Here is a 72,089-nt window from a genome sequence, read left to right as displayed (position 1 = left end):
GTCCATTTGGGCTACTGTTTGATGGTGCAACATGGCGATGTCCATGTGAGGGGACCCGCGGTGTATGTTAATATAAATGGCTCATTCTAAGGTAATAAAACATAACGGTTCATTATGTAAGGTCTTTAAACACCACTGAAAACATAGTTATGGATATTTTATTGCATTTCTGTCAATAGATCCTCCTAAATATTACACACCGAACCTTTAAGTAACCTAAAGTCTAAACTAATTCAGCCCAGTTGTCTTGATGTCTTTTGACCGGGAAATCACCAAATCTCAGTCAGAGTGATTTACAGTTACAGCAGCTCCCCTCCTTACAGAGGGGAGTGCAAATGAGGGAATAATAAGAATTCAGAGTATACACACATTTGTTTGCAACAAGGAGTTGGACTGTCTTCTTCTTCAGGTCAGTTTGACCTTTCTTGGTTCTGTCACGGTGCAGGAACAAACAAACATATTCACATTTCTTCTTCACCTGGCCTGAATGTAACTTGACTCTCTGGGTGCTCTAGTATTTGGGGCAGAGCTCCACACAGTAAAGGCTGCAGGTTTGAACCCAGCCAGGACCTTTTTGTTATAAGGTTACAATGTTCAAGCAGTACGCCACTGAAATTCATTCTTTTGAATGAAATACTCACCACACGTGGGCCAGAAAAGTGGCTCTGAAAAGTTTGTAGCTTGCTCTTCCATAATGGACTAACAGCTGTAGTCAGTTTTCAATTGAAGCAGTTACAATGGATTCCAATGGTGATCCAGAGTCACAGAAAAAAAAGTCAATAGAAATTTCTAAAAAGCAAAATCCACTTTGTACTGTTAATTTGTATGTTCATTATCAGCACTGTAAATCATCATACATATAAATAGTTTATAATTATGTGCCAGTGACATGATAAGACACGTATTCACCAAGTGGACAGGAATAGGCTCCAACTACAGGCCAGGGTTTATTATACAATCTGTAATGCACATTATCACATCCCAGCGTGTAAGCAAATATGTTACAGAAAAACCCACAGAAAGATTCATATACCCAACAAAACTGTCTCACAAGATCTCAGCAGAGATTTCGTCATTTAAGGTAGATCCAAGTTCAGGCTCCCTATCATTTTTATTATAATGGTAGAAAAACTAAAACTATGACGTCGAGATTGTCTCAGGTTGGGGGGTTTGTAGAAATCTTGATTGATTACATTGTACAAAGAGCTAAATTATGGTACAATCATCAGTATGTTCCAAACATTGGTAGTTCCCCAAAGTTTCTCCCTGAGAGAGCAGGCTGCAAACACTTTAGAGCTTAGACTTCAATCCATCAGGGGGTGAGAGTTTGATACTTGAAAGACAACCACTGAACCACGGCGGCGACTTTAGTTTCAAACATCTTGTGGTCAACTCTACCAGTCACATGCTTTTGACACATTTTCCTCAGCCATCTTTGTCACTCTTTCACCGCAGCTTGAATATCACCTGTCTCAGATTTTCCATCACAGCTATTTCCGGCATCCCTCGGTTTACCTTATTCCTCACCACACGCCCCCATGCAGCGTGGAATGTAAATAAACCAACATGGAGAAGCCCCAGCTAGTACACACACACACACACACAAACAGATTTGTATGCGGTGACGAGTTCGACTGTGTTTCTATTTCTGGCCCGTTCGACTTCTTTGTAAGTCTGCTGCGCCGCCTTTAGAGCGTTTCTTGGTTGTAAAATAAAGGCTGCAGATACATGTACTTCTCCACAAAGATTTGTTAGCTCTCTCTGTTACAAGGTTTGCGTCTGAGTGTTTGTGTGTGTGTGTGTGTGTGTCGAGAGGGAGACAGAGATAACATTGTTCTCCCAGAAATCTATCAGCGCCAACAGGATTGCTTTTCCCCCCGCCTCGCTTTTTCCTGTGTTTCATTCCTGTTTCCATCTCCCCCGCCTCGTCTCTCTCTATCCACTGTTTCCACGTGCTTCCTCCCCCCTTTCTCCCCACCCTTTCCCATTTCTCTACCTCCTACTTCTCTCTTTCCATTACTCTCTTCTCTCAAGCTCTCCCCAAACAGAGCACCAGTTGCACTTTATAACATCTAGTTTAGCAGCTGCCCACCAAACACAAAGGCGCACTGGGAGACAACAGATAGCTGGGCTAACGTGTGTGTGTTTGTATGTGTGTGTGTGTGTGTGTGTGTGTGTGTGTATCGGCATGTCTGCGAAAGCTATCTTCTCTAAATGATACGCTGCCTCCTCTACCCCTGACAGAGAGAGAGATAGATATGAAGATGGCAGAGAAATGGGAGTTGAGACGGAGGTGGAGAGGCGGGAGACGAATGAGAAGAAGGGAGAGAGAAGGAGGAAAGAGAGAGACGAGGGGGGAAAGTGAGATGACGGAGGAAGATGTAGAGTAGGGGAAATGAGTGATAGAAAGTGAGAGAATAAAAAGGCATGTATAGGGATTAGGGGAGAGGGAGGACATTAGTTATGGCTGGTGCAGACAGGTGGGATCGAGGTAGGGCGCAGCAAGGTTGTACTTTGCATTTGTCAGTTCAACTGTTATACTGTATAATATATAATTTCCTCATTACAGGGGCAAATACATGCAGAGTACAACATATGGAAGGACAAGTAACCAGCCTGGGAGATTTGATGTATAGGCAAGTCAGTTCTTTTTATAAATAAATGAACCAACCTGCAGCACAAAATAGGTATAGCTTCTATGTTAAAGGATAACTCTGGTGTTATTCTACATGTTAGATCCCATGAAAAGACCAGAACCAACAATGTGTTAGTTTGTCTACCAATACTTCCTACCTTGTCTCTGGTACTCCACTGGTTTATACTGAAGATGTAAATCTTTAAAGCCTCCCTCCATGTGTTTTTCTTATTTGGATGGATCTCACTTGGATGCTAGGACATTCGCCATGCAGAATGATGTATGTGCAGAGTTTCACAATAGAAGGCTCAGGTGTCTTAAATCTGATTTTGAGAGGTGTAATAATAATAAAATAACATAATAATTAGTAGGGCTGACCCCGAATAGTCGAAGACTCGATGCTTCAATGGGCCGAGCCTGATTCGACTGTCAGTCTCACAGTCCCCATTCATAAACCTACCAACCTAGACGCTTATTTTTATTTCCATGAGGAAATTCAGGGGAATCCAATCACAGGTTTACTGACGGCTTTGGCAAGCCAGAGACTCTTTTGAATGTCGTTCAGAACTCTTCAAAGTAAAAGCTCTCAATAAACTTTCATAAAGCATAAAACATTGCTGCACTCATGCTTTTATTTTGGAGGCACAATCACTTAAGAGGAAGAGATTGTGTGAGTAACTGTATCTGTCATGACTGAGATCTATTTCAGCACCAGCCACTATGAATTTATTTATTTTTTATTTTTCTGCTTTCAAAGCAATCTGGCCGCGGGTCAGATATTATTGCCGCCCACTGCTGTAAATATATGCTGTAAATAAATATATAAAGCTTTATTCTTCTTACATATATATATATATATAAAAAGAATAAAGCTTTTAATAAATGTTTTTAAAGTGCATGAATAAATCCAAAATTGCAATCCTAAACCTGGGGCGTCAGTATGTGTGTGTGTCTGTTTGTAGTGGCAGGAGAGGAACACATGCTGAAGACACCAGCTTCTCCAGTTTTGTGTTGAGTCGTCTGCACCTAGCGGGACGTTTGGATCATTTATCACCATTGATGAACCACACAAAGAATATTATTTCGTTTTTAAATAGTAGGCTACTTGAAACCGCGGGTGGTTAACAACAAGCCTTTCAGCTGGAGATGTACAGTGTAAGTTAGACTGTCTAATGAATAAAGACTGTAGCTCTGCAGCTTCTCAAGATTAAAGCTGAGCTACCGTGTGTAACCCCCTCGCAATCACTGCGCACAAACACACACATGATTTGATTTATGATCAGTCGACTATAAGCAAGACTTGGCAATTCGGATTCGACTAAGTAAATCCTTAGTCGGGGACAGCCCCGGGATGTGTAACAGTGGGAATCGAATCCAGGTCTCCCACACCAGCCACTGCCCCATCGCCACTCCATTGCCATTGTGTAGTAGGGTACTAGTTTGGAAGCTAATCATGGTCCAAAACTAGAAAAAAGACTAGAAAAACAACACAGGGATTGTTTTCACCAATTTGCACAGATGTTTTGCTATTTGACAGTCATGAAGGAGCATAAACCTTATGACTAAGTAAATACCCAACAACACACTGAACGACTGGTCAGTAATGTCTGGATTTCTGGCGGTAGACAACCCCGCAAATCCCACATTTTCTTGTGCCAAAACAGACATCGGTGGACACCAGCAGCTCGCACTATTTATATGCAGTGACATTTGCGATGAAAAGGCCAGTTTGGGTGAGATCATGGATGGAGAGGCGTGCGCACTGCAGATTGTAGTAGTCTACGGAAGGAATTGGACGAATCACCACACTTCTGTCTCCCTCAAGTCAGTCAGCAGTGACTGGATCTGAAGACTTAAGATTAGACCTTTTACATATCAAACACTATGATTTTATCTGCCGACTGTCAAAACCAGCTGACCCAGACTGGAACAAACCCGGTTCAACCTGGTCCCAGAAGTCGTCACGCGCGAAATCAGGTTCATAACCGGCTCGTAATGTGTAATGTTACGGAAACGGACACAATGGACAGTTCACAAACACTGAAAATGGACTTTTGACATGAAAATGTTCTGTACTTGTATAGCACCTTTCTGGTCTTTTTGACCACTCAAAGCACTTTTACACTACATTCACTGAGCCTAAGTGCTCAAACAGAAACTAACATTCACACACATTCATTCACTGGTGGCAATTCAGGGTTCAATATTTTGCCCAACACATGCCCAACACATGCAGCCTGGAGGAGGATTGAACCGCTGACCTTCCGATTAGCGGGCAACCCATCCTACCTCCTGAGCCACAGCTGCCCCAAAAGTATTTTCATATTCATAGATTCTGGATTTTTTTATGAGGCTGAAGGAACAGATGTAATTTAAGAATTTCAGAGGAATAAGCTATATTACGCTTGTTGGTTTTGGTCTGTAAAGGGATTTGTTGCCAATAAGAAAATTACAGAATATCCTTTAAAACTGCATTAACATGGTTTAACAGTCTAAGTTTTTCAGGGTGGTCTAGGTCTAGGTAATATTTCAATTATAATATTTTAATGTAGGAGTTGCTAATCAATCTATCCAGGTTTGACCCGGTAGTCTAAACATCTTTCGACCTGAAAGTCATTCAAACATCTTAAATATCCTGCTGATCTTGTTACATAGACATGGCTGTATATGAAAAGGCCAAAACAAATATCACAATTATAAAAATACGACATACTGTCAGAAGAAAACACATTCTTCACAAAAACATTGTTGCTCTCAGATAGACCACAACTGAGTTTTTCATAAGCCCAAGGGTATGTTTACCTTTTTCTTTTTTCAACTATACAGAAACCGAAGTTCAGACATTGCATAATCAAATTGATGATCACCACACTGAGCTACATTCATAGATAAATTCATGATTTCTTCTTTGGATAGTTTGTGTATAAGTGAAGTTCGATAAAAATCAAATTTTTTTCAGTTGTTTCAGATCTCATATTGAGAAATTTAAAGCTGCATTCATTCATTCAACGTTTGGCCACTATATCACCACTACATCAAATAATATAATGTTGTTATGGCTAACATTTTAACAACCAACTGACACATCCAGCAGATACGGAGCAATGTTGTTGTGTAACATGTGACAAATATATGTTCTGACCTTTTAGCTCTGCTTTGGTCTCCACCAGCTCCTGAGTCAAATGTCTGGCTCTTTGGTTGCTAAATATTCTGCTTTCTTCACCAGCTAGCTTTTTAATGTTGGCCATCTGTCTTGGTGATGGGCAGGCAGCGTAACAGCCTGCTGCTGCTGAAAACAGTGTTGATGAGAGTGGTGAGACTAAACGTGCTCAGATGTGTTGGTTGCTAATTTTTTTGGGGTTCAGCTTCACAATAGGTAGAGTCAACTGATTCAATGAGTCAAAATTAGTTGCTGTTTTTCCTTCATTCAGACAACAGAACTGTGCAAAAGCTTGATTGTATTAAAGGAAACAGTACTCATTTACTGTCTGGGAAAATGTGTAAATGCAAAACTGCAGCATATTGTCTGCACTTGATTTATTATTCACTATTCAAATCCTTGAATATGTGCCTTAAATTTTACAAGCCGAGCCAGCTCAGCGACAGTGATTTATTGGATTAACTGCATTTATTCTGCTCTGAAATTCATTACTTAAATCTATGATGGGTTTAGGCTTTAAGTAATTATGTTGCAGGTACCTCCTGCAAGAAGTTAGTAAACCTTTCTAATTGCAGTATTGGATTGCTCATGCCTTGCTGCAAACCATTAACTAAATGTCTGAGGAGCCAGATATACGCTGTGAGGTAGTTAATTAGAATGGAGCAATGCCAGCGGTGAAGACATCCCATAATATAGCTATAATGCCTGAGAGATCTCGGCTCAACAACCTCTCTGACTGGAGGACAGCGGCTCAGTCTTCCAGCCGCATTTTCTGACGTCCGAGAAGCTGGACGACAGATTTTGAAAGCGCTGTAGCGAGGCGAGGAGACGATGCGCTTTTTGCTTCTTCATTCATCAATCCTTTCCAGCGGATTTTTGTCACAGCTTCACGATTTGCAAAATAATTTCCAATCTCAGCTGAAATTCGCCTCCCCTCAGTTTCTCGGCCTTTCTGTTCATTATTTACCCACCTGCATTTGCTCTCTTTCATCCCCTTGTCCTCCTCCATGCCTCCTATCTGTTTTCCTCTCTGTGCTCCTCCCTCCTCTATCTTTTCATCTCGATCCCCTTCTATCTCTTTATTTCTCTCTTTTCCTCCCATTCTCTCCAGTTGCCTCTTAAAAATTCCTTAACAGCGCTTTTTTTCCTTTCTTTTTCGGGAGGAAAGACGGAGATTGATGGAGTGAACAGCAATAAAGAGACAGGAGGAGACGGAGTAAGAGTGAGGGGGGATAATAGAGAGAAAGAGTGAAAGAGAAAAAAAGAGGAGAAGTGAAAAATCTCTGAGCCATAATCTTCACTCAGCCTGGAGAAGCTCTGCCAAGCTGACCACACACACACACACACACACACACACACACACACACACACACTCATTCTGTGTGGGCTAAGTTTAAGACAGAGTGGAAATCAATGCAACCACTACCACTATGCATGATAATGAGAAATACTGTGCCTATGTGTGTATATATGAGTGTATATGTGTGTGTGTGTGTGTGTGTGTGTGTGTGTGTGTGTGTGTGTGTGTGTGAGGCAGTATGACAGAAGATGTGTGTATAAAACCAGCATCTGTTTGCGTATGTGTGGATGCAAGTGGATATCTGCAGTGTGTGTATATGTGTGTGTGGTCTAATCCTAACTAAGCCTGTGGATGTGTGTCCGACTCTGATACAGAGTCATAGGCTGATTGGTGTATCTGCCTGGAGAATATGTGTGTGTGTGCGTGTGTGTGTGTGTGTGTGTGTGTGTGCGTACTGTGTGTGTACACCTCTATATTTGTGTTACAGCCTTGCTGGAGGTAAACTCAACTCCCTTAATGCAATGATGGAGAGTTCAGGTTCAACAAAAAGTCACTTTATTAAATGTGCCGGGAAAGGGCAGGGGCAGAAAGTGAAACTAAGCCTCTTCCTGGTCACGCTATCTTTGCTCGGGCGATTCAGGCAGATGTCGGCTCTGCCCGTCTGGGGAGGGGGAAACAGGAGCAGAGGAGGCAGAGGCGAGTTGGGGTGGAGTGGTTGGAGGTTAAAGACAGGGCCGTGTAACTACAAGCAGCACTAACCTGTCCAGATCCCGCGCTGGAAGCCGCAATACAAAATCGTTATTCCTAGTCACGCTGCAGGTTCCAAGAAATCCATACCACCATGGCTGAATCCTGACAGTTCATCAGCATTTATCCCTCACATTAGAGCTGTTGAATCACACAGATATAAGATGGTACAGTTAGGATGTCTGGCTGCCATATGGTGGAACTTGTCCTTATTTTTAACTCCTTTCATTCACGTATACTGTAGGCAACTATTTTGCATTACTAAAATATGTTTTAGGGGAAATCTTGATTGAATTATAATCCCCTTTAGACAGATCAGACAGAACATCAAAATTGTACGTATTTGCCAAATGTTCACTGCCAGAGTTTTCTGGCTGGTATTTTTTTTAAACAATACCTACATGTGGTGACAAAACTATGGTTAAATAGTGATGAAGCTTGAGGCACCAAAAAACAAAAAAGGAAACATTATGATCATGGTTAATTAATTACTAAAAATGTGAATGCTGCCTGCAGCTATTAAATGGGATGTCAAGAATACGACAGAATGAAGAGAATATTGTCTTTAACTAAACCTCATCAGTATAAAACATATGGCTTTGGAACATTAAAGATGATAACATCAATACGTGAAAAAATAATATCACCACCTAAGATGTGAATTACCTTAAACATACATGTTCAGCCAGACAAACTGTAATATATGGATACACTAAACTACGCTGTCCAGAAATGTAGTATTATTATTACATAGTAAAAGAATAGAACAAAAAAATTGGAATAATATAGGATAAGTGCCATACTGTGACAGAAATAAAGTGTTATGACATCAAGTTACACAAACGTCTTTCTAAAGCAAAGCGGTCCATGACTCAGATGAGAGGCGGTCAAGGGGACGTGGCAATCTTGGTTATATTAGATGAGCAAATATTATGGCCTATGTTAAGTAATGTTACACTGTTTTAAACTGTTGCAACGAGGAAAATCTAAAAAGCCTTTCAGCAAATTGGCAAGCCATTATCTAGTGAACAGATTATTAATTTTACAATAGTCTTAGTTATATATTTGATAACTAATGTCTTTATCAGAAAATGAGACAAAACGGCATACAAATATACTGTTGCGTGTCTAAGTGTGTGTATAATGTGTGAGAGGGTGTGTGTGTCTGTTTGCTTTGCATGAGTGTGTGGATTTGGGGTGTGTGAGTGTGATTTGTAAGAGTGTCTGTGTGTTAATTGGAGGGCTGTTGTCTAGAAAGATCATCCATTTGTCTCCATCTGGCCCTCTGGCTGAAGATACTTCGCTGCATTACACACACACAGACACACACACACACACACACACACGCTTACTAACATGCACGCGAATAGTACATACACTCGGCACCGGTGTTCACACGGAGTGCCAAGATCCTCACCCGCCACACTTGAAACATTTTTTGAAGACTACAATACTGACAACATTTTATCAAAGTCGCCACTCAAATCCATTTTAATCTACATCTTCAATCAGTGTGGTTCTCTATTGTTTCCAGGTTTTGTTGTCTGCAGGATGAAAGTCTTTAATGTCGACTGTAAAGTGGAGGTGGAGGGCTCACAGCAGAGCCCACAGGCTCATTTTGGAGCTTATTCGCCTCTCATTTATTTAGAGATGGAAAGGTGATGCTCAGCCTCTCTCTCCATTAAAAACAACCTCTTTCTTTCATCCAGTGTGAGCAATGAAGTCTCAGTCTAACATGAAATAACCGCAGTAATTGTGAGAGATGAGTCTTAGGTTGAAGCTTTAGATATGAGGGCTTTCCTGTGTGTGTGTCTTGGTGTCTTGTCTAATTTGAACAATGTTTATTCATAGGATTAGACTGTTTGGCTAGAATGTGGGTCGTGTTCACGAAACATCATGGCAAACACTCTTGAAAGTGATGCAATATTAATGTCAATATGCCGTCTCATTTTCATCACATCATGGCAGACATGGTGGGACTTCTTAAAGGGCCAGATTCAAGAAAAGTCGACCACTCATTTGAGATGGACTTGCAAGCAAGAGTGTAACAACGTCTTTTGAAAATGAATGTCAAAGCACAACTTGTATAGGGGAACTCCCATCAAGTGGCACACTCAAACTGCTTGCAACTCAGACTCAGTGGCAAGGGGTCATGAGTAGAAATTTCTTTAAAGAATCACAAGCCAAAAAGGTTTTAAACAAGTGGTTTGTTGGCAGTGTTCATGTGGGAAGTCAGCAAGGCATCGTGTCCTTTTAGCTGCTCTAATTCACACAGGGGTCCCTGCATAGAGTGACATGTACCATAGTACAGCGGACGATAGAAAAAGTGAATAGTAAAGCAAAGAGCACAGCACGGACACTGTGTAATACACAAACAGAATAATGTAGATTAGCACAAAAGAGCAGACAAAAGCATCACCAAATCCATCTTTGCGATCATTGTTGAAACACAATTGCCAATGAATTTGTATAATGTTTAATTCTTCAGGCAAGATTTAGTGACTGCAGGATAGAAAAAGGAGCTATCAAAGCAATACACATATCAGATGCAAGAAGCTGAGCATCAAAGTGACCAAGAATTACTTTTGTTTTCACTGTTTAAGCTTCATCTGACTGGATGGATGATCGATTATATCTTCCATATAATAAGAGTTCACACGGAGAACGAAAATCGCCATTAAAAAGTAGCTGGCATTAAACACAACTTTGCAATCTGGTTGGTATCCGGCCCTGTGTGGGAGCAAGCTGAGGCACAACAACACACAATGGAGTTCAACCCATATGGTGTCAGAAGGCTGATATAAATGTTTTCAAACCAAAGCCACCAACAGCAGATATACACTGTTTTTAACTATTTTTTATCTGAGCTGCCACAATTAGTTTCTCCATTAATCAAATAGTTGTGTGGTAAATAAAACAAAGAAATGCCCAACAGAGAAGTCCAGAGTACAAAGTGACTTATTTAGATTTCTTGTTTTGTCTGACCAACAGTCAAACCCCCTGTTGAAATTAACCCCTGCTGGATGATGGATGTTATTAGCTGTTACAGGGCTCCTGTTAGAGAGCACAGAGTCACTAGTAGTGGTTCAAACTTCTTTACTGATCATTGTAGGGAGTTAACATGTCACAGGCAGTCACGCTGTACATGAGTAGTAATGGCAACAGTTTCTGCAATAAAACACAGAGTGGTGTGATGCATAACCATCACACCACTTAAATCAATTATCATCATATTGATTAAATTAAATAAAGATCTTCCCAATTCAGATACATAAACTGTGGCTTACATCAGCTAGGAGCATGAACTCACATGAGAACACTAGCTAGCAAGCCATGCAAACACATGGAGCAGAAACAAGAGGTAAACACACAACACTGAGCACACTTCTACCAACTACAGACGAGTTAAGAAGAGGTCAAGCTGGAGACGTGAATCCAACGAGGAAGTCCCTTAAACCTGCATTCTATTGAACGGCCAGCAGGGGGCGACTCTTCTAGTTGCAAAAAGAAGTCCGGCTCCATTAGAAATAATAGTAAAATGATCCTACTTCTCACCTGAATAATTACCTCATTAAACACTTTCCTAAAGAGTTTATGGTCTCAATCGCTAGTTTCACGTCTTCTTCAATGCAGCATGACGTTCATTTAGTAAATTATGGTCCCATTTAGAGGAAAATAGACCATAAAGCAGAGTATGCTTCAGGGCGTATGCTTCGTTTATGATTGACAAGTCATTTCCATGGCAACCTGTCAAACAGGCAAGAGTGACTCGTGTCCACGGCACTGTGTAAATTTAACCAGCGCCGTTAAAAAAGCTTATTAGGAGTTGGCTGTTCACTTTCTCTGGTGAGTACATTTAGTTTTAAGCCTGTTGTTTGCTAGACAAAATTGTCAGCCCTGTTAAAATGACAGTTAACGTGAATTACAGATGCACTTAGCTAAGCAAGCTAACTAGCTCCACATGGAGCCGTTCGCTCTACCGTCTCGTCCGAATATGGTCACGTTCGGTGCCAGTGGTTGCAAAAACTCAACATGGCGGCGCCCTAACGGCCAAACTCGAGGCTTCAAATTGGCAGTCCACGAACCAACGGGTGACTTGACTATGGCAGAGGTTAATCCACCATAACAACAGCTGTGTAAATATAAAGCCTGACTTACATCGTCTCTGACTGTTTCAGGCAACCGCCGTAATGGAATGAAATATGTAATGGACAGCTCCAGCTAGCGTACGTCATTGGCGTAATCGCTGAGTAAATACATAACATAATCCGTCCTGTTTCTTTACGTGAGGAATTCACAACACCCCCCCAAATATTTAGTTTCATCATAGAAAACTAACAACAAAGTAGCATGTTCAGATAATGTTTAGCATTTTTGACTGAAAAATTACTAAGTTTCTTATCAAATTTGTAAATTTCAGTTGATCAACTAATAATAAATCATTTTATTGGTTGACCTCTTAACTTTAATGCAAAAATTACAATTTCCCAGTGTTTTCTAAAGATTTATATTCTTATTAGTAAGGAAAATGCTCTGAAGCGACATCAGATACTTCTGAAAAAAAGTGCACATGAAATTATGGTTGTTGGAACAGACATGTCATATGACGAATTTATCTACTTGTCTTAGTTAATAAATGCAAGAACATTTCAGACCGACACCCCTCCATACATACTTTTTTTAAACAAATTTAAAAACTGAAGGAGACAGAGAAGTGGGAGCAAAAGCCTGTGTAATTAACCCACAAAGTACACTATCAGCTTCAAAAATCCTCTTTACTTCCTCCTCCATCCTTCCCTCTATCTTTCTATCTTCCTTTCTTGCTGTCTCTCTGAAGTCCAGTTGCTAATTAAAGCAGCACATAATGAGAGAGCAGAGGAGGAGGAGGAGGAGGAGGAAAGGGGAGGGTCAGAGGGAGAGACGGAGAAGAAAGGAGTCATGATTCGGGGATGTCACATTCCTATCAAAGGAACTTGTTCTTCAGACATGCAACTCATTTCCTCTTCCACTGAACTGTCGCTGGATTTTCTTTTGTATTCGCTTACTTGTGATAAAATAACTCAAACTTTAAAATGCACAGATTTGGTCGCTGTTTCATTAAGTGGGCTCTGATAAGGAGAAGCAGCTGATGCCTATGGGGTGTTAATTAAGGCAAGTTTCAAAAGTTAAAGACATGTAACATGCAGCCTAAGGACCTCCCCGGAGATGGCAAGTCAACGTTTCAAAATCCGGCCATTTTAAATGAGCTGTGTGAGAAAAGGTGCCTGGCGGGGGGACACCTATGTGCATACTGCTGCGGTATATTTGAAATTCATTATTAAACTGTAGGTGTAACAGAAATATGGTGGTAGTTCCTGCCTACCAGATATGAGCTGAATGAAAATTGAAAGTGTAAAAGGATTAAGAATCAGTCTCTGGTTCCATGGATGCTTTGCTTCACTGTGTCCATTTTGCATCTCTTTGTAATAGTTTTGCGTCTCTTTGTAGTCGTTTGCATTTCTTTGTAGTGGTTTTGCTTCTCTTAGTAGTCGTTTTGCATCTTTTTGTAGTTGTTTTGAATCCTTGTAGTTTGTTTGCATCTCTTTGTAGTTGATTTGCACCTTTGTGTAGTTGTTTTGCATCCCTTTGTAATCATTTTGCGTCTCTTTGTAGTCGGTTTACATCTCATTGTTTCCATTTTGCATCTCTTTATGTTGTTTAGCATCTGTTTGTAGTCATTTTGCATCTTTTTGTGGCCGTTTAGCTTCTCTTTGTAGTCATTTTGCATGTCTTTGTGGTCTTTCTGCGTCTCTTCGTGGCCATTTTTCATCTCTTTCAGAGACGTCTTTGGTAGGCCCATTCAGTAAACCATCCATAGATGTGAACCACAAAGAGGTCCTTTGCGGTCTCGGTTCAAGTGAAAAAAATATTGTCTTGGGGTGATTTTTGACTCGGCCTTGTCTCTGCTGTATGGCTGATGATGAAATGACTTGAAAGATGAGAGACAGACAAAGAAAGACAGAGATATGGAGAGGCAACCAGAAGAGACAGAAGCAGAACAAGACAAAGATAGGAGACAGAGGGAGATGCATAGGCAATAAGGAGAATGTTATCCTGCATCATTACTTTAACACCCATTCTCCCTCTAAAGTCTCATCTTCTCTTTTTATTATTCGCGCTCCCTCTCATCTTTTCTTTCTATTATTCATCTTCTCTCTTCCTGTCTCTATCATTAGTTTTTATCTCTCTGTCTTTCTCGCTTTCTGTTGTTCAGACACTCAGACAAATGAGCCATGAAATACTTGCCATCAAGACACAGAGAGAGTATGTGAGTGTGTATATGTGTGTGTGGGTGGCAGGCTGTGCACATGCATGTGTGTGCTCATTTTGACTTTGGCTTTGAAGTCTGTCAGGTCTACTCGCTGCTCTGGAAGGTAGCCCACCTGTGTTCGATCTGACTTTTGTGATCCAAAAAATAATTTGGCAGGCACAAGATCTAATTGGCTGCTAAAAATTGGAAATTCAATGGCTGCTGCACAGCTGACCAGCCAAGGAGAAAGGATGTTTCATGGAGAACTCAGCCAGAAATTTCACGAGCAAATTCACCAAATTGAAGCACAACGGCAAAGAATGGGCACTACCGTTTGTTACAGTCCAATGGTAAAGATGTAATAAGTAAGATCTCTGAACAGCTCAAACATTATCTAAACCAGGTGCTAAGACCTCTAATTTATAGTACTGTCTCTACTCTCTATTTATTTGGCTTACTTATTTCATGCAGGGGTTAAATTCCCGTCACAGACCTGCAAATAATGTTCATCTTTTCATTACCCAAAACCAACATCTTTCCTTAAACCTAGCCAAATGTTATAGTTGACCAACTGTAACCGTTTTTGCCATCTTTCCTTAAACTTAACTATACCGTAGTTGCCTTGTGCAGATATTGTAGAAGGCGAATATTTACCAAACATTATCAGTGACATAAACTGGGTAAGTTTTCTTGGGAAGAGCTTTGTGATGTGTAACTAATTAAAGTGAAATAAGTAACTTCATGATCTGCTGGTCAAAAGTTGTGATCTAGTCGTCTTAAAACTACCCAGCTTTAGGCTAAATGCCCATTGACCTGCAAATGACCGAATGAATGGTTACTGGGATATTGCTGTTTATTAATGGCTGCTACAGATTGTGCCATGGACCTGTTGATGTTGTAGCAATTACCTGGTTCTTGACAGAGGTCAGTCGAAGCTCTAAATGACGTAATGTCCCATCAAGATAATTAGGTTAGCTTGTTCCAATTAACCAGGCACAGAAGGGACGAAACGCTGATCTGACCAGAGGACAGCAGCCCAATAAACACTGTAGGAAAACAGCAGTGATGGAAACTAAGTACATTTACTCAAGTACAATTTTGAGGTACCTAATGTATCATTATGGATAAAGATACAACTTTATTGATCTCTTGGTGAAATTCACAAGCTACCCGGCAGTATATAAAGTAAAAAAATAACTCCACCTATACCAGCCACAACAATAAAGTAAAGCTGTACTTTTAGCTAATGAGTGTATTTCTTCACTACATACGTAAAAGATGTGAGTACTTATTCCACAACTGGAAAACAGCCTAAAAAGCAAAGTTTAAGGAGAAAAAAAACTGTGAAACCAAGTCTAGCAACATATTTGACTGTTTATGCACAATTTGTCACTCAAATTTCCGTCATCTGCGTTTTATAAATTGCTCTTCGGATGTGCTATTGTCAAACATAGTCAGAACCATCAGTTTAAATTTGTTTGCAGCACAGCCCCGTACCAAATGTTACCCATTCTCACCCTCTTTACACAACCCAACTTTGTAAAATATGCATAAAATTCTGCATTAACCCAGAGGCACTGCCATATGTTTGATCTCTCACTTCTTTAGGCTCCAGCCCACATTCACACACAACATCTTCCCTTGAGTTTGAGCAAGCGTGGGTCTGAAGAAGTTCTCGTCCTTTTAACATGCTGTCATGAGCCACCGCTCCTTACAGAGAGAGAAACACACATCACTTCTTGACCTTTAACAAGCCTTTTTTCATGTATCACTGTGTTCATGTTGTGCACCTTTAATGTTGCACTTCAGCTCACTGTGGGATGAATGATGTCTTTCCAGTTGAAAGGGAAATTGTAAGAATGGTTTCAGAATCATTTTCAGCTACCAGCTGGGCAAGTTTTACACAAATGCAAAAGTCTTTGTTGTCACGTCATCATGCTTTTTATGTTATCTGTGTGCAAGTGTAATAACCGACTGCATCAGCATCCCTGATAAACAATCAATTAATGGCTCTTTTAGTGCGAATGGAAAGAGGCTAATAAATTAATTTCCCCACATGTAGCTACGTGGATGTGATTATGGTAGGCAATGCTAGCCACATACAGCAGCTAGAACGACAGCATCTAATATATTCTTACGCTCCTGGCTATGTACAAACAAGCTGCATCCTTGAGCATGGTTGTGTTGATTTGCAAGACAAAAGGCATTGAGGCATCAATAAAAGTTTTAAAATGTCAATATTACATCTTGTTTTTGCAGCATTTTGACCACTACAGTTTGATGTGTTGATAGAACCTGCTTCACAGTGAAATACAGTTATTGAAATGCTGCAGATTTACGTAACCTAGACATAAAAAAAACTTACTTTTCAACCAAATTTGACCCAGTTTTCACCTTGATGCCTAGTTATGCTCACTGGGTAGTGTCAGCTTACAGAAACAGACAATAAGTTTGTTAGTTCATGCTAATAAAAGCTTCTCCTTCTTCTATCTGCTTCAGTTTGCCTTTAAGAAAATACTAGCCCCCAGCTGTCACGCACAGTCAGTCAGTGCTGGTGCAAGCAACAAAATTCAGCAACAAAAAAAGAAGGTCTAGAGGAGAAAACCTCACTGCAGCCTGAGCCTCTGCCTGTCTTTGTTGCAGTCCCCCAGCACACAACTCTGGCTCCACCAACATGCTTTGACTCTGACAACATTTTATAAATGTGAAGTGATCCAGGAGGTCCCCTGCGCGTACAAACTGGAGAGTTGTTTCGGCTAACTGAAATGCAGCAACTCCAACGGCTGAGTGAGCAGGACTGCTCTCCCCAGAGACAAAGACTTGAAAAGCAGCCAAACTCACCGTGTAGCTCTTGCACCATCAGCTCATGTGAGAATATGTCAGCAACTAACCTAACTTACCTATAGTGATAAACAGAACATTATTAAGATAGACCGATGACTAATACATAAGGTTGAAAAGCTGGAAAGTGTACCTTGCCCTGCCCTTTAAGCTTTGATTGTTTTTGCTGGTTGTTCACATGCAGATCTAAATTTGACTTTAATTATTCACCATGTTTGTAATAAAGCCCTTCTAGGACACAGTAATTAAAATTTCAACTATCATAAGAATCTTTTCAGCTATTATTAGCAGGGAAATAATGCACGTTGTACCTCTAATGAAGCACATACTTGAAATAATGAATCGGTCATTAAGGTAACTGTGGATGCAAACATGAGACCAGGTAGCCGGGCACTCTGTATATGTTTGTCCCTTAAATTCAGTATTTCAAATCTTTGAATTACTTAATTAATTCATCATAAATAGCAAATTGTGTTTCTAGTTGCTTCATTTGCCTCGTCTTTCTCAAAGAGGGTAGCAACAGAGTCCAACCGACTTTTTAAACCAGCATCTGCTCCACGATGCATTTTTTCTCTCTCGTTATGTTAGATTTCATTGATTGATTAAGCAGATAGTTTCATCCAAAGCAGCTTCTAATGAGCCAATTCAAACTGGACAGGAATAAGATAAGATCTAGATTTCATGAAAAATTGCATCAATTGCAAAAGTGCATAATTTTCAAACAAACAGTGTGTTCAGTGCTGCAGAACAAGTGCTGAGTCTCGTCTTTCTGAGATGAATACAGGGATTTTCTGTTAATATTTATGAACATACTACCACACGTTTACCTGTACATTAGTGGCACAGTGTTCCCCATTAGTTACTGCCTTTGTTATCTGCTTGCCTCATTTTAACAAACACAACATGCCTCAGTTTCTATAACCGGTTCCTTCAGTTTCCAGTCATGTCTATGTAAGTCTGTCTGTTCAGCTGAGAGGAGGAAGGGTCGTTCTGTTCTTGACCTAAATCCAATTTCCAGTAAATGAACAAGAGACGACGCATTTGCCCAACTAACGGACCTTGCAAAGTACCAATCAATTTAACCCACTCAGAGAAAATTAAAGAAATTAATATTTTTACATCTACTTTGGGCAAATCGAGCTGCTGTAGGTTTCAGAGTCTGTAACAGTTTATAAACCAAAGTACAAGATAACAGTTGTTTCCTCCATTTGCTATAATGTGGAAGTCTGGATGTCTTCACAATAAATTAATAAACTCTTATTTCCCCCTGGAAGACCAGAACAGCCCACTAATATAATATAATATAATAGTTCCTTTTATCAGAGTTGAATGGTGCATTTGGTAAAATGTAAGAAGGCGGTGGTGGGAAGGTCAACTACATGTTTTCTTGTCCTTTCAATTAGAAGAATGCACTTTTTCTGATTGGATGTTGGCTACTAAACACACATAAACATACACACACACACACACACACACACACACACACACACACACATTTCATTTCACTTCATTTCCCTTTTAATTTAAACCTCTATTGTCCCAGAAGGGATTTTGTTTGTTTGGTTTTAAACGGGATTTACAATGAAAAACATGTAATAATAAAAACAATTAAACAAAATAATAAAACACACGGAAAATTACAGCAGCATGTAATATACAGGCAAAAATAACAAACAATAGCTCCAGTGTCAAAAGCTCCATATAGTCCTATAAAAAGTTAATTATCAGTAGAAAATATGATGTTCTGGCGCAGATAAATGGCTACATTGTTTTGTATGCAGATTAAGCAATGCCATTGCAGTGGGGATAAAGTAATCCCATATTCGTTTACTCTTGAATTTTGGCACGCTGAGATGTTACTCAGAGGGCTCACACAGCCTTAGAGGGGGCAGACCTGGGCAGCCAGGAGCAGCATCAGCTTTCCTCGCCATATGCTTCTCAAAGGTTGAGTCAGTTTTTCCTGCTGCTCACTAATCTGGTTTTATAAGACTGATGCAATTCAAAATGTTTAACGATATGCAATGAAACATGTGCAACAAATGCTGCAGTCTGCATGACTGAGTGTGTTTTCCTTAACACACAGTTTGCAATCAACAGATATTTGCTGTTGTCCACCATTTCAATTTTCTTGCCTTTCATCACAGTAGGTTTCAGAAAAGGCTGTGACCTTGTCGTCAGTTTTTATAGCAACACAGTGATGAATCTGCCATGTGGGCACAACGTGATATAAAGGACGTGTCTATTTTCTCTCTTTTGCAAAAGATTAAAAATGACCTAACTTGACCCCCAAACTTGATAAAAACGTCTATCTACATACTGACTGCGGTTAGTCATTAGTGTTAAGAAAGTACAAGCTTGGAGAAAGAACATAACCCTGAGGGAGACGGAGGAAAAGAGATCTGTCAGTAAGAAAGTCATTTACAGGAGCTGCTCTGCGAGCGTGTTAGGCTGGAAAAAAGCTGCAGAGGAGCTTCACTTCACAAGTCTTCACACTTCAGACTTATCAAGACAGTTATAAGACATTGGAAATCAAATTAGCTACAGCCGACAGCTTTGTTTCAGCAAAAGTAATACATTTCAAGATTCTGAGCTGAGCGAGACATCCTTAAATGGAGATTATTTTATGCTTTTCCTCTCTTTTATCATGTTATTCCTTCAGTCTCAAGTAAAAATGCAAAGTCAAAATGAAACACCCACTTCTGCTAATTGGGTGTTAACACCAAACTCTGCAGCACTAAGCACGTTTTAGCGTCTTTACGATCACTGTCTCGGGTTTCCAGCTGAACATGGGCTGCGGCAGCAAGCAAAATACGCACGCCAACTGCCTGCATTAAACAGCGGAGACCTGAAGTAAACAAGTGTATGGTGAGGAAAGAAAGACTCAACCAGAGCTAAAAGGAGATTTAATTTTGAACTTAGATGAGATCAGGTGGACAGAAACATGACTTCAATGTGATTCTCGTGTTGCTCCGTGCTGATGAAATGTCAGGTTTGTTTTTCTGTGTTTCAGTTTTCGAGTTTTTTTGCCCCCCTAGAAGTCAACAGTTGCTTAAAGAGGTGGTATTATGCTTTTTGGCTTTTCCCCTCTCCTTTATTGAGTTATATATCTTTTTTGTGCATGTAACTGGTTTGCAAAGTGAAAAAGCCCAAAGTCCAGCCCAAAGGGAGTTCCCATCTCCCACAGAAAGCTCTGCTCTGAACCGCCTGAAAACAGCTCGTTTGTAGTCCAGCCCTTCACTTCCTTTACTTGTGACGTCACAATGAAAACACGTCATTAAGCTTGCCAAGCGGCTAGCGGGGTCAGGCACGCCCTCAAACCAAGCTAGTCTGAGCGGAGGCTTGACTGTTACAGCTGTACCTGCTTCCGGGTACTATTTTTCGTAGCCGCCCCGTCACAGAGCCCTCTGCTCCCGCCGTCACACAGACCAGCTGGAAGGTTTTCATACCGCTTATCTGTCTTTACATTCTGAGCAATGTTGAAACGTTTTAACCGTAGATATATTTTAAGAGCTGGTGTGTGTGTCGGATTGAACATCTCGGCAGATGTGTGTGGCGTTGCCATGATGACAAGCTACGTACTATCTTTGGGTACTATCTGCAATGGAAAACAGAGCAGGGCCGAGTAGAGTCGAGTCTATCGATTTGCGCTATGGTAGCATTTTTCGGCAAGGCAGCATAGATCGTCAGAACTAATGGTAAGATGTGGAACAATGATGTTGTGTGGTGGCTTTGATTTGGATCACAATACCTTGTTTCTTACGACCCGCCCTTCTCTGCTTCTGATTGGCTAGTAGGAAAATGTGCAACTAACCAACAATGATTTTGTACAACTAAGATGCATCACTCTGTAGCTCAAGAGCGGAGCGTACAACACATAGGGTGAAAAGAGAAGCTGCAGCAATGTGCAGTATGGGAAAAATAAGGTGTTTTTTGAAATTAAACCATGTAAACCTGTTCTGGTACAACCCCTAAATAAGATTTTGAACCTGAAAATTAGCATAATACCACCTCTTTAATTAAAATAGTGAGTAATGTTACCACTTAAGAAGTTTTAGATTACTGGTAGCAGGTGTGTTTTTGTTACCAGTAAATGTCCCACAAGTGTGTCAACATGTTGTTTACCAGTTTTTTGTTTTCTTTTACCAGTTAACATCATTTTTGACTTTTTTTTCATTGTATTCTAGATAAGTTAAAAGGGATTTGCTTGCAACAAATGTCATGTCAAGTCAGCTTTACAACAGATGAGTGACAGTCATTTTCTTATTCAAACAAACAACAAATTAAATTAATGCTCTCTAAACCTGCAAGAACGCGCCACTGGCAGGCCTGTTATTTGTCTTTGTGTTTGACTTTCAAACTGAAACTTAATATGGCAGCTCGACCACTATGAACGAGACCCGAATCTGTACTACGTATACCACGTACTAAACATCTTAGCCTACTGGTTCAATCAAACTCAGACTGAGATGACACTGCCAATGAAGATATTGCTTAACATTAAATACTTATTATATTGTTTTCCAATTTATTTCTGGAGCTGTCTCAACCACCACCCACAATTTCTTCTATTTTTTTCCAGCTTTGAGCAGCTCATCCATTTCCTTTGTGCAGTGCAATGTGGGAGAATATTGTTCATCAACAGCAACAACACTCAAAAATCAACCGTATTTGTTCTGCACACTCTCCGGTTTATATTTCAATTTGTCATCAGTGTAAAATGTGCTCAAATCCTGCTTAAAATTCATTTTTGACACCTCGTGTCAAATTTGTCCTTATTTCTAAGTAAATTAGGGCTGGAACTAACAATTTTATATTTAATTCATCTTATGATTGTTTTTACTTTTTTGATTAAGCATTTCATCGTCAAGTCTATAAAAAGGGCCAAATTCAATTTGCTTGTTTTGTCCAACCAGAAAGAAAAAACCCAAATGTATTCAATTTACAATAATATAAAAGTGATAAAAGCAACAAATCCTCAGATCTGAGCAACTGGAAACAATAAATGATGACAGTTTTCCCTGATACCTTCATACCTTTAAAGACTAATCAATTATGGAAATTGCTGTGGATTCATTTTCTGTTAATTGACCAGTCAGTTAATTAAATAGTTGACTCAGCAGTAAAATACACTTTAAACATAAAGTGGCAGTGGAGTTGCGAGACTTATGCTTCATATCACATATTCAGTCTCACACCTGTAGTTTAAACACTTGTTCAAAACGTTTTGGAGACTGGAAGCAGAGGCTAGACATCAGAGTCATGTAAAATCCAAGGAATGTTAAAATAAAGGGCAACTGTTATTAACTGAAGATACTTGAAGACGTTTCGCCTCTCATCCATGATGCTTCTTCTAGCAGGGAATCCATTTAACCTCTTTGTGGTCGTTATCAAGGTGATGGATGCCGCTTGGTTTGTTAGTGCTCCTGGCAGTTGTAAAGACAGTCCCTCTGGTCATTAGTCACGTGAAGTCTGAACGACCGTCGTTACCATTGTCGAATGAGGCCAAACGTGAGAGTTTGTTCGCTCTCCTGGGAAGAGATGAAAGGACAGCATTGTAAAGTGGGGGGATAAGTTATGTCTTCGCGATGGTCTATTCTGGTGTAAATTGCCTCTTTCACTCCTCCTTCGAACTGGTCCAAAATATGTACATGGTTGTCATTGAAAGAGTGTTGCTTGTCCGGTAAACTGTTGAGTCTTGACCTGAGGCCCTTCTGTGTTGAGCCACGCATTTGTGAAGTGTTTGTGTGCATTCGTCACTGCATTGAGATTAATCAAGTAACATGTATCCTTATGTCGTTTAACACATCTCAGCTCCTTGTAAGCTGTTGTGTTTCAGAATAAAATCTTGTGAGAAAAAAAAATGAGCTTGCAAGATGTAGTTTGGCTTTGGGAGGTTATTTTTTTTGCCTCACAGCCAAGCATCTGAGAGAGATTGTCCTGTGGGGTTTTGAAAAATTCATTCTCACTATGGGTCAGGCAATTTCCTAAACTCCAACAAAGCTTTCACTCAGCTAAAGTAAAAAAAAAAAGAATGAGATTTTCACATGGCAACAAGAAAATACATCCTCTTATTATTATTTTGTTTTTTGTGTGTTGCAGTATACCAAAAGCTTCTAAACTGTAATGTGTTTTAATTTGAGTTTACTGAGCAACAATTTCCAAGCAATCCAGTGAGCCATGTTTAATGGACATCAAAAGCCATCTTTAGTGGGCTAATGCAACCCAACGACATCTTTAATGACATAATGCAAGCCAATGCCGTCTTTGATTAAATAATGCAAATGTAATGTTTCGTTCTGTAATAGAATAATGTAACATAAATTCGTTACTTAATGGGATTATGGTAGCTGCAGTAATCACTTGTCTGATGAGCTAATGCTGACTGAAGGAGGAGATCCCTGCGGTAATGGCCGGGGATGGCGGCTGTTCTGGGACCGTGAGGGATTAAACAAGGTTGTCTGTGTTTCCCCTCTCCTTTTGTCACTGTCTTTCTGTTTGTCTCCATCTGTCCTCTGTCACATTTTCAGTCTGCCTCGCTCGCTGTTTGTCTTTCTGTCTCTGGACAACCCCCCCCCTCGTCCTCTCCCTCGGTCTGTCTCCTAATGGCTGCAGAGTTCAGGAAGCTTCTCAACTGCGACTTTTTTTAGAAGCAAAAAGTAGGAAATTTCCAACATATTCAAACTGTCACACACACACACACATTCAGTGCCCGGGCCTCCACTGAAGGTCATGTCACAGATTGAATGTTCCCTACTTTTAAAGATAAATCAATCCTCCATTAATGGAGATGGTGTGTGTGTGTGTGTGTAAGCCTAAAAGTTAAATCCTGCATTACTACATCTGTGAATGTCTGTGTGGGCTTAAGATACACTGCTGTATGTGGCTTAGCAGAAATGTGTGTGTTTGTTTTTTGTGTGCGTATCAGGGTATATGCGCGTGTTCACTCAGACACTCAGATTGCTGATCAATAGCTGTGATTGAAGGGCCCATTAGCCATCGGAAGCAAAAGAGACAGCATCACTCCACATGACAAGCTCTATGGGAACGAACAAACGAACACACACACACACACTATACAACAGGCAACAAATTAAAAGCTTGATTATTATGAATATACATTCACCATAAATACATTTTATGACCCTACTGGATATGACTCTTCCACCTACACACCAGGATTTTCTTACACACACGTTTTGTTTTGTTTTGTTTTTACAACCATCTCTAAGAGTCATGATTTATATTCACACAACAGCAACATTGTATTGATCTGCTCTGACGTAAGCTGCAAACATTAGCATGTGTAACTTCCTACCTACAGTAAAGAAGTGAGCGTTAATCACAAAGCCAAGGGGCACATTGTTAGTTAACTACATTGCTACATTGACAGTGTGGAAGCTGGACGCTATCGGAGTTTAGGGTAACGTTAGCAGCTCTGTTCAGATCTTTATTGTATTTGGGGTTAACACTCCAGCATACCCCATCTGTTACTGTGTTTAGGAACCTTTTGACAAAATTATCGTCAGCTGGAAACATCCTTTCACACTCAGGCGTCTTCCATTTATCAGCCACCCAAAGTCTCTCATTAGCTTCAAATACGGATGAATTGCATCTTTTCCCCCCCAAGAATAACCAGGACTGTTTGAAAATGAAGATTTATTCGATAATAGCTTGACAGGAGTAGCAACAGTTTCGAAAGGCAGTAGTTAGACGAATGAAGATAAACATGAAGACATGATGTGAAAGGTTTCTACCCGATTTCTGTGATAGGTCATAAGTTGTACTTGCTTTACTCTAAATAATGTCATAAACATACTAATTGTTGTCCTGTGAACAGGAATGAAACTTGCTTCAACCATACAGTGTACAAAACAGAAACCTTTTGGTTTCTAAACAGATGATTTGGTCATTAGCCAGTTCCAGAGCCAGGAAATCCAGATTAAGCGGTCTACTTATTAAATTGTGAGTTAGCTTAATGTCCTCGGTTTTATTAAAAACCATATCAGAAATGGGAGAAAACTGGATTAAAAAAGTAAAATAGGTCAAGCAACATCTCTGTAGTAACATCTCTGTGTTTGTTTTACCTTTTTCCTTGATCAGGGAGACTGTTTCAGCTTGTGTTTTCTTACCTTATACCTTTTTGCAGCATAAAACTAATAAAAACTTTTGGATATCTGAGGACATAAGCTCTGGGTTAAAACAAATTCAGGGAAGAGATTAAGAACCATGCATCTCGTTGATGGTACAATGATTCTCAAGATCACCACAAAAAGACTCAATACAAGATGTGAGATTTCCTATTGACACCCTCTTTTCTTTCCCTTTCCCCTTTTCTTCCTTTGATCCATCTCTTTTTCTTCCTCTATGTAGGAGGAAGGGGACTCCAGTCTCTACTGCGAGCTGTGCGATAAGCAGTACGTGAGACACCAACAGTACGACAATCACATCAACTCCTACGACCACCACCACAAGCAGGTGAGTCACACCACCTTAACAAGGCACCCACAGGTCTGGTACATCCTGCCACACAACACCTTAAACACTCCTGGGGCCTGTACCACGAAGCGAGTTCAAACCCAGGCAAAAGGTGGGGCAGAACATGACTACAGTCTCTGTAGTAGGCCTAAGAAAGCCATACTAACCTAAAATAAATACCCTACGTTAATATTAAAATTTAGATTTATTTTTCTTTACCAAACTGCTCATAATATTCATCCTCACATAAGAAAAATAAAACCCATTTATATTAAACACATTTCAAAGCAGTAAGTAGGCTTATCCTGCTGTACTGTAAAAACCTGTAGGCAACAATAGCCTAAGGCTTTTAACCAGTCTCTGCAGGATTATATCGCTATAGTCAAGAGTTTTTCCACATCATCGCTGCAAACATAAAGCTGCCTATTGGCTAAAACAGTCTGTGGGATTTCCTACAGATGGTGATGTCATTTTCCAAGAGAGCTGATTGGTCAGTAGGCGGCGTTTTCACAGAGTTGATCTCTTATCAGGCACATAACCTGCTCCGGAGCAGGTCAGCCGTTCAGCATAAGTTACCATGGAGATCTACCCCGGTAAGAAGTGAACCACCTTCATGGTACTGAAGAACCCAGGAACCCCGAACTTACCTGGATAAGCTCAAATCCTGCTTCGTGGTACAGGCCTCTGATCAAGGTCACAGATTTATTACCTCCCAGGCCCACAACAAGCACTCTGCTCAGGTTTTTGTTACACAAACTGTTGTTCCTTGTTTCACAAGGAAAATCACACAAACATAAAACCACATCATCTCTTATGACCACTACAACAGCAAACATTTACAGATTGAATTTAATTTGTGGGCGTATTGACAATATACAGTATATCATGAGGAGTGCTGGGCCCTGAGAAGGCTAACATTAAGCTAGCTGTTGATGGACAGTAAATACTGATCATGTGATGAGCAGATGTAGATGCTTTTATGTTGTTTAATATCTCTTTTGAAGGCACGATGCTGAGCAACAAAAGTGTTTACAAAACCTTTTCAAAAAGTGATATGTGAGTAACTGACTATATTTTTCAATTGCTTGAAGGGGAGCGTAGAGGGAGGCAAAGATACGGGAGCATATCTATGTTTCCTATTTATCCTCTTAATATGACACATTAAAGCAGGAGTTGATAACAATTAAACATTCAATGCAAAACCTTCCGTGTCTCTCTCTGCTGCTCGTATCACTCCGCTTAGCCCCGCCCACCAAACCCACAAGAAGGAACCGGCTGCCCTTCGAAACATCATCGCACATAGAAGAACCTGATTATTTTTGTCCTACTGTCAAGATATAGTACAGTCTCAGCAAACATCCCCAAAAGGTTATTTTTGGAAGAATTCCCTACTGCTGCTTTAAGGAGACCTTTCAGTGGTTTTGCAGTTTAAACTGTGCAGATAGCCCATAGCAATCTTACAATGTTAGTTTATATCAAGAGGCACACATGCTGGGAACCCTGGGGAGATAGGAATGAGCCCCAAAGATCTGCGTGAGGTAAAAGAGACAGGTGCATGAATCTAAAAAAAAAAAAACAGGGCTCAAATTGAAGCCTACAGCTAACTCAGTGAATCCATAGCATTATTGCACTTTCTGTTTACATCCCCTAAAAAAGTAGGGTATGATTATCCACCAAACTGAAGTAAGACTAAGAATAAAAATAATAGGAGTGACAAAAATATAAAATTGTTGTGGGCAATGGTTGCAAATTGAGCATAAGATTGGATTTTTTCAAGAAGATAAAAAAATTTTTTTTTTCACTTTGATGAAGACTTTGAATGAACGATTTGTGATCTACTTAATTTTGTCACGTTCAGCTGACCGGCTGAGGAAAGAGGGGTTTTCGGCCCAGGTTCAGACACACAACACAGAAGAATACTTGATTGAGATTTATCAACCAACCGGCTGAAACTTACAGGTGCAGGTGAAGGCAGTTTGTCAGAAACAATGTATTTCACAGTCAAGGGAAAAATAACAAAATCCAAAGGAGACATAATCCAATAGATGAAACACTAGAGAGCACTGGTAGACAGCCACGAAACATGAACTAGAAAACCAGCCTTAACTGTGATGCACACCATACTGAACAATGAACATACAAAGACTGACAACTACTTAAATACAGAGGTGAGGGAGAAACTAATTACACACAGGTGAAACCACTAAGACAATCAGACAAGCACAGGAAGTAAAATATGACAAGACTAAAACTACAAACTAAAACAGGAAGTAAAGCTCACTGAAAAACACAAGGAATGATACCACAAAATGAAACCATAACAGGAGTGCCTTACCAACAAAACAATGTTCAAAGGCAAAGAACGCAGATAGTAAGACAAGACCAGAACATTAGGGCAGACCAAAACTACAATGAAACACAGGAAACAAATAAAAAACACACCCAATTTACCCAATCCCGTAACAAATTTCACATTCATGTTTGGTATTATGGGGAGAGCAAGGTATGTTGTCACACTTTTCACACTGTCTAATATTTACTAGGCACTGTACATCACAATGGTACAAATGTCATACCAAATAAAAGAAGGAACTCTTGGACGCATATTTTGTCTTCATTACATATTCATATCTTATGTCATAATGGAGCTGCAGACTGTTGAATAGAGAGTGTGCATTTGTGACAATTTGCCCCATAGGCAGGTAAATTGTCACACTGCATAGGGTAAGTTGTCACACTGGATTATCAAACAATTAGAACACTTAATTGTGAATATTGATTTAATTTCAAATTCAAACCAGAACTAAAAATAAAAACAGTCAAGCGTAGAGAATGTGGAAAATAAATGTGTGAATAGAGTGTAAATAGATATATGGTAATTCAGTGGACTGCTGCAGATAACTTGCTTAAATGTATAACTTCTTAACAAAACAGATGTGGTGTTTAAACAAACTAATGAAACTAATGTGTATTTTTGTACGATGTACATCTGTATCTGACTAATCAGACGTGTATTCAGAGTCACAGTTTTGGCACATATAAATTGCCTGGCCTGAGGTGCAAGCATCGTGGGCATTTCACACACTTAAACCACATCTCCTTTGGAATACTGTTTGAAAATGGCTCCACACAGATGAAGCCAAAAGAGATGTAAGCTGACCTAGTAATATAATCAACAAGTTGCTTTTCCAAATCACAATACAGAGTCAGAGTATGGTAATTTATGTTAAAATTCTTCCCAAACTTCTACTACTGATTGATTTGTTTTTCAACTTCACCTGCCTGACTGCTTTTTGTCAGGTGGCGTACTCCCATTCTCTGTCTAATAATCTTCCTTCCTTCCTTCCTTCAAATACACATTTCCTTTCCTCCTTGCAACAAATAAATTAATGTTTTTTTGTCTACTATCCCTGTTGCCTAACTAAATTAATGACTGTGTGAAGTAGTTTGTTTGTATCTAACATACTACATGCCTACAGTATGAGACTGTATACAGTGTCGTGAATAGAGTCTTGTGTAGTCCAGGCATATGGCTGTATAATATTCTATTTACAGTATCATTTAATAAGTTGTGAAGTGACAACTTGCCCCAAACTGACATGTGTGCTAATGTTGGTTAAATCTCAAAGTTAGCTCAACATAGCGCTTCAGCTGAAGTATCAAAAGATCCGTTATCGTCTGCTCTACTTGCAAAGTTATCATTTTACCCAACAAAATGGTATTGCATAAAATGTAAAGTGCAAAAGTTTTACTTTTGAAGCAAAAAATAAGAAAATTGTGCTCACCTCAGGATAGAGTGACCTTGACCACATGTGAACAGGAAGTTGAACATAGAACAAGAAGCCACACAAAGTGGCTATTTGATTTTTGAGACAGAGCCTCTAGTGTTGGAGTTATGAGCAGTGTGACAACTTACCCTGCTCTCCCCGATCCATTAATTAAGGTCAACAGTTTTTCACCAACCTCTAAATTTACGTAGCAAAGAAACAATGTATATTTCAGAATGTTTGTTCAGTAGTTTTATAAAAAAGGTTCAAAAACAAAGCTGGCTGCTGTAATTCATTTGATTTTATATATTTTAATTCATCTGATTCTTTGTAATCGATGTGCTTATTGCGGCGCTAGGCACAAGAAAAATATTTGCACCAGGGCCAATCACAATTATGTAACGCTGCTGCTCTTATAATCTCTTCAGAAAAAAGTTTTTACACTGCTATCAATACAAAAATATTACCAAGTTCTAATAATACATTTTATTTATAAATGCCTTTCAAGTCACCCAAGGACAAATCCAGATGAGACAGTCAATACATAATAAAACGTAACAGTGGAAAGAAAATGATAACAATAATGTTATTTACAAACAACTACAACAACAGCAATGAAATTTTCCATTGTGGCTTAAAGAGGTGGTATTATGCTTTTTAGCTTTTTCTATCTGCTATATTGAGTTATATACCTTTTTGTGCATGTAATAGGTTTGCAAAGTGAAAAAGCGCAAAGTCCACCCCAAAGCGAGTTCCCATCTCCCAAAGAAAACACTGTTCTGAACTGCCTGAAAACAGCTCGTTTGTAGTCCAGCCTTTTCTTCCACTTGCTGGTGAGGTCATTAAAAAAACGCATCATAATGCTCGCCTAGCAGCTAGTCAGACACGCCCTCAAAAACACCGGTGGAAAAAGACACAGTGACAAGACGTCCGCCTGCCACCTTCCAAACACTAGCTACCCTCCAGGCAGTCAGTGGACATAAAGTTGTTACCATGATGTAGAGACAGAGCTCAGTTAAAACTTTGATGAAAGATGCTTTTGTTACAAATTAATAACTCACCACTCTTTGTGAAACTCTTGCTCCAGTCCATGTTGCTAAACCGGTAGGGGTAAAATATACAGTTGAACCGAAGCCGTGTTTACTGGCTTTTCAGGGCCCACCCTTCTCTGCTTCTGATTGGCTAGTAGTCCTTAAGTAGGTACTGCGCATGTGCAACTCCCAACAAAGATCTTTTAGAAGTAAGATGCATCACTCCACTATTCCAGGGGTTAGGGCTCTGTCATCCACAGTGTGGAGTAGAGAGTGGATGGGCATCAGAGAAAAGCAGTGAGCAAACAGGTGTGTAGGGATGGAGAAGATTGGATAGTGTCACGAAGGTGGTGTAGTGGTTGAAGGTTTAGTACCCAAATGCAGGACACCAGAGCACAGCAGGTTCAATTCAGTAATTTATTTAAACAAAAGGCGAGCACACGTACAATGAGAGGAAGAGTCCAGGAAATCCAAAACAAACCAAACAAAAAAAGTGATTCAACAGAAACAGGTAATCCGAGAGAACTCAAAAGGCATACTCCAAATAACCATGGAACAGGCAGGACATGGCAGGACACAAGACGAAACAGAGCCATCACAAGCTACAACAAGGACCGGACAAAGACTGAAGGAAACAAGCAAGCATATATACACAGGGACTAACGAGCAGGGCGGGAGCAACACGGGTGAAAGATGAGACTAAAGCCTAGTTCACACTACACGATTTTTTGCCCGATTTGATGCTTGGCGAGCTCGGCAACCATCAGGCTGTGATCGGGAGTAAATCAGTGGTTGATCGGCGATTGCCAGTCGTTATCTGTGAACTGCACAACAACGCATCAAAATGGCTCCCCGACACATCACTGCCACATCGTTGACATCTACCAGATATCTAGCATGCCAAATATCTGGAGAAGTCTGCCAACTCAACATCAACATCCAGCCAATGAGAGCAGGCAGCTGGCAGAGCAGGCAGCTACTTTTTCACGGCAAAACATTTTTTACTCACCTCCAGCTCTCTCTGTAGCTCAGACAATCCGTGCTACCTGCGTGTGCTAATCCATTCTTTCACCCTTATTTTTTAGTTTTTATAATTGATATCTTTATAATAACAAACAACTGCTGTTTCCTGTGTAGGTTCGCGTCATTTCCCGTTTTACATTTCAGGTGTGTTTTCTTGACAAAATGTGGTTTGGAGACCAGCGTCGGGTGACACAGCCACTGTCAGCTCGTGTAGTGTGTGACCCCCTGTCAATGATCAGTCATGTAGTGTGAACGCCACAACGACTTCAAGACTCCCGTCACAAGACGGCAAGTTGTGTAGTCTGAACAGCAAGGCCATCGGTTGACGCTGAAAGTCGTGCAGTCTGCACAAGCCTTAATGAGACACAGGCAGGCAGAGAGACAGCAGGGGAAAACAGACAGACACTAACAGGTTGCAAAACACAAAACAAGACTCTAACTGGAACTCAAAACCCAGAACAGACAAGACAGACCAAGTAACTGAGAAATACAGGCAACTCCACAAGACAGAACAGACTAAGATGACTGAACAGAACAAAACAGGCAAACACGGAGTGATCAAAACCAAATGAATAAATAAAACTGGCAGGGAATATAAACTGACATCCAACAGTTGGGAAACTAATTACAAAAAACAGGTAGAAACAGAATTAAACAAGAACTAAGGCAGGCACCGATAATATCAAAATAAGACAGAACAGATCAGAATAATATAAATAACAAAATAATGCAGGTCACAAGCAGACAGATCACAAATAATATACATGAACTACAAACAACAGGGAAAACAGACTGAAACACGGATTAGACAGAACACAGAGCAGACAAAGCCAAAATATAGCAGACACAGAACAAGGAGTAAATACAAAGACATTAATTAAGTCACAGAGCCAAGGTATGAGACAGAACAGGTACTACGTAAGCTAAACTGAATGTGCAAATAAACAATGAAAATAACAAGGCTAAACAGAGGAAACACAAGACAAGGAACAAAACCCAAAAACAAAAAACATGGACTGAACTAATAACACAGAGTGGACAAAGTAGACAAGATAACAGAACAACACAAATAGACTCCCCAACAAGAGACAACAGACAGGATCAGACCAACAAGCAAAAACATACGGAGTAAACTGAACACAAGACAACAGACAGGACTGAAACCCAAAACACACTGTAAATAACAGATGCCAAACTGACCAATGAACAAAACTCACAGAGACCCAAACAAATCAGACAGGCAGTGTGACAGATAAGTAGGGCTAAGGCAGGGACAGATATATAAATTAGAAGAAGTACAGATTTGGTATTTAACTCGGAGGCGGAGCAGTTGCTCAAGGGTTGGGGTGCTCCCAAGATATAATAAAGGCACATGAGAGGGGCATAGTCTAGAAATGTTCTTCAGGTAAAAGACGGCAGTCTTGGAAATGTTTTTGATGTGTCTGTGTCAAAACAAAGGGTAGAGTCTAAAGTAACACCAAAATTTTTGACCTCAGAGGATGAAATAAAACCAGGGACACTCAAATTTAGATGAGACTTTGGGTGGAGAGTGTGGTTGGAGAGGTAATGGGGAAAGCCTTACATTTATCCTGATTAAGTTCAGCGTAATTACAGGTCATCCAAGCATTAATATCCTTTAAGCACTCTGTCAGGTTGGATGGTGGTGGAGTGTTCGAGGCTTGGTGTGTATCTAGAGTTGTGTGTCATCTGCATAGCAGTGAAAATTGAGGCCATGTCAACAGATCATATGTGCAAGAGGGAGACTGTAAGAACAGTAATGGTCCAATAACTGAGCCCTGGGGGACACCATTGGGGAAGAGGGGATGTGAGAGACCTAAAGCTGCTAATGTCAAGTATTGATTCTACCCAGTTCAGCAGAATATTAGATCCGAGCTATCAAAGAAAGCAGTGAGATTTACAAGGAAAAGTATGTTGGGTAAGCAGAATCAGCAGTTATCTGGGGCATCATTCTAGGTTAAAATCCCTTGTACATATTATCTGATTACATAATAACACACAAGATATCAATAATACATTACCTAAAAATGACCTTCTTCCTTCTCTTTCATCATTTTTCTTTTTTCAGTCTTATGTAAAAATAGTTTGTTCTTCCATAGTTGGGTGTGGGGGAAGGCGACTCTGAGAACTTGCAGCTGTTTGGGTGTTTACAAAATTATAGATGCTGGGAGGAATGTATTTGCTGCAATTATCATTTGTTCACTTGCAAGCGAAGAAAGAGGCATAATATTTTTCACAGTTAGCTGTGTGTCAGAGTTATTAGGTTTACTTGAGGATGCAGAGCATTTAGGGCATATTGTTGGAGACTGCAACACATGCAGGAAATGGATTTTCTAGCAGTAATATTCTCCAGCCTGCACACACAGAGCTAAGCTGCCCGTCTTTTGGTTCATGGTCAGTCACGGTCCCATCTTCTTTGGGAAATTAAGTGGTTTGCAGAGAGACTATGTCAATGGCACTGTTGTGATGTGACAGATGCAAAGAGTCAAACAGAGAAAAACAGCCATGCACAGTTTATCCTACATTATGCAGCTTAAAGAGGCTGTGTGCTTTTCTAATTGAATATATAATTTATTCAGTGAGATCTGTAAGTAGTAGGAAGGTGACACATTATTTGCTGTGCTAGCTCTGTATTCATTACTATGGATCTGAAAGGAAACAATGGCTTTAAGCTTAAAGTGCTGACGCTCTATTTAGAGAGTGTTTACATCTACACTAGATGAACTGTGTAGAAGCTGTGGCCATTTTTATACATAGTCCCCTCCCCTTGGTGCTTTAATCTCCAAGTCACTGTTCATTCCACATTCAATGTGTAAAAGAACCAAGGGTCACTGTCATTATACTAAAGGAATGTCCTTTGTATCAGATGTTACAGTGGAAACACTAAATTTGCAACAAAAAAAGGAAGAAGAAGCATTTAACGTGTTTGGAGGTACTCTCTTAATGGGAAAGATAGAGTGGGTTTGCCGCATCGCACCTGTCCTCATCTCACCAGTACCAATTAACCTCATCACCTCAACAATTTATACAACTTTGGTAAACAATTGTACTTCATGTTCATTGGGGCCAGATTTATAAACTATGTGTTTACACAAAGACTGTGCATACGCCGTAGTCGCATTTAATAAACTTAATTTCCTCATTTTTATTTACATTAGAGGAAATATTTCTCATGTTAATAACCTTAATCTTATTTTCTGAGGTCAAGAAATAAATCATTGATCATCTTTCTGATGTGAAATAATAAAGATTGAGATATTGCCGCTGATAAATTACTGATGAACGCCTTTTAAACAGCCACAGCTGTGTGTTATGACAGCTGCTAGAGCTGTTAGAGAACCTCGCCAGTGCGACACAGTTTGTGAAACTGCACATCTTTGCTGTTGTTCTCATTGACAGGTATAATGAGAGGTTGAGCAGGCGGAAATATTGATATGCAAATGTTTAGGGCGTTTCGACATCTATTTATGGCTAACTGTGGGAGTGGAAATGAGGCTCATGCCTACTTCCATGATGATTGGGATTGATATGACAGAAACATGCGTACACAGGATCTTTATAAAGCTGACGAAAAGAACACGTATGCATATTTCTGTCTTTGTGCTTTTAGACATGAATCTGGCCCCTGGTTGGTCAATTACATTTTCACCACATAGCAACATCAACAGAAGGAAAAAAATCTTCAGAAACAGTTACCAAACAGTCTCACTGAGCACAGGCCGAGGAGCCACATGCAGCAGGGGCCCTTAAACCACCAGACCTTCTATCACATGTATTAACAACAAAATTAATCTAATTGGAAAACCAAAGGGATGACTCAAAAGGAGAGATGTCCAAATATTTTGCTCTGATAATTATAATCCTTATATATAATAATGAGTATGTGTGATCGTATAATAATTTGTCATTATGTATGTGTTTAATTGTTCATAACACAAACAGCCCCACATGAAATACTATACAAATGTTACAGTAACCCTGCAAAAAAAAAATGAGTAAAACAATTTATGTGGGAGGGCCTTTTATACTGTATGTGAGCACTGGATGATCTTTCACATTTGAAAAATTCAGCATCTTAAATAGAATTCACCAATGCTGTTGAAGCAGTTTCCAACTAACACATACTAGTATCTCATTTTCAAGGTAATACATTTGCATTGGTTATTTTTGTATGGGATTATTATTCCCCTTATTATCTTGTTTGTACCATAGTTATTGTTTAGTTTGGAGGAATACAGCCTTTAAATAGAGATTTTGAGTCTTTCCAACCTTGTAATAAATTTTACTTTACCACCCCAACAAGCAGGGGAAACCGTAGAGTCATGTGGTCAAGCAATTATTCTTAGTGGCCATGTTATAACAACAGAAGAACATGTAAAATTACATTTTAAAGACCTTCCTGAAAGGTCATGCAGCACTATATCCATAGATAACATGTGATATTTTCAACAGCCTGCACAACCTAAAATGAAATGTGTTCCCTAAAGCCTTTTAACTTTCATGCAACATTAAAAATGTCATTCCAACATTCCAATCAATTTATGTATATACATACAACAAAAAATAGAAAAACAAGACAGATAAGCAAGATTGTCCCTAAACAGACTCAAACGGCAAAGAAGAAAAATGCATTTTAAGACGAGACTTTAAAGTCTCAGTGGTGGGGACGATTTGATAATCAAATTAACTTAATTTCACAGTCTTGGGGCCACCACTGAAAATGCATGATCACCTTTTGTTTTAATACAAAAGTGTGGAACGGCTTAAAGGGATTGGTTTGATTATCTGAGGGCTTGGAAGAGTGATAAAACATTCAGAAATATAAGATGGAGTATTGTAAGAAAAAATCTACATGTTTCAAAACTTAAAGAAGCTTACAGTGTCCACTTTTGGCAGTGATTTGACTCTATGGCTATTTTTCTGGTCACAGTTTGAACAGTTTTTGCACTGGATTGCAGTCTTATGTGAGGTTTTCTTGTAATTTCCCCTGTCCGCCTCACACTGTATGTACACCTCTATGAAATGCTGAGGCTACACTACACTGCTTTAAAGAAAAACCACGCTTCATCTGTCTTCCTGCCTGTCTCTCTGTCCCTCTCCGTGTTTGTAACGGTCTGTCTGTCTGCCTCTGCCTTTTATCTGTCGGTCTATTTTAGTCTGTTTATCTATTTGTCGGTTTCTCTGCCCGCCTCGCTGTCTGTCTGTCTGTTGTCATCTGTCTGTCTGTGATATGAACCCACCGGTATATTATTAATATTATTTGTGACACACACACACACACACACACACACACACACACACACACGCACACAGTATCAGTATCTCCGGCTTGCAGACAGCTTGCAGACAGAGCTCAGTAAGTGAATTAAGCTGGTCTGGACTGTACTAAAGCTGACACTGGCTGACTTAGTAAGCTCGCATAAAAACACACACACACACACACACACACATACATTGTTATACTTACACACAGAGCAGATAAAGAATTGCGGAATGACCAGACACACATACATACACAGAAACTAAATGCTGCGTGATCAACTTATTTAGACAAACATAATTTTAATGTTTAACTAACTTCTTAATTCTCCATGTTAAAATAATACCACTACTGCTGCTACTATCATTTCTACTACGACCACTACTAATAATCATGATAATCCATGTGCTCATCCTCCAGCGCCTCAAGGAGCTGAAACAAAGGGAGTTTTACAGAGCGTTGGCCTACAGGAGGCAGAGGAGACGCAGGGAGGAGCAGAGAGAGGAGAGAGCGCTGAGGAGGCTCCACAAGCATGAAGAGAGGAGGACAGGAGAGTGGTGAGTAACATGCACCTCTACACGCTAACTGAAAGGACCAGACGGACTATATTTGAGTGTTGTAACTGTTAAACAAGCTCTGCTGTGTCACTTTTGTAAACGTAATATTACTTTATTGATATTTCATGCAGCTTGACATAAAAATAATTATTTAAAATAATCTACTTTAAGGATAAATTTCAGTACATTTACAAGAGGATTAAATGTTCTTTGCTGGATAATCTTTCACTGTGAATGTCTTGGTTTTTCAGAAAACATACTTTTTTTTCATCAATCAACATTTTTATTTTTAAAAATGGATTAAATGCATAATCTGAAAGTGACACATTACCACCTGACTCATCTCCCATCAGCTTTGTTTTGGTTTTATGGTCGTTAACTTATATGGTTTATTCTCACCGCATTAACTCCGTTTCCAGCTGCAGCTGGCAGCTGTTTTCATCAAAAATACCTCTGACAAATCCACTGTTCGCTACCTGCTCTGCACCAAACATCAGACAGACACAGTTAAAGAGTAGCTGGTGAAGATATTGATGCATTTAGCAGTTAAAGAGACAAATATTTCCTTCAGGGGTTGGTGGAGACTTAAAACAGATGAATATTGGATTTAAATTCATCAGCTGGATTGAAACACAGCTCCAAATTAATTCATGTTGCTCTGTATCTGCTGGATGTGTATGTAGGCACGGACAACTGTTTATTATTATATTTTAAAAAATCTATAAGTCTGTGTCATGCACTCTGTTTCTGTGTCAGGGTGTTTGGTTTCTCATTAGAGTCATTCTCACAATAAAGTTGTATTTTTTATACTACAAGTATTGCTGGAGTTTTGACCTATTTAAGCAATTTCACTTCCCCAATGCACCTTGGAAGTAGGTGAAGTTGTGCCAGAAATTCCTTTTCCACAGCAGACATTTTAACTTGACTCATAGTAGGATAAGCAGACGTGTAACTAATAGCATTAATGCTGTGTTATTTTACAGCTGTGTGGAAATGTTGCTCTCTGTGTGTTCATGTGCTGGTTGGACGCTCCGGCATCCGGGACTTTCAAGTGGGCTGCCAAACAGTGTTGCGCTCACGTTCTGTTTGTCTTAAAAAAAAAAAGAGAAAAAGAAACCCAGTAAGACAAATGATAAACAAAAACAGAGGTCTAGAAACAGATGATGTGGATTTGGCTGCTTCTTGCTGAAAACATGTTATGATGAGAGTTCATCTGGCGAGCTACCAAAGAGAGAATGTGTTTTCTCAAAATATGTATACGATAGCACATGAATGCAAAATGTTAGTTCAGAGCTGCAAGTCACAACCTGAAGACGCCCACATGAAAAAGAACGTAGGGCTCTGCCAGGAAATAGTCCCTGAAGACACGATCAAACATCCACGACTTTTAAATCCATGCATGAAAGTTAGAATTTTTAATGTAGGTCTATACTTACTGACCGCTGAGCCAAATTTAGGTCTTCATATATTTAAAAACACTTAACACTGACATGTTTGTTTCACAGTATTGTACATGAGTAAAAATAAAACACAGAGGGAAAGAGAGATCAGTAACTAGCTGCCTCGTTACAACAAGCGTTGGCACAGCAACCAATAAAATGCATCTTGCTGTGCTTAATGGGGATAATCATCATGGCTATAAAGTTTTTCTGACCAATAATGTCGTGCCGCTGAACCCACTCGCTATACAGAAAGTAATGTCAGTATCGGCTGTCACTGCCATTTTCAGATTTGCAACAATGCAGTTTGGCTCCTGGCACAAAGGGACAGAGAGGAAAAGCATGGTCAAATTGATTTTCAGCTGGATTTCAGCTCTACTCTGCTCTCTCCCTTCTCACCACTTGTCTCCTTGTTTCCTCTCATTTTCATTTGTTTCCTTTCAACCTTTCCTCTCCTCTTTATTCCTCACATTCTTTTCATCACTTGTCTCCTTGTTTCCTCCTCTCCTGTCACCCTTTTCTTCCTCCTTTCCTTTTAATTTGTTGCCCTTCACTTCTTTCCTTTCATCCTATCCTCACTATCCTTTCATTGATCCTCCTCTCCTCTTTCCCCCTCTCCTCTCCTCAGTGCTCCAGGTTCTGGTCCCATGTTCAGGTCCACCACAGTGGCAGTCGAACCAGCAAACCAGACCAGGCCAGACTTTGTACAGAACTGGGCTGACATCCATACAAGCAGCACCCCGCTGGGAACAAGTAAGAACTCTTATCTGCTTATAAAGGCATGTACTCGGCTGCTTAAATACTTAATGAGCACGTGTTTGGTTTTGGTGATGGAGATATCACTCCTGATACTGAGGGATTATACAGATTGTGGTCTGCTGCAGTAACACAGAATATCTTTATTAACAGCAGACTTTGGAAAAGAAATTAACAGATGCACAGAGATGAGAGGTTTAGGGAAGAACATAAGAGGAACATTTACTGGGCAATTATACACATATGAATGAAGAATTGCTCTAGAGGCTCAGTCACAATAGCAGAATGTCTGAAATCAATAGATTTAAATGGAATTGCAAGGCTGAGTGGATAAATCAGCACAGAGTTCAACTTTGGTGAACTTAGTCACACAAATTTCTGCCATTGACCAACCGCAAACTGTCTCGACAGTGTTGATCTTTCAGTGAATATAGAGCCAGAGACTCCAGACTAAAGAAAGCTATCGTATTAGTTGGGTCCTCTACTCTACTTATATAACCCCGCTCTGCTGGAGTGTAAACCTCACCATAAAAGAGATGCAGCATGGTTTGGCGTCAGTCATGAGACAGGACTGGATAACACAAATACAGTTCCTTAATATTTGTTGAGGGTTATGTTCTATCAATCTCTTCTATTAAAATATATTTTTTCTTTGTTATTATGAAGTTCCTGGTAGTAATGTGTCACTTCCTGGTGTCAGTAAAATAGGTATGTGGCACGTTCAGTTGTCTACAGCGCTGTGAGAGGGGCTTTGAAGAATGGTCGAATAGTTGAAAGTGACTACCGAATATTATTTTCCCTTGAAATGCCCATCCCTAACATGTAACTCCTCCTGACGCTTTTATCCAAAGCGACTTACAATTGCTATACATGTCAGAGGTCACACGCCTCTGGAGCAACTGAACCCGTGTCTCTCACACCAAAGGCATAGTCTTATTCATTGCGCCATCACCACCCCAAACAACATTTAAGTTTAAGAAAGTGTCTAGCAAAGCCATCTCCACTGCTAATCCCCTGCACACCACAATGATTGTTCTTCCTTATGAGCTGGAACATACACACGGTCACTGCACAGCAAAAGCACTTTCTAGTAAGTAATGAGACAAGGGGAACCTTCCCTCGTTGCTTTATATAACAAAGTGGATGAAAGCGTTAGTATGGGGAATATACTTAAAGTAGAACCTATCCTGGTCACGTATGATTCATCCCTCTAGGCCTAACCTACAAAACCGATGCCATCAGTATCTACTGTCCACTGACCACCTTTACTGCTTTGCATTAGGTATAAATCCAGTTTACCTGTGATAACTTGTTGCCCAGTAAGTGACTGAAAGTATGACGGGTCACTAGGGGGAATTTTGGTAGGCTTAATTAGAGTAACAGGTTAGGTAGAACCCCTCTAACCCGTCAGGGTGACGACAGCTGGGTGATAGGGAGACAATGTAGTTCAGGCTCAAAGCCGGTAGATAATTGCGTTTATTTGGAGTGTCGTATGTTTACAGAGTCACTGTCTCCACTTAGAAAGCAATACATGAGACCTCCAGATTTCAACGTGACTTAGGTAATGCATTTGAGTCTAACATCTAGTAGATTGCCTGTTCAGATTTAGGCCAGTTAAAAATGACCTTGCAGGGAAAGACCAGAGACACTACAGGATACCGGAGAGAAAAATATTGTGGACCCAGAGGGATTCTTCAGATTCAGTTTGGTATTACACTGTGTCTGCACACTGTATGCTGTTACCTGGCTCCCTGGATGGGCTTCAATAAACAATGCTTTGTAAGACATCATGAGATTTCTAAAATAATAAAAAAATGACCTGCTTCAAAACAGTCACTACTGTAAGTTACCAAGCTTCCAACCCCGCCTATTTTACAAGGATGTGCAAAAGATTTTGCTTGGCCACATTCTGGTCTGACTGCATTAGAAGATTCACATGTATTGCTGCAGAGCTCAAATGCACCAACACCACTTTTTCTACAATGCTTTAATTATTTCTTCTTTTTTAGTGAGATATTACTTTTCAAACTAAGACATGCAAAGGAAACTGCACTCGGTAGCTACATTATTAGGTATACCTAGCTTAAACTAATGCAGTCTGTATTTTGTTCACCCCATTTATATCAATGACTGGAAGACTATAATATATATTCACCTCTCAGTACAAAACAACTTCAGCCTCCAAACTGACCATCTCTCTCAACATCTCTCTAAAACAGTTTCAACAAAAACTGAGCATTTACGTAGGACATATCAGGGCTGTTGTATTGGATTGCATTCCTTTTGGTTACGTGTTCTAATAAACTGGCAATTGAGTGTGTATAAAAGTCAGTGTGTGAATATAAACTTTAAAGAATAGTTTAAAGTAATATTTTCCAGTTAAGTTTGTCATTCAGTCTGAATTTTTTCTGATTCAGGAGGTGAAATCAGCTCCCTTCAGTCCATCTCAAGGCGATTTTAGGGTGCAGGATAGATTTTTACAAATAAAGAAGGCATAACATGAAATTTGGCGGCAGCATTCCTGTTGTTTCAGAGAACAATCAATTGTCTTTTCTGAAAATATATCAATTACGTATTCAGTTCAAGTTTTACCCCAGTTCGAAAACTGCATTTAAAGTTGTAAATGTATTTGCACATTTTGTATTGGAAGGGTAATTCATTTGAATGGGTTTCTTGTGTGTTATACATCACTTTTAAAGTTATGAGTCATCCTAAAACCTTCACTCAAGAAATAACGGTCTGAATCATCTGCCACACTGATGTATACACAGATGAATGTCTGGCAGCATGTGCTCCAAAATGGATATACAAAAATGGATATTACATGTTAGAATAAAACCTTTAATCTTAATTTTTTCCCATTTCTATCACACATTCATGTCAGTGGTAATGTTTTTTCTTAAGTCCATCCTACACGCATCACATTCAGATGTGTTATATGCAACAAAAGAGTAATGGTGAAGAGCCAGAACACTGAATAAATGCATAAGGAGCTTACTGTATGGGGAATCTTAAAAATGTATGCTATACCTCTACATGTATCCCTTCAAAATCATTTTTTTATAGTCAGGTTAGGCAGATAATCCTGCTATGTTTTGCATCTAAATGTAACACAGTGTCAGCTGCTGTAATCCTTTCTGTTCTCCCCTCCATCTAGAGCCTCAAACCCCGCTGATTCAGCCCTTCCTACCGCTGGACCCTGCACTGGAAACCAGACTCCTGAGCAACACACAATGGGCATATGGCCAAATGGACACGAACAACACTACAACTACAACTGCTGAATCCTGCATCCTCAACAAGACCCAAATGGACTACAATGACCTGACAGCCGCGGCCATTAAGTCCAGTACCACTACCAACAACATCATGAGCACTGATATCAACACAAATATCAACTCTTCCACCAAAACCAGCCACTTTAACAAGATCCCTTGGGCTCATCATTATTTAACCAACCCCATTACTCCCAATAACATCCCAACAACTGCCAGTAATACCACCACTAATGGATCCATTTTCAACAAAACCACCTTGACCAGCTTCAGTAAGAAAATCACCACTACCGCCATTACTAACACGACTGACATCAGCATCAACAGTAGCAGAGCATTGGGCGCCTCAGTCGTCCAATCCTTCCCCAGCAGAGTCCGTCCTGTGTCCTTCTCGCTGCCCAAAAGGAGCTGTGTCCTTCTCCACCAATCAGCTGCCGTCTTCATCCAAGGCGGCCGAGGCTCTGACTTGTCAGGGAAACAAGAAGGTGTGACGGCGCAAGAAAGAGCTAAAGATCTGGGGGCTAAAGATCAGCGGATCAAATCTCCAGTATCTGCAGACGTGGACAGTGTAGGTGTGGATCACTGGCACACTGGAAACCAGCGCAGTGTGGACAGTAAAACTGCAATCCAGCACTCTGAGGTTGGAGCCAATATGTCTACTGAGAGGGGGACAGGAGCCCAGGTTTCTTTATGTAATCGCAATGTGATCAGAGATGAGGACTCTGTTAACAGTGGGAATGGAGCCCAGATCTCCTCATGTAACGACAGTGGGACTGGAGCCCAAGTCGGCAATGAAATTGGGACTGGAGCTCATCTTTATTTAAACAGCGGGATACCAGGACAGATTTCTGGCAGTGTAAGCACAGTTGTGGCTAAAGATTCAGCATGCAGAGATAGTGAGGCCGAAACCCATAACAATGTGGACAATGTGACAGTATTAAATCCTACCCAAGAATTGAAAGATCTGCTATGTCCTGCTACAAATCAACCTCAGAAATCGATTTCCGGTATTTCAAATGAGACCAAAGAGTCTTCAATCCAAACACAGCCCAAAGATTTAAACTGCTCTCCATCAAACTGGACTAAAGAATCAAGTTATTTGCCTCCATGTCGTCCCAAAGAGCCGTTTTGTCGTGTCCTGAACCGAGACGGTAGCAGGGTTCTTCTCTGGCCATCGGAGATGGTCAGCTACACCAAGACATCGCCCTCCATCTCCTACAGCATCAACCCTCTTCTGTATGACTTCAGAGCTCATAACAGGACCAAGGAAGGGGGTGAGGAAAAGAAAGAAGGGCTGGAAGAAGGGTGGGAGGGAATAAAGCCGTCTGTGATCAAACAACCTGGCTGCCAACAGAGTCAGGAAGTTATGGAGAGAGGAAGGGAGGTAAAGATAGATGAAAGGGAAGAAGAGGATGGAGGAGGACAGGCAGGAAATCCTATGGAACTTGTAGCCCATTGTAGCGGCGGCAACGCAGTTCCGGACCGCTGCGCCTGCCGTGATGAAAGTGCTTTAAAATTCGTTCCCATTTCCACAGAATGCCACCTTGCACCGACGCTAGGCCTTCAAAAAACGGGGAGGAGGAGGAGGAGGAAGAGGAGGGGAGGGGTGAGGAGAGGAATGAGGAAGAGGGGGAGGAGGAAAAGAGGAGAAGAGACAAACAGAAAAGACCCAGACAGGGGAAGAAGGATAATAAGTAGCCTTTCTGAGAATCTGATGTCTGAAGGGAGAGGAGAAGAGAGGTTGCAAAGAGAGGGCACAGAAAAAGCAGTGAGGAGAGAAAAAGGACTATTAAGTAATCTTGGAGCGCATCGGCTGGTAGGAGGGAGAGAAAAGAGGATGAGGGCAGAGGAGAAAAGGATAAGAAGAGATGAGACAGAGCAAGAGAGGGCAGGTAGAAATGACGAGAAGAGAGGAGAGCTATTAAGTAATCTTCCTGTGAATCGCTGTAATCGGTGTAACCAGCTGTGTCTGCAGGTGAAAAGGGAGGCCAGCCTGCATCAATCCCAGCAATCAGCCTCCGGGTGGGGCCAGGGGCTGAGAAATCTCCTCTGCAGGGGTGCAGCATGTAACTCAGTGATTAGCCCCGTCCCTGGTACTGTTATAGAGATGCCATGCTGTCCTGCAATTACGCCCGACCCTGCTCAGAATGACAGAGAGACGGGGGAGATACACAAAAATACACAAGCAGGGAAGGAGCCCGGGCGGAGAGATGAGCAGCAAAGGAATCTGAGGAAGACAGAGATAAGAGTTCAGGATGCTAAAGAAAACGTGTGTAACCTAGTGATTAGCGGCATTTCCTTGCCCAGTCAAGACGCAGCATGTAAGCCAGAAGTTTGTCTTGTTCCTACACCTCAGAGAGAAACAGCATGTGATCCAGCGATTAGCCTTGTCCCTGCTCCCTTTAGAGAAACAGCGTGTAGTCAAAGACAAACAACATCTGCAGGACACTGCAATCCAGTGTTAGGCTTGGCCTCACACTGTTCTGGACAACAGACAGAAACACAACCGAGAATTAGATCAGCCCGCGCAGACATGAGCCTCCCTGGCGAAGTGATTTCAAAAGATGTGATGTCAAAGAGAGCAGTAACAGCCGACCAGAGGAAGAGGGGATTGCCAGAGGCTGGGGAAATACCGAGGAAGAAACGGAAAAGGGGAAGGAGACAAGGCAGGAGAGTCGTCTGTGTTTTGAGTACACAGAGACAGGAAAGAGCTTGTGTTGGGTTGACTACCGACCTCAGCATAGATGAGGCCCCTTGTATGCAGAAACCCACAATGGCGCTTAAACTCAAGAGCAACAAGACTGGGACACTTGTGGACGACTACCTGGGGTGCAGCACAACTGAGTGTGGTCCAGTCGGCAGCAGGAGTGAGAAAAACACTGACTGCCACTGTATTTGCAGGCCAAAACACTGTCTGTGCCATAAATCCAATAACAGTGAGGGAACATTTAGTTGCAACACAACTGACAAACTGAATAACTGCTGCCACTGTGATGACAGTAAAAGTGGCAATTGCAGTGCTGATGTCTACAGTCAATTTGTCTCTGATCCTTCCGGAGGCGAGGACAGGAGGAAGTGCTTGACTGAGAAACCTCTCAGTGACTGTAACACACCAGGTGACCACAACCAGGGTAATAAAAAACACAATCCGAGCTGTAGCAGTACTTTGATGAATCATGACGGCAACGAAGATGACAATCAATCTCCTGATCATGTGGATAAACTTCACACAGCTAACGAGAGTGACAAACCCACCTGTAACATCGAAGACACGCCTGTGGATTTACTTTCAAAAGACTTCTTTACCTGTAGCACTAACGAAACACATGCTGACCACTGTCAATGCACAAACAAGCAAACAAAGAGTGTCAAAATATCCACTGACTCTGATATCAGCAACACTACTGACAAAACAGACAAGCGTGGTGATCGCTGTAACTGTAAAACAAATGACACATGTTATCACAATTTCATTTACAACCATACAGATAACAAAAGTGGTCACAGTGAGGAGGATACAACCAAACTGCAGTGTCACATTCAACACAAAAGGGACCTCTCTCATTCAGTTATTGATTATAAAACCTGCAGTGGTATTGATCAAAGACACGGAAACGGCTGTGATGATATTGACAGTGCGCAGTGTGATTATTTTAAAAGTAATCATGTCACTGATTGTAATCATTGTGGTAATGTTGTCGATAAGAGTAGCGCCAGAAATGCAACGGAAACTGTTGCACTCATGAATGTACAGACGGAGCAGAGAGAAGAGGAAAGAGATGTTGAGAAGGAGAGAGAGGAGGAGGAACAGATGGCGAGGAAACGGGTAAAGGAGAAGCAAGAAGAGTGGGAGAAGGAGTGGGTGAGGAGAAAGGAGAAAGAAAAGGAGGACAGGGAGAGAAGGAAGGCGATAGATTTTGAACATCTATACCCAGAGAAGAGGCCTTACTTTCCTCACGCCCTCCCTCCACATTGCATCCCCCTCCACGCTCCTCTCCTTCTCCAGCCTTCCCTCTCCTCCTCTTCCACTTTTTCCTTCCATCGCACTATCATCCAGCATCACCTCTCCCTCCTCCCGCCTCCGCCGCACCTCCCTGTCCACTCATACCCCCATCTTCTCCCCTCTTTCTCCCCACATCTCTCTCCTCTCACTCTTAATCCACCTCCTGCTCCTCCACCCCCCCCTCCTCCTCCTCCTCCCCCTCCTCCGTTCTACGCCTCATCCCCCATCTCTCTCCTGGATGCCCCTGGTCCTTATCCGCTAGCAGCAGCATTTCACCCCTTGCAGAGTCACCACCCGTCTCTGTATCCCCCGCCCCATCATGCAGTCTTGCCCTTACAGATGTTGTTTTAAAACATACAAAAGAAGCAAAGAAATTGACTCATGAAGGGTCGACTATCCCGTTTTCCAAGTAAAAAGTTGTCAGGCGAAAGCAGTTTTCATGCCTCATCACCTGCACACTCAAAGCAAGAATGAAATGCGGTACAATTCCAGGAAGATTTAAGAAACAAAAACAATAAAACACGATCTTTCTTAAAGCCAAACCTCCAGCAATTTCATCACCCTGTCGATACACTCCAAGCACTGATTCATCTGAAAAAACGATGGCTAATTATCGTCATCAGATGCAATCCTGCTTAAAATGAGCCTCAGGTGTGCAGCCAGCGGAATCGTGGCGGGGATACACAGCTGGGCTCGTTTCCCTCCGCAGAAATCAGTTGATGCTCCTGTTTTGCATTTTAAACCAATGATTTGCTCAGTTTAAAGCATGTTGGAAATTTAAACTGTGCTTTGTGACTTTAAAGGGCAAACCCATCGTTGTACACTCTCAGATATCTTCAATCTGTGATAATAAATGCAGGATTTTTTTTTTCCTTGTTGAAATTTACATTTTTCCCCCTGAGAGCTTCCACTTCAGTTGGTGATTTCCTACTTCTCCCTGAATGACTTTGAAGACAGATGTGGACTTGCTGCTCTCAAGAGGTTATTAAGAGCTGATGACCCGCATGACTTTTTTTAAAGCTAACCTCTGTTTTGCCAATAAAAGGTTTCTTCCATCAGTCTTTCTAAAAAGGTTGAGACAAGATCTTATTCAAACTTAATATTATTAAATGAGTATTTCTACTAGTTTAGCAGAGTAGTAAAATTTAAGCACCTGGTCATTTTAATAAGATAAAACTAAGTTAGCATTTAGTAACGACAAATGTGCCATATTCACATCATACCATACAGACATAATTACAAGTGGGCTCCTTTTTCAAGTCAGAAGTATGGGCTTATGGCCATCGTCATAAGTTATAGCTGAATAAACTCTGATATATATGCTTAAAGGTTCAGTGTGTACGTTCTAGTGACATCTAATGATGAGGGTTGCGAATTGCAACAAATGGCTCTCTGTGCATTCACTTGCTCCTCGGACGAAATAAGTACTTTATAATAACTGTATTAATTCTAATGGCAACTGTAAATTCAGCAGTAAAAAACTTTTTCTCCATGAGGTTGTTATTACATCAATTTAATTTCTAAATCTAACAACAAAAAGGCTGTAAAAACTGTCAACATATGGTCCTCTTTTAAAATCTTTATAAAATATAGACTACCCCTGGCAAATTTGTTATTATTTGTGTCCTCTTGTATACTTGTATACTGTTCTATATACTTCTTTATGTCCCATGTACATTTTATTCCTCTTTTTGCAATAAAGATTTAAGGAGGAGGGAAAAATCTGATTATTCCAACACTACATGAATGCACCATCACTCACCGCTTATCCCTCCCTTTGCAAGCATTCAGGAGGAACCTCAGCGGCCGACACACTCTGTTGACTCATGTGCCGAATATGTGTGGTGCTCCATTTGTCCAAATTACGCAACTCTTCTTACTTCTAATAAACCAGACGACTACTACTACTACTACTACATATGCTTGTTTTTCGTACTAGTCAACGTAGTGATGAAACGCGCTCTGTAGAGCCGTTTGTCCTGTTTGGGCTTCTGTAGAGGGAAAAATAAAATAAAAATAGAAATGGCTCATTTTAAGGTTATAAAAACATAACAAGTCATTATGTAAGGACTTTATACACCACTGAAAACATAGTTATGTATATTATATTGATATCCTCCTAAATAATACACACTGAACCTTTAATGAACAGCTACAAATAGTTAACTTTTTGTGCTGTAAAAACATCTGGGCTTATTTTTCATTTATCTGGTGATTACAGGGCTAGCTTTATGATAGATGGGTGTCATGTCCTGCAAAGAATAAGCAGGTATAACTAGCAGATGAGTGGACAACAAGGCTAGCAATGGGGCTAACCGTCTTAGAATAACACCTGTGTGCTACCCAGTTGAAATAACAGAAGATTTTCCCGTCCAGATGACATAATGTGAATGCAGCATCAGTTACAGAGCTTTAAGGGAGCTGTAGTGAGCTAAATGCTAACAAAATGATTATTCTTATTGCTCTGTTAAAATTATGACGTTTTGTTTTCATTTTATCGTCTGAATAAGCAAAAGAAAGCTGCTGGAGCTGATGTTAAGAGAGAATTACGCTGTTTTAAAGATCCACATAAACTCCTCTGCTAGTTTTCCCAGAGAGGGGTGTTGTGGGTAAATGTAACCTCCCAAAACTCAACAACATCAAGTAAGCTGATTGGTTGGTCAAACTCCTGTGGGGAAGCAGGTTTGAAATGCAAAAGAAAACACACAGACATTTAAAATCCACACAAGTATAAAAGAAACAAACGTCTCTGAACAGCACCCATGCACTCGACCAAACTACAGAATAGATGTGTCCTAATTCCTTTCTACATACTAATAAAATAATTGAATTAATTGTACTCAGTAGATGTTAGTATGTAGGATACATGAAGTTGATTTTTGGTGCATTGTTAATGGAAAACATAACTCATGGACTGCATGAAAGGAAATTGAGAAGCTGCTCACAGCTGGAAAAAATAAATTGACGATAAAGGTAAAGAAAATAGCTTCAAGAAGACCTGGAAAAACATTTGTTTTCTCTTGGTGAAGTTAAATCGGCACTGGCATTTAAGAGTCACAGTTTAACGCTGCAAGTCTCATTTTCTGTCAGTACAAACTACATTGATTTGTTGGATGGTGACTGTATACTGACTGCAAAAACAGCATACTGTGGTAATTACTAGAGAGTACACACTGTAGTAGTTTGTAGAATGGAAATGGGATACAGCAGTCTCATTGCTGGTGCTGTCATCAGTGTATAAATTGTATCTGCAGTGGATTTCTGCCCGTGTGACTGTTGAACGTCAGAGCAAAATGTTAAGTTTAGAAATAAGCCTTTGCTCTTTGATTTTGAGCGATGGACTCCAGCGTCTGACCTTTTCTCTTGACGTTTAAGACTGTTGATTTTCTGCCATCTCACTCCACTGCTGCACTAAAAATATCCCAACGTAGTGGATAACTTTACATTTATTGACTCATCCAAGGAAAGAAAGACAAAAACACAATAGGGAGTGTTTCAGCACGTCACAATAATAATGTTAAAGAGCACTTTTATAAACCCACTTTACAAAGTGCTTCACGCAGGGCAACAACTTTACAACATGAAGATCATCAAAACTATTTCTGATTTCTGAGAGTAAAGGGAAATCAAGCAACTAAAAACAAGCTCATGCCATAGTTTCAAAGCTCTGACTGCGAATGCTCTGTCACCTCTAGTCTTCTGCCGCGCTTCAATAACAGATAGACAGACAGATAGAAGACCTGATATATATAGCATGATAAAGGCCATGAAGAGCCTTAAAAGTCATCAGTTAGATCTTTAAATTAATTCTAAAAACATACTGGGAGCCAATGCAAGGAGGCGTGATGTGATCACTTCTCTGGGACCTTGTTAAAAGCCAGGCAGCTGACTTCTGTAAAGTCTGAAGCCAATTAATAGATTTTTGGTTGAGGCGTGACGAGATGAAAGCTTGTAAAATGGTCTCCGTCATGTGACACACCCAGATTTAATAGAGACATGTGTCTTGGAGAGGCTAGACGTAGAGATGGGCTGTGATGAAACAGAGGAGGATTTGATTGCCAGGTAATCACAAAACAACCTTTTTCTTTTATTAAAGTTCCCTGTCCCCCCGTTTTCATTCATTGGTTGCTTGTTGCAGTTGGACAGGTGATTTTCCGCTCTGTGTTTCGGCACAAAATAACAGAAATCATCCTTTCATTCATATGCAGGAAGTTCAAAGCGTTCCTATAGCAGCACTTTTCCATCTGAGCAGCCCCTCAGGGTGGATTTTTCCTTTAAGGCTAAGGGTTAGGGCAAAGCCACGTGTGGATCAGGCCTTCAAAAATTCCTCTTTTGAGAACGCTCCCTATTGTTTCATTGAGTGCAGCAGAAATACCTCACAATTGCATGTTTGTTAAGTCCAGACATCAAGACACTCGAAAGGTGTGAATAGCAGAAGTAGCAGTGTGAGACGTGCAGAGGAACTCCCACACTTACTAACACATTGTTTTTCTCAAACGATTTCTCAGAAGTTGAACATCTGGTGGCGATGGCTTTGGGGCATAACTGGCAGCGCCTATCCATTTTAGAGACTATAGATTATTCTGGTGCAGACAGCAATGACAAACAAACAAAAATATGCATGAAAATTGGACTACAAAAAGCAGATTTTGTGGGCGGATCACCATCCTTATCCTCACTGAGGGTTTCAGGCAATCACTGTAAAAGATTTGGGTCGTATTGAGAAGCCTGGACACACACTGTTTGAGCATTACAGTTTTCAGTTGCAGCCCTGAACGCTCTGCTGTGTTTCCCAGTGCTCGTCAGTAGGTAACTGTCGATTCCTCACCAGATGATCTCCACTGTGTCGGGAATGTCACCATGGTGAGACTACAAGCCGCTTTTGCTTCTGATGGTGTTCGTGAACAAAGGATAGCGACATGAAACTTACATCTACTTACAGCTCTGAGTGCAACAAAATGCCAGAATCATATTTAGCTGGTGTGACAGCACTCATAAAGCAAAATGTTCCCGCCCTGTAGCTCTGCACCACGAGGCGTTTGAAACCATATGTTCTCTATGAATGTAGGTTCTATTTATTATTGTGATAAAACTGTGTAAATTAGAGAGGAAAGGAAGCTGTTATTAGATGTATTTTTGTAGAGAAACCTCAGTTAAATGAGGCACAGTTTTTGTATCATGTACTCGGATGCTATTTTAGCTAGTAAATGAACTCCACACCCCAATTAAATCATCTTGTTGTTAAAGCTGTTGTACATATGTTCTTTATTGTCCTGTTAATCAATGAATGTGTTTAAAAGGCCGTGTTTATGTTCTTTCAGAAGCAGTTTTTCCCAGTTTTGTCAAAGAAATGTCTTGAGATCCTGATAAACTAATATTTGGCTAAGTCCTTTGTGTAACCTAATTTCAGCAGACTCACATCCACAGATATTATCCCTGCTAATTTAATAGATCTAGTGAATCCATCGAGAAAAGCAAATTACCCTGAAAATGGAAATAAATCAGTAGAATTGATATCAGTGTGTCTTGTTGTCATTGTTTTTCTTTAAAAGAAAAGGGACCTGAGTCCGTTATCAGCAGACAAATCTGTAATCAATACTTTTTACTGTAATTTCCTCCGTGTGCGTGTGAAATAATAAAGCAAGAAACGGCACAAGGAGCTCAATCAGAGAAAATTTTGATCATTTAAAAAAAAGGAAAACAGAAAAAAGGACGCTAGTGAACTCACACACACTCCCTCGGTTGATCAGATGCTTTGGGACTGAGACCTTGTGTGTTTGTGTGTGTTTGTGTGTGTGTGTGTGCCTCCAGAAGGCCCTCCGACAGCTGGGACCATCATGTTCAATGACTAAAATAGCGTCAAAACTCAACATGTTCAACACCTGGGGCTATGTGAGTGTATGTGTGTGTCTCACATGTGTCCAATATTTCCATCTGCCTGTGTGTGTATGTGTGATGTGAAAGAATCAAACGCAGTGAGTGTGACAAGTCAAGTCCGCTTTATTACCGAATCAACGGCTCTCAGTAATTTGCTTCGGCGACCTTTAAAAACCAACAAGAAACCTTCTGACATTAAAACTCGACTATATGGAATTACTTTCAAAAAGTGTGTGTGTGATCTTTCCGCCCTGAACGCTTCCCTCTTCTTACGGTCTTTGTGATTTTTTTTTTTACACCCTGCACATTTTCCAGAAAGGTTGATGGATGTCTCGACTCAGGCAGGCACTTTATGGTGAATGAGTTAATAGACTCCATGGTGCATCAACGGCAGTACATTATAGTCCGCTTCCCTTGCTTCAACCACAGAAACTACTCAGAAACATGTTAAGAAAACCTCAGCAGCGGCAAAGAGACAAAGCGATTCAGACACACGTTCATTAATGAGCCACTGTGGCTGCCGTCACTCTCTTTGGGCTTATTGAGAAACAAAATATGTTGCAAAATGAATGATATTTTCTAACAAAAGAAAATATCTTGTAAGTAAAACATATCACAATAGACAGATACAGAAAGACACATTTGTCAAGAGAGATATCATTTGATGCTTATTTTCAGCATTAAATCCTGAAATTTTTATGCAAACAAATGCAGAAACAAATGTTCCCTTGGTTGTATTCTGTTGTCCTGTGTACACAGTCCTTCTGTTCAGCCACAATACTCCTAGATGAAATCTGTGTCATCATTGTATTTAAACATATTATTTAACTACGTCTTCATTTGTTGCACTCTGAAAAGCTGCTTCTCTTGCGTGTAAGCACAGAGTCACCATCTGCAACAACAGCTATCTTTAGATTTGAACACCAAAGCTGCTTGTTTTTGTTGTTTTGTTTTATACTTTTAAGGCCATTTTCAGACAGACAGCACTCTGTGGCTCAGTGGGAGTGCCGATGTAAAGGAAGGCCGGCCTAAAACCATAACTTCATCTGGTAAAGAAGAGGAACTTGGCTCAACAAAAGTCATTCAGGTCATAGTTATCCAAGAAAGGTTAAAATCAAGGGCAACTGGACTGATCTGGAAACATCTTCCAGTATATTCCAAGTCCAGTTGCCCTTGATTTTAACCTCAACTAATGTGATGTCATCCAGCAAGGTGCTGTGTTGTCACTTGCAAACAAGTGCACACACACATTCCTGAATACATTGTAGCTTGATCGTTGTATTTCTGCTATTGATATCGCATTAATTGTGGCAGCAAAAGATAAAATCAGTGCACTGTTTTGGTGTCTGAGAAGCCTTCATGCTCATTGATCTGTCCTTAAAACTGGACTTCCTGGATCGTCTGGAGCAGACTGCTCCAACCAACATAGCCCTTTGTGTTGCATAGGTGTTTTCTACCTGAATGTCCGGAGCTTCTGTCCAAATGCTGCCAGAGCTGTTTTTAAGTCTTTTAAGTTAAGTCTTGAGTCAAAACACGTCTGACGTTAAACTTCAGGTTTTCATAATCCCTGGAGCCAATCCCAGCTGCACCACCACGCCGCCTCACATGAACACATCACTTATAAATATATGACATATGAACTAGCCAACATTGTGCTCTAGAAAACAAACTTTCAAACGAAATAATTGATTCAATATGGACTGTTTTAAAAAGACCGGTTGAACTTTTACACAGAAAATGCTAACAACGATCTGCCATCTGCAGTTAACAGACTATGTATAAAATAGACAAATAATATTGTTAAAGATTGTTTTGTACGTTTTATGACGGTATGGTAATAATAGTAACTTAATAACTCGGAATCTGAAAATTGACAGATTGAACTTTGGACAGTGGTGTCTGGCCTTAAATTAAAAGGTCTAAAAAAAATGTATATCCAATAATCAATTTCTGTCTGTTTTTTTTCTTCTGAAGTTTTAAATCAAGTCAAGTCTTTAGGAAGTGAAGTTTACAGTATGACTTATGTCCAAGTCTCAAGTCTACATATGAATAGTGTCGCTGTGACTTTTATGATGATGTTCAGTCCCTTTGAGGCTAATCTATTTGTAATATGCATTCTTATAGAGCCCTACCTTTAGGGCGCAAATCTCCTTTTCTGCTTATGACCCCTCAGTCCCCGTCCTTTGTTCTGCTGTCTTTGACAAGTTTGAACCTGTGACTTTGTCCGTTTTACTGAAGATTGTTGAACCTGTGACTTTGTCTGTTTTACTGAAGATTGTTGGGCATTTGAAGCCCTCAAGTTCCCCTTCGAGGGAACTCGAACTGCGTCGGTGACGACACTATGGGAACGCCTCTGGGCGTGGCAGGGCTGAAATCATGAATGAAACTACTCCAATCCTATTGGCGTTGCTAGAACGGTAGCGTGTGACGGCGTAACTGGATGCGTATATAAGCACGCCGGCACACCGGACACATTAGCTCTTTTCTATTCAGCAGGCACTCTGGCATGTTTTAGACTATGGAAGAAGTACAACCACGAGAGGAAATTTCTTACCTGGAAGGAAGTCTGGCAGAGGGGATGGCTGGTGAGCAGTTCAGGACATCTTTGTCCTGTCTCAGACGCCGTAGCTATACAACTCGCACGGATGGCGGGGGGGGATTCGCAACCCTCACCACTAGATGTCACTAAAACTTACACACTGAACCTTTAAATCATCAACTGGAGTATTTTATGCTGCTCTCGGTGTTAAACATGTTGCATAATGTAATCAGACACAGCAGCTGAGAAATATAAAGACACTAAATCACACATATTAAATCATTTTAAACATCTTCAGAGACAGAAATTACAATGAAACAGCATTTTAGAGGAGCTTAACCTGCTTCCCTAGGTTTATGTGGATTATGGAGGGATTTGGGGGAGTCAGTGATGGCGAGATACCTTTTGGGATAAAAGTAAAGACAGAAAGGCAGTTTAGATTTTTTTTAATGTTGCTTTGCTGGGCTGAATGGCTCCGGGGAAAGAACAACTTCATAAATCGTTTTGTCTTGGATTCAGAGTTTTTCAGTGTCCTCGGATGGATATGTTTATATGTGTGAAGGTTTGCAAAACAACACAGAGAGGTGGTGATAGATACATTTACTCAAAATCTGTACTTAAATGTTGCAGTATTTTGGGGGGAAACGTGGGAGCTATTTTACTTTTTCTTCCTCCACTACACTCAGCCTCAGCTAAGGAATGAAATATGGCTGTTGGAAAAATGATCAACTTTGTAATGAATTCTGCCTTCGGCCTTCCTTCAGCTAGATGACAATGACTAAGACATTATCTAAAGAGTTTTGGAAAATGATCTCTGCATGGAGCATGTAAATCCTCTTTTGTTGGATCTTAAACATTTTCATCTCCAGCTTTGGAGATTTTCATGCTTCATTATTTCAATTTCTCCAATTTTGAGGATTTAAAACTGTGACATACACAGATTATCATAATCACTTTAAATTGTGATACTAAAAATATTTTTACTGCTAATATTTGCACAGTTTTACCAAGTAAAAATGTCAAAATGCAGGATGTTTACTTAGTTAATGTAGTATGATTCCATTGTGGTATTACTACATTAACTTCAGGGAAGTGGTGGAGCTCTGTGGTCCCTGGGGCATTACTCTCCAAGCGTGCGGTGCACCGACACACACTGGATGGTTGGTAATGGCTGTGCAGGATGGGTGAACATTTCCTCTCGCAGGAAGTCAAGACTCTGGAAGCACCAAAACCGCAGGGAAGCAAAGGAAAGCAATAACATTTGTTCAAACATTTTTGATCACTCCTGCTACTGTGCAGAAATGGGTCATGGCTGCCAGAGACGCATCAAACATCTTGTAGTCGTCTGAGTCAGTGGAATCTCTGATGGGCCTTTTTCACCACGCTGTCAACACCGTGTGCTCCTGTTTCAAAGCTGACAGTGTTTTAGTGCTGAGGAACTAAAAAGTTTTTTAGCATTTCCACTGTTCTGCATATTTATGATGACTGATTGCGTCTCACTTCTCGCCTGGAGTCACTGTTTCTTTTTTGTTGCTGCTCCTGTTTAGGAGAAACAAAAGGTTATTTCGGATTGAATACCTCTCCACTGCACTTCAATCGCTTGCTATGTAAAGTGATTCATCATCCGTAATCAGCCCAACGACTGCGGCGGCGTCTGTGAGCTTATGCAACTTTACATACTCATCCTGGGATACACAACCAATTGTGTGAGGAAAATGCAACAGAGGGGGTAGGAGGCAGCCATGTTTTTGAGCATCCCTGACCACCTATTTTCTTCTCCATAAGAAGCCTAAAACCCAATTACACAACGTCTGGGGGGTGCGATTGATTTGACATTGAGCTGCAATCCAAAAAAAGAGAAATCACTAGCAGGATCTTGATTTGGCCATGATCGACCAATCCCATTTGACTGAGCAAGTGTCTGAAACAAGCGGGGCAGGTGTCAGGGTGTTTTTCAGTAAGCTGATGTGTTTCCTTTAGAGAAAACGGTTTTGGGGAGAGAGCGCTGCATGATCAGATGTCTTGAATAAATTCAAAAAAAGACAGAGGGGATTTTTATGGCCCAAATATAAGACAACAGAAATCACATATGATCATATTTTATTTGAGGATTAGACATTTGTGTATTCTAATCAGATATTCTTTTTGAATGTGAAGAGTACCAGTCTAACACCAGCTCCCACAGAGAGTGTTGCATTATGGGTTTTTTGTAGCTCCAATGTTGCTAGGCTAGCAAGTTTCTTTAAGTCTGTTTCTGTCTTTTAGAGTTAGCATGCCCTAAAAGTTTAGAGGAGGACCAGTTTAACCTCCAGTACTTTCCGTCAGCCTTTGTAACAAGTTTTTGTTACAATTTGTCAAGCGCAGACACAAGAATAAAGGATCTGAACGCAAATGTAGACACTAGGACTGAGGAGGCGCAGTTGCTGGTGTTAATTTTAAAAAGGCTGAACAGGGAGTGTTGTTAGCTCACTTTGTAAAGAAGGCTGAGTCCTTACTGCAGCAGACTGGGTTCGAGTCTAGCTTATATATATATATATTTTTTTTTACAAAAGCCCAAAAAAGACTGAACAAAAACTTACGGCATCAGAAGAGGCAGGTGGTCCAACGAATAAACAAATACAAATAAGAAATACAAACAGATATCCAAGGAGAGCTAAATCCAAAAGTAAATCCACAACACAGTGAGAATAACCAAGAACTGACAGAGACACTTGACAACATGCAAATACCAAAGAGGAAGGTGACAAAACGAGGCACAGGGGGACACAATCAGGGAAAATCAACACCGACAAGAAGCAAATAACGCTACAAAATAAACACATGAGGACTGGTTTAACAAAATAAAACAGAACTAACAAAGCTCCGAAATATAACAGTTTTGCTGCCACAAAGGAAATAAATTCCTGATGAGTAAACACAACGTGGAAGTGTCTCTAAACAGGTTTACCACAGAAACAGAATGGGGACCAAATGTCAAACAAAAATAATCTGAGACGACGGTCTGTAAAAATGTAAAAGGAGAGAGTGTGAGGATGTAGCTGACAGACAAACTGCACACATGTGGGATTTACATTCTGCTTTAAAAGAAGTATTTCATGTTTCTTCTTCAAGAAAGGCTTCAAGGATGAGGACTAAATGTGGTTTGTATTCCTCACTGATGGGACACTGAGCAGCAGTCAGAAAATAGCAATCACTAGTAGGATCTTGATTGGGCCATGATCGACCTATCACATTTTTCTGAGGAAGTGTCTGAAACAAGCAGGGTGGGTGTATTTTTTCTATTGACATCGTATTGCAAAAGCAGAAATGAGCCAAAACATTTTAATCCTTGTGTTTTGTTTACATTAGTTTTACTGGATCCCACTGCTCTATGTGTAAAATAATATGTAACTGCAAAATCAACCTTTAATTATTTATCTTTTCTTATGAACCTTATAAGTTTAAGTATTGATGTGGTAAATGTTGCCGCTGTTGATGCATCTGATGAAGACAAAACATGGAACATAAAGCATTGTTATTACATGATTGGAATTATTTCATGTTTTATGTGTTATATGGGCAATGCACAAACAAATAATTTTCATTTTGTTTGCCAAAAAGTCATTCAAAGACAAAGAAATGTAATCCTACAGGACGAGCTGACATATTTGGGATTTGGGAGAGTAGGGCTGATGACACCAATCACATTTATAGAGCATACAAAAATTGTATTTAACCATGTTTTACTTTCTTTTTCTTTCTTTTTCTTTTTTTTTTTTTTTTTACAGACATGAAGCATCATTTTCTTTTAGACTTTGGACACGTCATAATTTGAAAATCAATCAATCTTTTTTATTTCTATAAAAATAAAAATCAATGAAATCACATTCCTGACTTTATAGTGCCTATTCAAACCTAACAGCCATAAGCTTAAAGTTGTTATCCTTAAAGAGGTGGTATTATGCTCATTTTCAGGTTCAAAATCCTATATAGGGGTTATACCAGAACAGGTTTACATGGTTTAATTTTCAAAAACACCATATGTTTTGTCATACTGCACATTGCTGCAGCTCTTCTTTTCACCCTGTGTGTTGAAGACTTAGTTTTAGCTATGGAGCGATACATCTTACCTCTACATGATCTTTGTGGGTTGCACATGTGCAGTTCCTAGTTAAGGACTACTAGCCAATCAGAAGCTGAAAAGAGCGGGTCAGTGAGAAGCCGGTAAACGGCTTCGGTTCAGCTGGATATGTTGCCGACTAGCTTGGCAACATGGACTGGAGTGGTGAGTTATTAATGTGTAACAAAAGTATCTTTCATCCATAAAGTTTTAACTGAGCTCTGTCTCTACATCACAGTAACAACTTTGTGTCCACTGACTGCCTGGAGGGTAGCTAGTGTTTGGAAGGGAGAGGAGAGCTGTGTGCTGCAGCTCAGTGTTTTTCCATCTGTGGTTTTGAGGGTGTGTTGGACTAGCCGCTTGGCAAGCGTTATATGCTTTCATCCCTGTGTCGTCACAGAGGAAGGAAGGAAAAGGCTGGACTACAAACGAGCTGTTTTTTAGGCAGTTCAGAGCAGTGTTTTCCGTGGGAGATGGGAACTCCTGACTTTGGGCTTTTTCACTTTGTAAACATATTACATGCACTAAAAAAATATATAACTCCATAAAGTAGAGGGAAAAAGCCAAAAACCATAATACCACCTATTTAAGGTTCCTGGTGGATTTAGCGACACTTTTGGTTTCATGTGGTAACAGCAGGTGCGGTTTAATCCTACTGGTCCTTGAATTCTGTGATGCAGCAAAACAAACTATTGTTGTTTTAATAAAGAAGTCAGGAAGTAGTTGGCCTTTTTCCATCATTCTGTTAACAACCGTGATTTGATTTTATGCTGGACACGGCATGACAGATCTGGGGAAAACTGCATTTTCATACTATGCACCACATGGAATAATTTACCAAAAGATTTCAGTTAATAGCGTCATAAAGAATGTGGTGAAGGAGGCATGTGGTTGTTTTTCATAGATGTGCTTTTTGTTTTATTGTGAATTTTGTTGTGTTGTATATGTTGCATTTATTTATTTTAGTTTAGTTTATGTATGGTTGCTACCTTGGCCAGGTCTTCCTTGTAAAAGAGATTTTTTATCTCACTGGGACTTCCTGGTAAAAACGAGTCTGCAAACAGCGAGAGGGAAAGGAGTTGGTTACCTCGCTGAGACGTTGGAGGTGTGCAGCCTGTCGCCTGCAGCTCTTCATCTAACAGCTCACTGTGGCTGCTCCTTCTTCTTCCATTACTCCCTGCAATATTCAAACTGATCCCCTGTCAAAAAATGTCGAAAATGACAGTTTTGTAGACACATCTTTGATGAAATATAGCAGTCAATGCTAATCTCACTGACAAACACATTGCAGTCCCTGTGACTACTTTGTAATAAAAATTCATCTTGTGTTTCACCAGTTAAATGCTTTTAATGTGAAGCTGCAGCAGTAAGAAATGTTCGGTTAGCATTAGCAGAAACTTAATACAGCATTTCATGTTGCCACCAACACCCAGTTCGTTATGCTGCAAACACATAAATACTGTAATACTTTCATCACTGAACCATAGGCTTAATAACCATTGTGTTACCTCATTCAGCAAAAGATAGTGACGTAACAGACATTTACTTAAATGACAATCTTCGAGATTATTACACAGCACTGCATCAACAACTGTCATGTCTTTTACCTGTGGAAACTGATGCTTCATTGTTTTTGCTGGCATCTCACAGCTGTGAAATAAAGATCTCACAGATTGTCACACCATGAAATAAAATAAAAAAGCGTGTGTTTTAATCATAGCTGAGTGATGAAATGCTGATGCACTTCCTGGCTGCGGCTGCTGAGCTGCTGCCAGCGTTGTCAGTACAGGTGGCGATCGCAATGGCCAGCAGCAGTGGAGTGATTACAGTTCAGGAGCTAAGTGGATGAACTGGCCAGACCTGAGAGTTGCAAGTCAGTCCAGTGAAGTTTCAGCTCCAACATCGGTCGGAAAGGCCTCACTTGATTTGACATTAAAGTGCTGAATCTCAATCTCTTTAAATTACTTTACTTTGAGTTCTTTATAATATGGTTTTAAGAAACATAGTCACTGCTTTCATCTTGTAGTCAAAGTCTCTCAGTTACTGTCGTGGCTCTTAAGTGCTGCCAGTGATTTTCTTGTCACAAACACCGCGCCGCTTTCTGTCACTGTCAGTTTTACTAAAATGTAACCACTACTGTTTCTGCCACATTGAGAACTTGGTTTGTGGAAAGTGAAAGATATTTGATTATATCTTTTCATGTGACACTGAAGAAATGACACTTTGCTACAATGTAAAGTAGTGAGTGTGCAGCTTGTATAACAGTGTAAATTTGGTGTCCCCTCAAAATAACACATCACACAGCCATTAACGACTAAACAGCTGGTAACAAAAGTGAGTACACATTTTCACTTAGGGGTGTACGCCCTTTTGTTGCCAGCAGTTTCGACATTAATGGCTGTGTGATGTGTTATTTTGAGGGGACACCAAATTTACACTGTAATACAAACAAGATATAATCAAATATTTACAAAAATGTGAGGGGTTTACTCACTTTTGTGAGATACTGCATTTACAACAGTACAGTAAGTAACACAAGCAAGACTACAAAAAGATTTAGGTTGTAAACATATTTAATTTAAGCTCAGCCCGGCTTAAAAAAAGACAGCATCCTCATACAATACAAAGTGACTGATGCTTTGGCACAGTGAGGGCCCCAATGCTGAGAACTTTGGCAAAAAACCCTGCACAGTCATCCAGGAAAAAAGTTGATAATCATGCCACAACCGACAACACACTGTGTTGGCCAGTCATATACTTCATTATAGCATTATAAACCACTTTGCAGTGTTTTGACATCTGATAAGCTTTCAAACTCATAGATGTGCTCAAACTGGACCTCCTGGATTGTATTTCTTCTCATCAGTAACTGAAGTTACACAGCTGCACAAATGCAGCACCTTTCTTAAAGGCAGCGCTGTGGTGGAAATTACATTTACTCTATTTCATTTTCTGACACTGCAGTTTAGATGGACACATTGTAGTTACTAATTAGTTTGAAGACTAATATTTTACATTTAAAAACCTGTGATGGATATAAAGTACTTAAAAGCTCCACGTAACTACAACATTAGTTGTTGTTCAGTTTTTTTACATTTTACTGATAATACTTCTGTACTTTTACTGAAGTGCAGGACTTTCACATAGAAGAGAGTATTTTAAAGAGCGGCACTGCCTTGTCCTTGAGGATGTGAATTCTTCCTCCACCTCTGCTGGTAAATCATTTGAGTAGTTATCTGACCAATTAAAAGACTTCAGTATCAATTTTCCATCTTATTGGGACCACAGAGACTCCACAGATGAAGTTCTTCATGAAGTGTGATCTAAACTCATGTTTTGAGTCAGTTAACTCAATTTCCCACAATCGTTCAGGACATCTAGGTGTGAATTCAGCCCCTGGACCCAGCTTTCAGCTACGATTGGTCAGTGTGACCTTTTGACCTATGACCACGACCCATGGGTGTGACGAAGGTCATATGCCACCAGATATTAAAAGGTGATATTTCTCATCAAGGTGAGAGGGTGTTAAGGTGAAATTAACATAGATGTTAGCATATTGTGGCAATCAGCACACACACCTGCATCACACACACACACACACCAATCAGCTCAGGGTAGTCCTGAGTGACAGCCAGCACACTGCTACAGGATGTACAGTAACTCAGAGAAACACTGAGCTTGTCCATTAGATTATACATCACTTGGTTTTATTTTTGTTGCCCAACTTTTGTATTGAAACTGCATCAAATAGCATCATCATGATCCCATGGGTATCCAGGAATTTAGCAAAACTAAGCTAGTAAGCTAAAGCGGTGTGAGGGAGAGCCTTTTTCCAAGCCTAGTTTGAATGGAAGAACCACAGTTTCATACTTTAAACCCTGGATTTCGTATATACATTTCAAAAGTGACAGACTTAAAAAAAAATTAATTGATTGCCACAGTGAATTTAATTTCAGACCCTATAAGCAACATTTCAAAATGCACCTGCACTGTGTTGTATTTTGTGACTTCAGTCAAATAAAAGACATATATTTTGTCACTGAAGAAAATCTCGTCTCGTGAGCTAAGTGTATCGTCACACTCCTACTCATGATGTCACAAACAAAACCTCCGGGCACCTTCTGCTCTCTCTCTGCTGACAGCAGCAGCTGTCTCCCAGCGCGTCCTGCTCGGAGCAGACACGCAGCAGAACCAAGCTCTCTTAGACCTCTACAAATCAGCTTAGTTAGCTGTGACAGAAAGTCTGCCAGCAACAGGAGCAACAAAGTTCCAGATTGATAGTTTAGTATATTTTATGAGACTAAATTAGTTAATTGGCTATTATTTTCTCATCTTCAAGATTAAATTCTATTTTTAATTATTGAATCATTGTAAAAATAATAACTATATTAGTAAATATTTCATATTTAAATTTCCTTTACCCTTCAGTTTCAGACTTTTCCTTTCTGTCTGTTGGTCACATATAAAAATTATCTTTGATACTGGACTCATTGGCCAGCTGTGTCAAATCATTATTTGGAATAAAACACACAATTTATAGTTTGAATTTCAGCCTTAAAAATCACTTACTCATTGTATTTAACCATAAAAGTGCTACACTGAAAGGAAAACAGACCTTGAATATAGAGAAAATGTATACAGGATACACACACAGGCTATTTTGGCAGGCAGCCTCTCTTAAACCCGTAATCCATAGTGATTGAACTGTGACATCCCAGCTAAAGCTTTACAGATGACAGTGCTGAGCGCAGTCTCTCATTTAACTGCTGTTCATTCATCAGCTTTTCCCCTTCAGACGACCGCAACAAAAAAAAGATCGGGAGGTGATTCCAGACGTGCAGTTCTGTCCTTTAAGTGTAAAAAAATAATTGAGATGAGATCTTGGATTGTCAGGAATAGATCTGTGATAGTGCTCCCTAGAAACATCAGTGAGAGTGTGACATCTGTGCCGTGATATTAATGATGACTTATAAAATGGGTACTCCTTGTCCTCGGTTGTGATTGGCCGAGCTGAAGCGATTGTTAAACACCCAATAAACGCACACCTGTGACCGCATAAATGTTAATTTAAATGTTAATGCACCAAAGGAAGATCCCCGCTCGCGCCGTTATTGGAGCTAAACTGCTTGATGGAAGGTTTTACTTATTACAGAGGGATAATAAACATGAGTTTCATTTATTAAGCATTTCTGTGTGACAGCCTGCTTTGTTAAAGAAATTTTAAAAAAGGTGTGAGGCTTTACATCTCCAGCGCAGCCTCTTGAGCTTTCATCGCCTCAAGCATCATCACACTAACAGTGAAAAGAGGGACTGTAGCTGTATTAACAGTAGGGTCAGTGTAAAGATATATTCTTTAAACCGTTCCTGCATTTTGTTGCTTTGCTGAAATTAGTGTGATCTGGGTGTCCGAAACTCCAACAATCATCACAAGAGTCCAAAAAGTCACTCTTCTTTTCAGTATCTGTGGTGCAGAGCTGCAAAGTGTCAGCAGTTGACATCACTGATTAGAGGCTTCGCTCTCTCTGAGCTCTTGGCTGTAGGGGGAGAACTACGCACCACCTCCTCCTCAATTACAGCAAAACACAGAGCCGAGGAGCAGAGCAGGACGGCGATGTAAAGGGAAGAAAAAAGGGAGAGGGGAGAGAGGAGACCGGAGGAGCAGAAAATTAAAGAATAAGCCACGAGAGGCCACAGTGATTTCAGAAGAAAAGTTTTTGTCTTTATAAAATCCTGTTAGCTGATTTAACATTAGAGTAAAGCAAGCTGTCATGTGGCTTATTGCTTCTTTTATTGCTTTTATAAAATAGTCTTAACACCAGTGTAATAAAAAGCACTGCAGTATTATAAATGATAAAGTTGGAATCTCTCTCTTTCTCTCTGTATATACATATATATATATACATATATATACACACATATATCTCATATACTCATACAAATATACCGATCAGCCATAACATTATGACCACTGACAGGTGAAGAGAATAACATTGATTATCTTGTTACCATGGCACCTTCAGTGGGTGGGATATATTAAGCAGCAAGTGAACATTTTGTTCTCATAGTTGATGTGTTAGAAGCAGGAAAAATGGGTAAGTATGGGTAAGGATTTGAGCGACTGTGACAAGGGCCAAATTGTGATGGCTAGACAACTGGGTCAGAGCATCGTTGACCAGTCAGGTTGCCCCTCGACCCCGTCCACTGCTGAAAGTGAGTACAATGGGCAATGAGCATCAGAACTGGACCACAGAGCAATGGAAGAAGGTGGCCTGGTCTGACGAATGACGTTTTCTTTTATATCACGTGGATGGCCGGTTGCGTCCTTTACCTGGGGAACACATGGCACCAGGATGTGCCAAGGGAAGAAGGCAAGCCGGCGGAGGCAATGTGATGCTTTGGACAATGTTCTGCTGGGAAACCTTGAGTCCTGCCATTCATGTGGATGTTACTTTGACATGTACCACCTACCAAAGCATTGTTGCAGACCATGTACACCCTTTCATGGAAACCGTACTCCCTGATGGTGGTGGCCTCTTTCAGCAGGATAATGCGCCCTGCCATAAAACAAAAATGTTTCAGGAATGGTTTGAGGAACACAAAGAGTTCAAGGTGTTGACTTGGCCTCTAAATTCCCCAGATCTCAAACTAATCATGCATCTGTGGCATGTGCTGGACAAACACGTCCAATACATGGGAGGCCCCCACCTTGCAACTGTCAGGGCCTGGCTCTTAGGCTGCAACAAAAATGAGAGACCAGAAAAGTTTGCAAGGAAAGAGTGAACATTTTATTTTAAAAAATAATGTTAAAGAACAGAAATAACGTGTTCGGAGATGTGGGAATGTCAGGAACAGCACAACCAGCAGCTGCGCCCATGATGAGAAAGAGGAACAAAAGGAAAGTGGTGAGCTTTATAGTTCCCAACCACACAGGGCCCAGGTGTAGCTCATGCAGCCAACAAAACTCTTCCCAGACCAACATCATGCAAGACAAGAGACCAAAAAGAGGACACAGAGTGGCTGGGAGGGGTTTTCACAAGACTTACAGGACTTAAAGGAGACCTATTATGCTTTTCCACATTTTATGACTTGTATGGAGAGAAATAATGTTTTGAAGATAACTCCCAGTAAAAGTGAACAGTCGGGTTCGGCTGTGGCTCAGGAGGTGGTTCAATCCCTGGCTCCCCCTGGTTGCGTGTCGAAGTGTCCTTGGGCAAGATACTGAACCCCGAATTGCCCCTGGCGGCTATTCCGCCAGTGTATGGATGTGTGTGAATGTTAGTTTCTGTTTGAGCACTTAGGCTCAGTGTATGAATGTGTGTATGACTGGTGAATGCAGATGTAGTGTAAAAGCGCTTTGAGTGGTCAAAAAGACTAGAAAGGCACTATACAAGTACGGAGCATTTACATTTAAATATGACCAAAATATTTTTATTCGCCTGGTATATTTGTAACTTATTTTTAACTGTTTGATATCAGTTTTTTTTCATCAAATTTACAATTACAGTTGTATTCCAGGTGCATTATTGCATTAAAATATAGCTTTTTTTTACCAGGCGAGGATGAATATATTTTATATATAATATATATATATTTTATATATAATATATTTTATGTATTTCATCTCCATGTAGTCTGTAATGGTAAAATAAATATGTTAATATACAATGGATTTATATTCCTTAGCTTCTGACCTTTCAAAGGAAGAAGAAGAATTATGCATCTAGGCATAATGGTTGAGGAGATATTACTGATTTATTTTGGGTATGTTATTTTAGGCATTTTTCCTGGAAATAGGTGCCAGCGTCCGTCTAAACGTGGCCAAAGCTTCAAATAACGAGGTTAAAGTATTTATAAGATATCCCTGTGAGCCAAAACCTCAGATTTCCTCCTGTTCTGAACACTCTGTTTGAACTGCTTTTTCTACTGTTCTACGACACATGGAGCTAGACCGAGACGGTTTTCCAGATATGGTCATTTGCGCCGCACAGTCTGTCTGTACTGCTCAGCAGCAACAGCAGCCTGGTAACATGCTTCAGGTTTTGGCTAATCAGAAGACAGTGGGCTTTGAGAGGGGGGGGGGCCTTAAAGAGACAGGAGAATCTATAGCTTGTTTCAGACAGAGGCTGAAATGAAGGCCCACATGAAGAGCCAGTATAAGAACTTTGAATCATGCAAAGCTGCCATACAGGAGTCAGAGAACTACCATATAGGACTGGAAAAGCAGTATAATAGGTCTCCTTTAAAGGATCTACTTCTAAAAAGGGGGCAAAAGCTGGACCCACACAATATTAAGTAGGTGGTCCTACTGTCATGGCTGATTGGTGTACTGTATAAATCTACACACGACACACACATAATACATATACTGTATATATATATACGGTAAATGGACTGTACTTATATAGTGCCTTGATAGTCCACTCAAAGCATATTACAATACATGTCACATTCACACACATTCATTCACTGATGGCAGTGAATACATATGCACATATACACACCTTAATATATATATATAAATTTACATGTACTTATACATACAAATACAGTATATATATGCATTTATACAGACACACACACACACACACAAACACACTCACACACACACACACAGATGAGGAAACACAGCATGTTGTGAAAGTATTGAATGCATGAAAAAGGAAAGAAATTTGTTTTCCCTGACATGAAAAGTGTACGTGCAGCAGACAGCAGTATACATACAGTCAGAGGTCTGTCAGTGAAATTGCAAAGTGCAAAGTCAGAGTGTGGAAGCTGAGCTGGTGGATCAAAGCGTGTATTTACCTTCAACTCCAGTGACCTGACTTATATCCCAACTTATGCCAAGAAGGTTTCCACTGTCATGGAAGTTTTCATTTTATATCAAAGGTTAAACTCCGTCAAGCCAGCCTCTTCCTCCTCGTCAACCAATGACTCAGATGTCTGACTGGCTGAAAATGAATAAATAAACATGAGATAAACTTGTGTTGCTGCAAACACATGAATAGTGTGTCCAGTTCAATGGTTTCCCTCTAATCATTTCTGAGATGAAGGAATATAATGATTTTAGAATTTAGAAGAACGTTCATACATTTCAATTTCTCCAATGTGAGGATTTGCTATTTTACATCATTGTTATATATCTTCGGGTTAGGACTGTCGGGTTTTAGGAAATATATCACTGTTTTCTGACATTGAAATGAAAATGATGATAGTAGCAGACCTACATGATTTATGTCCACATATCTAAGCTGTGTTTCAGACTCCAGCATGTCAGCATGACCTGTGATAACAATCATGGTAGAAATCATTGAAAAGACCACTGTGGTTGACAGATAATCCAAAGAAAAAAACATCACAGGATTGGTTGCACTGAAAAATGATCACTGGGAACTGCAAATATAGCACCAGAGCGCCAGCATTTTTGCAGAAAATATACATAAGGACATTTGAACATGTACAAGTCCTGTGAAAACTGTGCAATTATAACTCCATCTGATGATGATCAATGGATGTGATAAAAATCCATAAAACAGCAACTAAATGGACATCATGGTGAGCTAAAGCTAATGGCGTTATTGTTGTCACTGTTACATGAACACTGTTTAAATTACAATGGCTGGTTGGTTGAATTTCAACACAAGGATAAAGGAAGGAAACACACAGGAACAGGTTAACATTCCAAAGCAAAAATAAACATTTGATTTTATTTGTCATTAGGCATATGTTTCAGTTCTAAAATCTTATTTTCCTGCCAGAAAAATCTCCTAGTGGGGTGAGAAACAAGGAAAACTGCACTGGCAACAAACAAGCGACATCTGCTCACCTCACTAACAGACGTTTGAATTTTTTCAGCAAAGGATAATGCTGGTGATATTTTTTTATTATTATTGTGAAAAAATCCCATGAAAGGACCAAAAACAACTCTGAATGTTATTTCGTTATTCAGAAGTTATTACATGTGTAGTCAAATCCTGATATCTCTTCTTCCTCTGTGCGATAGAGCTACTCTGATGTCCAAAAACTATTAAAAACACATCAATGAGCCACACATGTTCCTTCATCACCATGAACACACAGACTGTAGTTTATTTTGAGCTGATCCAACATCGACGGTCCTGCTGCTACTCACTAGAGCAGCAAATGTGTACTAATCCACCGCTGAAAACAACCTTGTGTGACCTATGTCACGTGAGTTAAGACATGTGACTTACATCATGTCACTAAGGTAATGTACTTTCTTTCTTTAACCTAAACCACGATCTTTTCCTCAACCTTACCAAGTAGTTTTGTTGCCTAAACAAAACAACTGCTTCCCAACGTTAACACTGTTTTTAATGTCACTTGACTTGAGTAACATACTTACGCTCTGGGACGCCTGTCGCTGAACTTGTACTTTCCAACTGTCATGTCAACATATTTTGTTGTTTAGGTATGAGAACGTGTCGGTTTTGGGAAATTACAGAGCCTTTGAAAAAAAATACAACTATATATTTGGGAGCTGAAGATTTTCATCTTTAGTAGGAACAAATCAGCTTGGGTTAGATAAGACGGAAAGTATTTAGAAATGGATTATCCAAAAAATACCAATTGAAGGCTCAATATGAGCCTTATTTAATGGGTGTTTTTTAACACACACACATATATATATATATATATATATAGTTAATTTTAAACACTGTAAATAAAGAACTAGTCAACAGTAAAACAGATTATACTGTTGTAAGAAACAGGTAATTAAAAGACAGTTTTCACTCTGAATCTCTGAATGTTGATATGGGGTAACTATTTATTTTTACTATATTATTTTCAATAGAAGTGGTGTACTTTTCAGTGACAGAACCTGTAAACCCAAGTCCGGACTGCTGGTGTTTATTTCTGGTTACATCCGATCTCATAGTAAAGTCTGGCAGGAAAGGAGGGGGGGGAAGATTTATCTGGTACTTTGCAGCAGCTTCTAATTTCAGCCAATCGGAGCTGACCATTATATCAGTGAAAGTTAATGACACACGGAAGATGGAAGTACAGAGTAGTACGAGGCATGAAGAGGAGAAGACATGACATTAAGAGGAGGAGTAGGAGGAGGAGAGCCGTGTGACAAGGAGAAGAAGGAGCTGCATGAAGGAAACAGAAGGGGATGAGGAGGAGACCGAGCGTGAGATGTTCTGCTGTCTCCACCAGCAGATGCTGAGGGGTCCAACAGCACACACAGCAAAACTCTTCCAGTCCACTGCCAGATAAATAGCTTTACACACACACACACACACACACACACACACACACACACAACTAAATAAATAGCTTTATACTCAGCAACAGCCAAAGTGGGTCAGACATCAAAGTAGCCACTCGAAAAGCTGCTGGAGCTGTCGACACACACAAACACACACGGCCACGCACACACTTGCTTACTCCAAATTGCTACTTGAACTGTCTACACACACACACACACACACACTCTTGGAGACACACACTTGTGCTTACTCCAAATTGCCACACTCTTCTCTTCTCTTTCCCCTCACTCTTCCTCTTCTCTTCTCTCCTTGCACACACACACACCCTCTTGCGTCTTGTAAATTGCAGCGAGCGGGTGCCATGGCTGACCAAATAACAGCAATCAGGAAGTCTGAGTGCTGAGGGACAAAGGCTGCCGGCCTCTTAAGATAGATACACACACACTCTGTCACACACCTTCAGCAGCAAGCATAGTGTTCATTTTCTGAGAAATGGATCAAGAGGAGGTCAAATGATAGCAGGTACAGTATCAAGCTCTGATATTAAAACATTTTTAAGTCAAATGTTGTCAAAAGGGGAACCTTATAGTGAGAATCTGCAGCTCTATTAACTTACCTTCTGTTAGCTCATTGTTTGTGCTTTAAGGCACATTCCCCGTACGGTTCAGCCTCAGCGCTCTCATCAACCTCGTTTCCAGCAGCAGGCAGCTCAAACAAGCTCAAATAAACCCGCTGTACACCACCTACCTGGCGCCAAACAGCAAACAGACACAGTTAGAGACTCGCTGGTGAAGCATGTGGAACATCCAGCAGCTAAAGAGCCAGATATTTTCATGAGGGGTTGGTGGAGGCCAGAGATAAGACTCGAATGGGATGATAATGTTGCTCTGTGTCTGCTGGATGTACAAATGAATGTTTTTCTGCCCCCAGTTGGCCAAAATTTGATTAATGCAGCTTCATTTTGGAATAAATTGAACATGTAAAGGTAGTTTTACTGCAGCATGTTGTTCACTATAGGGTTGCAACTAACAGTTATTTTTAATATTGATTAACCTGCAGATTAGTTTGCAACTAATGTGAAAAATACCCATTGGCAGCTTCTTAAAGCTCCAGGGGACATCTTCAGATTGTCTAAAGTCCAAGTGTGTTCAGTTTATTATCACATAAGACAAAGACAGGTAGCAAATCCTCACAGTTAAGGATCTGGACCTGGAGGATGTTTGAGCTTTTTGCTTGAAAATGTGCTTAAATGATTAATCAATCAAAGTAGTTGCCAAATAATTTTCTGTCAGTCGCCTAATTGACTTAATACTTTCAGCCCTGCTGTTCCCTGTTACTTAAGTACATTTTGGAAGGGAGAGTATTTTAAGGGCAGAACAGAGTTGTGCCATAAAGGCATAACTCTAAGCACTTTTGCAATGTTTCGAAAATATTAAGCAGACTTTGTTATTGACTTTATTTGCTGTTAAAGCTTAGCTCTGAATCTATTATTCCAGCATGGTTTTCAGCATGGTTTTTGGTTTTCAAAACCAGGAAAGGGAAGATATAGACAGGCCCATAAAGGTGCTTTATATACTACAAAGTTACTTTAATTAAAACATTAAAACACTTCACATTATTCATGGAAACATAAAATCATAATGTACCTAACTGCAGCTCCAACCTGAGTCGCAAACAAACATCAACACATCCCTGAATAACCCTCTGTAGTTACTCCACTCTCCTCTTCTCTTGAGAAGTTACGTTTTTATTGAAGTCAAACTTCTC

General features: G+C 40.2%; 2 protein-coding genes across 2 annotated transcripts in view; one reads left to right on the top strand and one right to left on the bottom strand.

The window, feature by feature from the left end:
* The first annotated feature begins 11,654 nt into the window (after positions 1-11,654).
* On the top strand, positions 11,655-60,940 carry LOC123980666. The gene is made up of 6 exons (XM_046065190.1): positions 11,655-11,688; positions 25,343-25,447; positions 36,967-37,103; positions 39,171-39,295; positions 42,456-46,669; positions 60,812-60,940. The coding sequence occupies exons 4-6, from the start codon at positions 39,190-39,192 to the stop codon at positions 60,938-60,940; spliced, it is 4,449 nt and encodes a 1,482-aa protein (XP_045921146.1). The 5' UTR covers positions 11,655-11,688; positions 25,343-25,447; positions 36,967-37,103; positions 39,171-39,189.
* Positions 60,941-67,910: 6,970 nt separating this feature from the next.
* Positions 67,911-72,089, bottom strand: part of rbm45 (RNA binding motif protein 45) — a 93,015-nt gene continuing 88,836 nt past the window's right edge. Inside the window, exon 12 of the mRNA XM_046064771.1 lies at positions 67,911-68,039. The gene's annotated coding sequence lies outside the window, so the exon portion shown is untranslated. The remainder of the gene's footprint in view (positions 68,040-72,089) is intronic.

The sequence above is a fragment of the Micropterus dolomieu genome, linkage group LG12 (genome assembly GCF_021292245.1).
Source record: "Micropterus dolomieu isolate WLL.071019.BEF.003 ecotype Adirondacks linkage group LG12, ASM2129224v1, whole genome shotgun sequence".
Classification (NCBI taxonomy): domain Eukaryota; kingdom Metazoa; phylum Chordata; class Actinopteri; order Centrarchiformes; family Centrarchidae; genus Micropterus; species Micropterus dolomieu.
Note: the sequence above shows the minus strand (reverse complement) of the source record. Positions and strands in the feature narration are given on the sequence as shown.

What these genes read in the sequence shown, in the direction of transcription:
- LOC123980666 (XM_046065190.1), top strand. Translation starts at nt 39,190, where the DNA reads ATGTTCAGGTCCACCACAGTGGCAGTCGAACCAGCAAACCAGACCAGG. An exon ending in CAGCACCCCGCTGGGAACAA is followed by an intron (nt 39,296 to 42,455) that starts GTAAGAACTCTT and finishes CCCTCCATCTAG; the next exon opens with AGCCTCAAACCCCGCTGATT. An exon ending in CGCCTCCGCCGCACCTCCCT is followed by an intron (nt 46,670 to 60,811) that starts GTCCACTCATAC and finishes TTTTAATCATAG; the next exon opens with CTGAGTGATGAAATGCTGAT.